The 68,499-nt window shown below is 38.7% G+C and overlaps 12 protein-coding genes across 16 annotated transcripts in view; 7 read left to right on the forward strand and 5 right to left on the reverse strand.

Moving 5' to 3' along the window:
- Nucleotides 1-4,238, forward strand: part of LOC103984349 (protein RICE SALT SENSITIVE 3) — a 7,468-nt gene extending 3,230 nt beyond the window's left edge. Inside the window, exons 9-10 of the transcript XR_010486800.1 lie at nucleotides 517-1,055; nucleotides 3,650-4,238. The gene's annotated coding sequence lies outside the window, so the exon portion shown is untranslated. The remainder of the gene's footprint in view (nucleotides 1-516; nucleotides 1,056-3,649) is intronic.
- Nucleotides 599-3,699, forward strand: LOC135613224 (uncharacterized). Its single transcript, XM_065110322.1, has 2 exons — nucleotides 599-1,055; nucleotides 3,650-3,699. The coding sequence occupies exons 1-2, from the start codon at nucleotides 599-601 to the stop codon at nucleotides 3,697-3,699; spliced, it is 507 nt and encodes a 168-aa protein (XP_064966394.1).
- Nucleotides 4,239-12,827: 8,589 nt separating the features above from the next.
- Nucleotides 12,828-18,285, forward strand: LOC135612184 (aldehyde dehydrogenase family 2 member B7, mitochondrial-like). The gene is made up of 11 exons (XM_065108087.1): nucleotides 12,828-13,100; nucleotides 13,910-14,047; nucleotides 14,179-14,321; nucleotides 14,436-14,589; nucleotides 14,689-14,918; nucleotides 15,270-15,359; nucleotides 16,166-16,339; nucleotides 16,412-16,549; nucleotides 17,084-17,221; nucleotides 17,306-17,367; nucleotides 17,689-18,285. Exons 1-11 carry the CDS (start codon nucleotides 13,013-13,015, stop codon nucleotides 17,960-17,962), a joined length of 1,629 nt encoding a protein of 542 aa, XP_064964159.1. The 5' UTR covers nucleotides 12,828-13,012; the 3' UTR covers nucleotides 17,963-18,285.
- Nucleotides 18,286-23,136: 4,851 nt separating this feature from the next.
- On the reverse strand, nucleotides 23,137-25,493 carry LOC103983998 (homeobox-leucine zipper protein HOX16). The gene is made up of 4 exons (XM_009401386.3): nucleotides 24,921-25,493; nucleotides 24,671-24,813; nucleotides 23,953-24,192; nucleotides 23,137-23,793 (listed from the first exon to the last, which is right to left on the reverse strand). Exons 1-4 carry the CDS (start codon nucleotides 25,015-25,017, stop codon nucleotides 23,416-23,418), a joined length of 858 nt encoding a protein of 285 aa, XP_009399661.2. The 5' UTR covers nucleotides 25,018-25,493; the 3' UTR covers nucleotides 23,137-23,415.
- Nucleotides 25,278-32,999, reverse strand: LOC103984350 (tetraspanin-8-like). Its single transcript, XM_009401837.2, has 3 exons — nucleotides 32,474-32,999; nucleotides 31,982-32,291; nucleotides 25,278-25,531 (listed from the first exon to the last, which is right to left on the reverse strand). The coding sequence occupies exons 1-3, from the start codon at nucleotides 32,975-32,977 to the stop codon at nucleotides 25,278-25,280; spliced, it is 1,068 nt and encodes a 355-aa protein (XP_009400112.2). The 5' UTR covers nucleotides 32,978-32,999.
- A 1,510-nt stretch (nucleotides 33,000-34,509) lies between these two features.
- LOC103983999 (heat shock factor-binding protein-like) lies at nucleotides 34,510-37,746 on the forward strand. Of its 2 annotated transcripts, none has more exons than XM_009401388.2 (5): nucleotides 34,510-34,612; nucleotides 35,563-35,616; nucleotides 35,921-35,944; nucleotides 36,040-36,082; nucleotides 37,442-37,746. In XM_009401388.2, the coding sequence occupies exons 1-5, from the start codon at nucleotides 34,583-34,585 to the stop codon at nucleotides 37,567-37,569; spliced, it is 279 nt and encodes a 92-aa protein (XP_009399663.1). In that variant the 5' UTR covers nucleotides 34,510-34,582; the 3' UTR covers nucleotides 37,570-37,746. The 2 variants fall into 2 exon arrangements, with proteins under 2 accessions (XP_009399663.1, XP_064964161.1); XM_065108089.1 differs by having other exon boundaries at nucleotides 34,537-34,612; nucleotides 35,551-35,616.
- A 148-nt stretch (nucleotides 37,747-37,894) lies between these two features.
- LOC103984001 (enolase 1, chloroplastic) lies at nucleotides 37,895-43,839 on the forward strand. Of its 2 annotated transcripts, XM_009401389.3 has the most exons (7): nucleotides 37,895-39,016; nucleotides 39,260-39,567; nucleotides 39,775-39,929; nucleotides 40,029-40,343; nucleotides 41,864-42,010; nucleotides 42,102-42,152; nucleotides 43,566-43,839. In XM_009401389.3, the coding sequence occupies exons 1-7, from the start codon at nucleotides 38,604-38,606 to the stop codon at nucleotides 43,629-43,631; spliced, it is 1,455 nt and encodes a 484-aa protein (XP_009399664.2). In that variant the 5' UTR covers nucleotides 37,895-38,603; the 3' UTR covers nucleotides 43,632-43,839. The 2 variants fall into 2 exon arrangements, with proteins under 2 accessions (XP_009399664.2, XP_064964160.1); XM_065108088.1 differs by lacking the exons at nucleotides 41,864-42,010; nucleotides 42,102-42,152; nucleotides 43,566-43,839 and adding an exon at nucleotides 41,155-41,452 and having other exon boundaries at nucleotides 38,473-39,016.
- Nucleotides 43,840-44,022: 183 nt separating this feature from the next.
- LOC103984351 (protein STRICTOSIDINE SYNTHASE-LIKE 10-like) lies at nucleotides 44,023-45,523 on the reverse strand. The gene is made up of 3 exons (XM_009401838.3): nucleotides 45,240-45,523; nucleotides 44,895-45,158; nucleotides 44,023-44,676 (listed from the first exon to the last, which is right to left on the reverse strand). Exons 1-3 carry the CDS (start codon nucleotides 45,515-45,517, stop codon nucleotides 44,151-44,153), a joined length of 1,068 nt encoding a protein of 355 aa, XP_009400113.2. The 5' UTR covers nucleotides 45,518-45,523; the 3' UTR covers nucleotides 44,023-44,150.
- A 1,255-nt stretch (nucleotides 45,524-46,778) lies between these two features.
- Nucleotides 46,779-47,982, reverse strand: LOC103984352 (basic leucine zipper 43-like). The gene has a single exon (XM_009401839.3). The coding sequence runs from the start codon at nucleotides 47,956-47,958 to the stop codon at nucleotides 47,446-47,448; it is 513 nt and encodes a 170-aa protein (XP_009400114.2). The 5' UTR covers nucleotides 47,959-47,982; the 3' UTR covers nucleotides 46,779-47,445.
- A 5,588-nt stretch (nucleotides 47,983-53,570) lies between these two features.
- Nucleotides 53,571-57,961, forward strand: LOC103984002 (dof zinc finger protein 4-like). 3 transcript variants are annotated; one of them, XR_001977892.2, is made up of 3 exons: nucleotides 53,571-55,584; nucleotides 57,143-57,300; nucleotides 57,455-57,961. XR_001977892.2 is itself a non-coding variant. In XM_009401390.3 (2 exons), exon 1 carries the CDS (start codon nucleotides 54,686-54,688, stop codon nucleotides 55,568-55,570), a length of 885 nt encoding a protein of 294 aa, XP_009399665.2. In that variant the 5' UTR covers nucleotides 53,574-54,685; the 3' UTR covers nucleotides 55,571-55,584; nucleotides 57,455-57,961. The 3 variants fall into 3 exon arrangements, 1 of the variants encoding a protein (XP_009399665.2); XR_010486801.1 differs by having other exon boundaries at nucleotides 57,143-57,232; XM_009401390.3 differs by lacking the exon at nucleotides 57,143-57,300 and having other exon boundaries at nucleotides 53,574-55,584.
- Nucleotides 57,962-65,751: 7,790 nt separating this feature from the next.
- Nucleotides 65,752-67,663, forward strand: LOC103984003 (uncharacterized). Its single transcript, XM_065108090.1, has 5 exons — nucleotides 65,752-65,908; nucleotides 66,012-66,088; nucleotides 66,626-66,728; nucleotides 66,801-67,100; nucleotides 67,224-67,663. Exons 1-5 carry the CDS (start codon nucleotides 65,792-65,794, stop codon nucleotides 67,482-67,484), a joined length of 858 nt encoding a protein of 285 aa, XP_064964162.1. The 5' UTR covers nucleotides 65,752-65,791; the 3' UTR covers nucleotides 67,485-67,663.
- Nucleotides 67,664-68,242: 579 nt separating this feature from the next.
- The window catches only part of LOC103984004 (cyclin-dependent kinase C-2), a 5,904-nt gene continuing 5,647 nt past the window's right edge, over nucleotides 68,243-68,499 (reverse strand). Inside the window, exon 12 of the mRNA XM_009401393.3 lies at nucleotides 68,243-68,499. This exon is cut by the window's right edge and continues 527 nt beyond it. Coding sequence (XP_009399668.1) covers nucleotides 68,480-68,499 — 20 coding nt within the window. The 3' untranslated portion in view covers nucleotides 68,243-68,479.

The raw sequence follows: 68,499 nt of genomic DNA on the forward strand, positions 1-68,499 counted from the left end.
AGGATCCGAGGTACCGTGGGACGCGTACCCGATCGCGTCAAAGATGGGCGTCGATCGAGATGAATCTAGGTAGCGGCCCGAATCCAACGGGTAGGATTCACCGAAGATCAGAGTCCACGGAATCAGGTCCGTGAATTATGGTATCTCCGAATCCAGAGCACGTGCTCGGGATCTATAAATAGGCGGAAAGACGCCGAAGCGGATGCGATTTGGGAAAAGGACCGCGACAGCGACAAAGAATTCGGTGTTCCAGGCGAGAGTCAGATCTTGATTACGATTAGAATCCTAGAAGATGGGTTTCCTGTTTCTTGTTTTCTTTCGCTGCGTTTCTCCATGGGAATAGAATCCTTGTTCTACTTCTGCTTGTGTTTGTGCGGCTTGATGTGTGGTTAAAGATTTTTGTTTCTTGAGATGGTTTTCGGTAGGCGAGGTGTGATCTTGCCGTCTATCGAAGGATTTGATCGGGTGTATTTGCTTCAGAATAGATGCTGAGCTTTGTTTCTTTCAATCTTTCAGGGGGAAATCGAAAGATCTATGTCATCTTCATTGATTCTTTCCGTCAAGTTTTATTGAGCGTTGATTCGGATTCGCGGAGTTTATGGCTGTGGTTTTTAACCTTCTCTCTCGTTGGATTTGGGATGGAAAAGGTCATGAAACTCCCAATTCATCTCCGAGTTTTACGTACGATTCCTACACGGGGTTTAGGGAGCCGGATTCTTTGAAGAGTGCAGCGAATAAGGGGCCTCGAATCCGATCAAGTTCGAGACGAACCGTGAAGAAGCGTCATAACCGGGAGGAACGGCAGATCGATAAGGAGTACGACGCAGTCCTCGTGCCCTCGGATGGGGGATGCATGTCCGGGACCGACTCCGATGATTCCGATTGGTCGATCGGGTGGTCGGAACCCCTTGACCCTGAGTTCCACTCTGAGAAAGAGGCTAATGACAGCTTTGCCGTCTTGGTCCCATGCTATGGGCGTCGTCGTTTAGAGCAGGTGGTGAGCTCCAAGAAGCATGTTTTGGGTTCTGTCGATCTCAGGGACGCTGACCATTACGGTAAAACTGTCATACAATCCTTCTTTGTTTTTCTGGCATTAGCCCCCCCAACTTGGTTGATTGACTTGCATCCCAGTACAAAATATGTTTTCTCTTGCACATGTTTACACAACATTTCATAATTCAGTATATAGCTAATGATAATTTTGTGATGTTTAGATCGATGGAATGTTAATCATTTGTTTCCTGATCACAGAAATTTGTTTGGAGAATCACCACCATTGCTTTTCTTGGAAATAAGATAGGTAACTAAAAACCTTGAGAATCTTTTTTGGAATAACATAAACAAAATTTCTGACAGATGAACTGTCATAATTTCTCTTTGGAAACTGTACTAATACTGTTAGTGAGTGGCCTTAATAAGCCTTGATTGGCTATATGCAGTTTGTGCATGTAACATTGCTTTGAAGACCGCTAGTTTCTACATATTGATTTTAGTTAATGTGCTCTGCTTTGGCTGACCTCTTTCTGAAGTTTTCACTTTCAAGGACTTGTTAAGGGGACCTTGTTTGTTTTTGTGTGTGTATGCACATGATCTCCTGCATGATTCCTCTCCTAAGCTAGGTGACCCCTATGATTTTTCGCTTAGAGAAAATGTCATTCTCAGAAATCTATCATGATGTCGTGATCTTATATCTCCGTTCTGTTTTTTGTTGATGAATGACTTGATAATACTAGTCGCATTACCCATTATTAAGCTTTTAAGAATTGGGTAATTGAAGCAATCCATTCATGATCTCTTTTCTCGAATAAAAGAGGATAAGGTTGACCGGGAAGTTGGCAGTGCTTTAGAGCTATAAGGTACATTGCTCTACAATGTTGTTTTGAGTTAGAATTGTTTTTGCCAGTAAATGCTTTAGTGTTCTTGTATATGTAAAGTAGGCTATCTCAAGCCCATGAATAACCAAATGTTTTCTTGATCAAGGTAAATGATATAGTATGGTCTTCATGAATCTGCCTAATAGGCATTCCTTTCCAAAATATTACAGTTCTGCGTCTAACTTGCACTTTTCTTATTTCCATGCCTACTAATATGCCAAAGTTCTTGCAAGCTATGCTGAGAATTTTTGTTGACACCACTTTATTCAATGAATTTTGCAATTTTAGTCTAGATGTAACTTGGTAAGCTTATTAGTTAGTAAACATCAGCAATGCAGTTAAGATACTGGTTGCTTTTGTATGAAATGCTCAAATTGGTTCGACACACTGGTTTATATGTAAAAACAGTTGTTTCTGAGGAATGCAACCTAGGTATTGCAATGCTGGATGCATTTGAGTATGTAGGTAATAAAACCACCAATATGTACTATTTCACTATAAATCCATCACCTTCTTTGAGTGGACACCACTTGCTCGTGGGGTGGGTGCCATGTATATTTGATATGGCACGTCTTAACAAATGGCACAGACTTGGTTTCAGAAACTTGTTGGCTAGATACAATTACACACACAAGTATGTATTTCATATCCTCATGCACTCTATGCATCAATGTGACTGATTCTGTTTATACAGGTTATATAAGGTAATGGTGGTATACGTCCGTGTAGATGATACCATCTTCATGCAAATTGCTGGATCACAAAACCCCCATTCTTGCTCAGCCTGGCTGATACAATTTTGCTTTGCGTTGCATTGCGTATGCTGTCCCTTTAGTATATGCTTTTGTGCATTAACTATCTCGGATAGATAGCTATTCCCTATTCATTTAGTGTACTCTAAGCTTCTTGGTATACATATCTTCTGTTTTGCAAATTGGTGAAGTACAGAGTGTCATGAGAGATCAACCATCCTGCTTGTTTTACTGACCCTGTCCTTGGCAGATTACAGTGGTGGTCCAATTTTTAAGCACTTTAATGCAATATCCAAGACACCAAATTCCACTTTGTTTATCTAGCTTTCTGGATTTTCCATGGCCGTGGCACCCAATTTCAGTACAGGATAAGTGCAATTTTGATAGCTTCTGAAAGTTCTTCAACATAAAGCTTTGGATTCACAACATGCTGGCGGACCTAAAATGCATTTTAATTCTTCAGCATTTCCCTTTACATTGTTGATAGTTTGAGGTTCAGGTTGCATTATACAGATCTATTTCTGTTTATGAATGCTTTGTTTCTAATGAAGATGATGCTCTATAGTTAGGTATTGGGATTTGAAAGTTTCAACTTCATTTTTATGTTTATAGGATGTTAGTGATAATGTGATTTGTTTTTTTTGCGTGTCTTCTATTGTTTGGCAGCCACCGATTCTGATCCTGATACTCCCCCAAAAATTTCTGTTGAATGCAACTTTATGTATGGCTGATTAATTTAATTTTTATTTTCTTTATAACAAGTGTGTTTGCTTCAAATTCAATGGAATGAGAAAGAGCTGAGAGTAGCAGTGCAGAATAAAATTTGGGTACTACACTTTATTTATATCTGATGTCTCAATTGTTTTCTAAATGTGATTCCTTCCCCTGGCTTGTTTTATTCTGTGATCCACATATATGAATGTTTTTGTAAGAGCAACATACACATTGTTCCTTGGGCTGATGTTAACTTTAAATCAGTATTTGATTTGAATTGGTGTTGACATTTGTTATTTTGTTTTGCAGATGGCAAAAGGGACATTGAACAGTGGCTTGCAGAACAATTGTCAACATGATACTGTTCTTTAGATTACTGAACATATGGAAGATTTTGGAGCTTCAGACCAAAACAAAAGCCAAAAAAAGAGAAGAAAAAGGAGAAAATTGATTCAAGAATTACGAAACGACTTGAAGGATATAAAGTCCTTGCCGGACTGCTGATGGTGTAAATAAATCAGAAGCAAATCATCCATTCCAAATTGCAGAGTGAAGGTATCAGCAAAGACAGTCATCCTCAATAAATATTCAAATTTGATTTGGAATTACTAAAGTTGGCAATATGCTTTTATTCATTATCTCCTTGCTTTCTGCCAAAAAACCAAACCTTCTCCTGTGCAGACCGACAATAATCGTGTCTTAATCTTTTTTTTTTCCTGTATAAATGTCTACATATGGAACCATCCTTTACATTTTTCTGTAAATATTATGGTCCAGGAAGGTTGGAAACTCCTTGTGGCCTGTTTGGTAGGCAGTACTCTAGCAGCAACCATGGGACTTGTAGCTAGTTCAGTTGCATGGATTGACACTGAATGAATAACATGAATTCTTCAGTTCATTTTTTTCTGGTACTTATTTTCTCTTTTTTAATAGTATATATATCAAGCCCCAAAATCCCATAAGAGGGTGTAAGTGTGTACTATATAAATCATTTATTGCAGAGAACATCACACCTAAGGGGGGATCAGAATCACTGATTCAAGATGAAGATGTCTGCTGGTGATGTTTTCAGTGCAGGCTTTGCTGTAAATTTACAAGGAGTCTCTACTATGAAAACAAACCCATTGGGCTTCTCATGAACCACTTGTGGCCCATTTGTTCTTTTTTCTGTAGAATAAAGGTTCAGCTGTGAAACACAAAACAAGAACTAAGAAAATAAGTTAATAGACAATATAACATTCATAGTCAACTTAATCACTGAGGCAATAATCTTAAGTTATCCATGTTGGAAGCCACAAAACTAAGTGGGCACCTTCTTTTGGTCAGTAGACAAGAGCTACTAAGGCTTCTTTGGAGCAATTTTGTTTGTTCACCTTACAAAAGTAACTGGTTATGATAATTTAGCTTAAGCATACAATACAAATACCAAGCTTTGTTATATGCTATTGGTAATTTCATTTGCTTGTATAATTGCCAAAAGTTTGTGTTTAAAGCCAGAAATGAGCACAATCACAAGTATGTTGTCATTTGGGGACAATTCATTGTGCAGCAAAAGTTTGAAGGATGATTTCCCTAGAAATACCCATATTTTGGGTATTTCCCAAAAATCACCCCCTCTTTTGTTTTTTTGAATAATAGTTTTAATTTTTTTAAAAAAAATTCTAAAATATCCTTCAAAACTTTTTTCATCCTTTTTTTTTATAAGTTTTTAACTGATACAGAATTTTAATTTGGCTCGTACATAATGTTCTTCAATGGGATATATTGAAAACATTATAAATACTATTGAAAGATATTATGCCTCTTTGATTGTCATTACTCATAGACCATTTCAATATTATATTTTTAAGCTTATAGTTAGTTTGATTGATGTAAGAAATCTATTTAGATCGTTTATAATATTTTTGTTATAGTGACTAGAAAATTATAACATAACAAAAATATTTTTGAGAGATAATTTTGATATTTTTAAAATTAATAATACTGTTTGAAAAAAAATAAAATGAGGATATCAATTGACAAATATGTAAAGTATGAGTATTTTCTAGGAAAAGCATCTCAGTTTGAATTGCAGAAACTCCTCTTATACAAAATTTGAACAGTAATGTGGACAAATAGTTGTGAAAATTTTTAAATAATTATATAATTATTCATGGATATAATGATTTTGGTGCAATTTCTACATTACTTCAAACAGAAAAGAGAGACATCTTTTATAAGTATTTAAGATAATTCATCAAAATGATGCCCAATGCTTTACAGTGTATTTTGTAATCATGAATGCCTGTAGACAATTGCTGACTTGGTATTGTCCCTCAAAAGCATTCAGAGAATGATTTACTCAGTTCAAATCTCATGAATTATTGAGTCCATAGAAGAATAGTGTTACTTTCAATTTAGAAACACTTCCAATTCTATGGATCACAAAGAAATTCACTAAGCCACAACATCAATTATGCTATTGAGATGAAGGGAACAGACAAATACATACAAAAAAAAAACAGCAAATAAGAACATTATATATGTGCTTAATGGGAGAGGAAAATATTGTGCTGTTCTAAACAAACAAAATGTAATTAATTAAATTAATGTCACTCCATCATCTATAGGTCTAAATTCTAAATACAACTCACTAGTGAGGCCACTTAAAAGAGAAAATTTTGGATTTATCAATATAGGTCTTGCATCCATTAACCTCCAATCTGAGGTCTCATCATGGCTGAGAAAATAGAAATCATGCCTCGGAGCACAATGCTCTATTGTGAGATTTTATGTACGAATAAAGGATTGGTTCCATATGGTGAATACATTCTTAATCATTCCTAATGAGTTAAGAATGAAAATAATGAGTAATGTCTTTGTTCATTTTGGGTCTTACTAACTACAACTCAAAATCATCAAAAGGAAATCAATAAATACAATTGAGAAAATTGATTTAGAATTGGGAAGAGTTCAATGCATGATTGGCAAAATAAAGAAAGAAAGTTAAAGAAGGAAAAGTAGGCCTTTCTTTAAACAACTCAAGTTCTATCTTCTTCACGAGCAGAAGGTCACAAACATCGAAGAAAACTGCACAAAAAAGAAAGACCATATTTGTTCCTTCGAGTTCTAAATCAACATTGCATTAGAAGAATTAGGTCATAATGTGTGAACAAACTAAGCTTGACGTATGTCGATCTCTTACCGATATAAAAACTCGTAAAAATATCCATAAAATCATCAATAAAATATTAGAACCAGATATCGTAAGAATAGAGTAAATAGCAGTAGCAAACACAGACAAATGTAGCTAAATAACTATGAAGTAATACAAACCAATAATACTATAGCAGAAGAAGATTCTTATACATGTACATCCATGGATATCATGGCATGTACAGCTCGGAAAGAGCCCTCAGGACCTGCACTTTCAGCCTCAACTGGAAGATATAGTCGGCGGTGTGCAGGAAGAGCTGCGCTGCCGGCAACTGCCTCCCACCCGGCACGAGCCGCTGCAGCTCCCTCACCTTCTTCTGCACCGGACTGCGAACGGCGTGCCTCCCTTTGCCCCTCATCGGCCTAGCAAACGAGTCGCGCTTCCCTCTTGCCGCCTCCAGCCGTCGCCGATGCATTAGGAGGGAGGAGGTGATGATGGGGGGAAATGTGTGATGGTAGGGAAGAGGAGAGAGGCGTGGCTGAATGAAGGAGAGAAGAGGAGCTTATAAATGAGTAAGAGATGGATGAGTGCGAGAGAGAGAGAGAGAGAGAGAGAGAGAGAGAGAGAGAGAGAGAGAGATAGAGAGAGAGAGAGTACAAGAACGCCATGTGCGCCACTCGGACGAAGATGCTAAAGCATGGGGGAGGATTTTTGTCGTCTTGCTGGATCGGGGCCCCCGCTGTGGATGCCACGTCACGTCAGCCGCACGCGTCTGACAGCCGTCGTGCCTGTAGGGGACAGCGTCTGGTTTACTACGATACCTACAGAGGGAGAGAGAGAGAGAGAGAGAGAGAGAGAGAGAGTTGACATGGCTGCATCTACGTTTGGCTTGCATGCATGTCTTCTCTGAAGCCTCGGCTGCAAGCAGCTGTCGAACCTAACGTTTGCAGCACCGGTTTACACCCAAAGGAATTCATCTCTAGCATGCAATGCATGCGCGATCACGAGCTCATCGGCGTTGGTGGTGCTGTGCTCGAGATTCGCAGTTGGTCCAAGAAAACTCCCATCGTTCCTTCTCTTTTCTTTGCACCGCAAACACCGAGTCATGTTGTGACTGTCTTCACTGATCCAAAGCCACTATATTTATCCGTGATAGCTATGCAACCTTATCTTGCGACTAAAGCAGAAGCCAAGAAATGAGATGCCACAGGCATGTGGTGGTGCTCAAGAAGGTGAGCCTCCGTTCCCGTTTCAGATACCGAGTTGTTGCCACATGGTGGTTGATGCACATTTATTCTAAATAATGGCACGGTTTAGGTAAACTAATGATTGCAGCTTGTCCAGGGAGACCTAACTGAGCAAGATTGGACAGCTGAATCACAAGTCTGACCTAATTTTTCAGCTCGATCATGAGGACAGCGGAGGGATGTATAAGTAGTGCTCTACCATGACCTATGGACATCAAGGTGGTGATCTACACATGTAATGATTTGCCTTTCATGCCATGTATTTGTGTTTGCATGAGCATATTTCATGTCAACCTGTGATTGGCACATGAAATATAGACACTTATCAGAATCTCTAGTGGGGTTTATGGTTCTCCAACCTGTATCCAACCCATTGTCTTCCGATATTTGTTTCCTAACCACAATCACATACTGTTGTGATAAAATATTTGGATGAATTTTCTAGAAACTAAATGCCGTTCCCTGCAAAGATTGTCTTTGACTTGCTGCTGCATAGTAATCCTAATGGTTCTTGGAGTTACTCTTCAAACAAACAGGAAAAGAGAGGCACTGAATTAAATAAAAGCAATCCTCCATTGCAAAAGCTCAATATTATGATCAGCTAAATGTTGGCATGATGTTTCCTGAGCTTTCTAATCTCCCAGAACGGAACACAAGATGATATCCGAAGAGCAGGCGACAAAATGGGAGTGACAACCGAGAGAATGCTGTGTGTGTGTGAGCTGTATTCGGTTCGAGCTGAGCTATATGCTCGAATGATGCAAGTGACGATCGACATGGGTATGCAGCATTAAATCATTCTGTTGAAGGCCACCATCGACCGTACTCTACACCGTCTCTTGTTTCCTAGGTTTCCTCCGGTAATACTGTTGTCGAGCGTTTAGCAGTGGTAGCCATCTCGGCTTGAGAGAGACAGGGAGAGGGGGGTGGGCACAATGAGCTGTGTTCATGTGAGGTGGGACGCCATCCCCCCTCCTCATCACTACAAGGAACGGGATGGATGCTGTGGATAGAGAGGTGTCATGTGCTTCCATGTGCACCCGCCCGTTCTAACAGCTAAGCAGGAAAGGGCCAACACCATCACGCCTCCTCTCCTCCTTCATGGCCGTGCTTTGTCATCGACAACAACCCCTCTCTCTATCTCTATCTCTTTCTCCTCCTCCTCCTCCTCCTCCTCCTCGACAAAAGTTGGCCATGTCCCCTACCTCGTCCGCTTATGGTCCCTATCATGCCACCACTACCATTGCTACTACAACTTAATTATCATGTATCGACGTATATCTGTAATGTTAACAATCGGGCGCAAACAACACTGCTTTCGAAGATTGTGTACTAATTATTTGCGTAGGTTGAGTTCATACAGGGTTGGAAGATATGTGATCAGTCGGCACATGCAGTGTTAGGGAATTCTTAGGCATTGCTTAATTAGATATGTTGCAAGTGAGTGGGTGGACCTGCTGCCTCATTAAGGATCACATTATTACGACTACACAATGACTTATAGTGGATGTTACCTTGATGCGAGGCCATTATCTAGTCACCACCCTCTGTGCTTCAACCAGGTTTACTACGTTTGGGATGCTAGAATATATATATATATATCTATATATCTATGTTATGGTGTTACACTTGCTAGTCTTGTAAGAAAATATACTACTTCACTTTCTCTTGTGTAGCGTATATATATTATGTTCGACCTCTGATTTCGTGGAGCAAACGGGCTCGTGATCACGTCTTGGGAGGACAAAGTGTGAAATAAGTAACCATAATAAACTCATGCAAATGATGAATATATTCTGCAAGGAAGTCATTACGGCATTGGACGTGGATTCATAATTGATCGAAAGACATCTTTGGATGTGGATTCATAATTGCAAGGAGTCAAAGGCATTTAACGACTTTCTGATTCTTGTTCCACACATTCTCTCTCTGTGTATATATATCTAAGGCCTTATATGGCCTGGTAGTGTGGGCCGAGATGGTGGCCCATATAATAATAATAATAAATAATAAATAATAAATAATAATAATAATAATAATAATAATAATAATAATAATAATAGATAATCGATGGCTATTGACCTTAGTTGACTTGGATTTATTTGAGTTGAATTGATTTGTTTGACATGGATATCAAACCAATTTAATAAAAATTAAATTATTTAATTTTATATTAATCCATTTTTTTCTCTAAATTATTTGGTTTGACATGGATATCAAACCAATCTAAAATTATTTTAGATTTTAGATTATCCTTTTTTTTTTTCTAAATTATCCCACTGCTCTCGTTTTCAAATTATCCCCACCTCCTTCCTCCTCATCCTTCATCTTAATTTCATCTTCAATCTCTTTCCTCGCATTCCACCTCCCAACCTCTCTAGCACCTCCTCCTCTATTGCCCCCTCCCTCCCCTCCTCCTCACAACTTACCTAGATTAATTGTTGCACTTAAGTTACACTAATTCATAGACTATATTAAAATATATATTCAAAATTATATAATATTATCTAATAAATATAATAAAACTAAAAAAATTAAATTATCCTTAAAAATTATTAATTTTTATATAAATTTTATCTTAAATTATCTAAAAAAATTTGTTACTTGAGTTATACTAATTCATATAATATATTTTTTTATAAAATTAATTTTAATATATTATAAATACGAAAAGTTATACCAAATATCTTATAATAATATGCTAGTAGTTTTGAAAAAGTTTGGATTGGTTTATTGAAAATTAACTCAAGTTATATGTTATTATATATTCAACTAAAAAAGCATATTTAGAAACTTAATCACTCTAAACTCATAAGAAATTTAAATAAATAATATTATATATTTTAGAATCAAGTACTAGTTGATAAGTCATATGTTATCGTTATTGGTGCGATGGGCTCACGAGAAATTATCCAAGCGATGGGCATACCTGTACGGTTTTACCCTCTTAAAGCTCATGAATTTTAAAAAAACATCTTTAAGGGTAAATGTGACCCGACAAACTTATAAGTTCTTGATTCCCCTACTCCTCAATCAATATGAGACTAAATGTCCATATCATTAATATTTTTGGAGAGACATGGATTTGTTTGATGAAAATCAACTCAAATTATGCTTTAGTTATGCTTAATCACTCAATCACAAATTCAACACTCTAGTAATTCTGAAGAAGTATGGATAGGTTTGATAAAAACTCAAAGAGTTATATTTAATCATAGATTCAACATAAAACTATCTCATTTCAAAAATTAATTATCATAAATTCATACAAAAATATTTTTTTAATAAATATAGTAGCATCTCATCCTAGAAATTATGGAGAAGCTAGAATAGTTTTGATAAAAATTTAAGGAATTATATTTGATTCACACTCCATCATGGATTCAACATGAAGTTACCCTATTTAAAAAATTAAACATCCTAAATTCACATAGAAATAATAATAATAATAATAAAAATAATAATAATATATTAACATATCAGCTTTGTAGTTCATGAGAAATTTAGATAGGTTTATTAAAAATTCAAAGAGTTATACTCCCTTTATCACATATTTAACCAAAAATAGCTTATTTTAAAAATTAAGCACTCTAAATTTATAAAAATAAAAAATAATATTAAACATATTATTATCTCACTCTAATAGTTTTAAAAATATTTGGATAGATTTTATTAAAATTCAACGGGTTACATTTGATCACCTATTCAACCCAAAAATACCACTTTAAAAATTTATTCACCCTAAAATCATAAAAAATTAAATTAAATATCTTATAATACTCCAGTAGTTTTAGAAAAATTTGAATTGATTTGATAAAAATATTTTGGTTACACTCAAGCTATACTTAGATTATACTCGCTCGTGCATTTGACAAAGTGTAACCTAATCGATTACGAGACTCGATCCAATCCGAAATGATTCATTTCGAATCACTCATACTATATTGAATTGGCTCATGAATCCGTGACTTAAAATAGTCCAATTCAAAGATATTATTAATTAAAAAAAAATCCTTTGATAAGAATGAAATATAAAAGTTATAAGAGTGTTGTTAAATGATGAAACCTAATGCTACAAGTCTTTTTCTAATAAACTATATAGAGAGATGTCAAGAAGACACGTCCAACATATTTCATAGTAACAATGTAAAGCAACGACTCATCTCACGAGGCTGACATGTACAGGTGGTGATGCGCCAAAAGTCTTGAACTTTGTTCCAATCATTTTCCCCACTCAGATCAATAAATACAATATTATTTTCGATTCAGCTCTTTTGATGTGAATGATATGTGGCAGTTTGTGTGTCGACCTACTCGACCTATAGACTACCTAATCCATAAAGTAGCTTAAAAATTCACACACTCGAAATCTGTCGAAAGACATTTACAGAGAAGAAAAACGAATGATATATTTATATAATTATATTTTGAAAGAAAAAACTTCATCTCATGAAGACGATGGTGACGAGAAGTCGTTGATGTCTGTCACGTCTATCTTTGTTAAAATAAGGAAGGAAAAGATCATAGGTAATGAGATATTAGAATCATTTGGTGGACGACAGACGACGATGAAAATTTTTTGATGATGATAATAATAAAAAAAAAAAAAGATAAATCTACGAGATCGAGATCGAGATAAAGATAATAAATGTGGGGTGATCATTAAAGAGATAATTTTAAAATTAAAATACTATTTAAAAAAATAATATAAAAAATACTCATATATATATATATATATATATATATATATATATTATGGAGAGAAACTAATGCCCTAATCGAGTTAAAAATCCACGTTGGCGGGAGAAAGGACACATAAAAACAGTTTTATTTCGAAAACCTCCTTTCTTAATTTTTTTTTCTCTTAAATATTAGAAAATATATAAATAGGTGGGCCCGCATAGGAGTTTGGTGGTCGCAGAGCACTCTGCCACACCTTGTCGTCTCTTCGCTAGCCCACGTGGCCAACTGAGGTGCAACTCGAGAGTTATTGAAATCGGATGTGGACAGGCCAATATTAACGTCACCCACGGTGCTACCAAATACGGAATCGTGGGACCATCGAGTGTCTGGTAGATAGGAGATGAGAGAGGCCGTTGGGGAGATACGGCTAGGGGCACTTAGCGCTCTATGTAGAAGTCACACACCATCATCGCCTTGAGAAGCAGGGGATCTGCAGAGAGAGGTGGTCATTTATTCTTCCTCCGCTTCTGCTCCCCACTCCCACTCCCACTCCGACTTCCGAGCTTTAACTTTGGTACGATACCAAGTGTCCCGGCAATAAAGGCTATGGCGGCTCGGAGGCTCGCATGTTCCCTACTGTCGCGCTCCGGCGCCGCTTGCGCTCCCTCACTGTCCCGCTCCGTGTTTGGGGGAGGTCGATCCTGCCTCTGTTGAAATTAGATTTTTGTTTTTTTTCTTCCTTTTTTAGGTTTATCTAATTTTTCATCATAATATTAGCGAATCCGTTGTCAAAATCTCGTCTTGTAATCGCAGGGCTTCCCAACCCACCCCCCCTCTCTTTTTTTGGTGTCAAATTAGATGTTACTGTCGAATCTGCAATTTTTATTATTTTTTGGTCGGCTGGCTAATCTCTTTTACTTTTTGTTGGCATAAAGATTGAGCTTTTATTTTATTTTCTTCGAGTCTTTCGATTTTTTTTTATAGAAGACGATTTTTTTTTGTCCGAAAATTATTTGGAATTGTGATACTAGCGATTTATTCTCCTTTCGCTTAGGATCAGTGCGAAAATTTAAGGATTTTCTATATTTTTGTGATTCCCTGGTGTTTTTAGAGGACGAAAATTTTGATCTTTTTTGCTTCTGATTAGGTTCTGTTTGGTTTGTTTGGAACATGAGACATGGCGACGTCGTCTGGGATCTTTCTTCATACTCGTAACTAAAAGGAACAACTTTTGGGAACGGAGAGGAAAAGTCTAGCTTTTTGGTTGATGAACTATGCATCGTCAAATAAAACCTTTGTATAATAGACAACGAGGGGAAGATACCCTTATTTTGCATTTGATTCTGGTGGTCTTCTCAAGGCAAGGAATATTATGATTCTTGGATTCTAACGCTTCCATTTCTCGAGGATGGTCCATGTTGATACGAGCTATCGTGCAATTTGTAATTCTTGGATGTTCTAAAGAACCGAATCTGATTGCGCGATATAAATTGCTGACTGCAGATAGGATACATGGTTCAGCATCTGGTGTTCTTCGAGGGTTTAGCACTGCTACTGCAATCGAAGAGCCAATTCAGCCACCAGTTCAAGTAAACCACACGCAGCTTCTAATAAACGGACAGTTTGTGGACTCAGCATCAGGTAAATTCGTCAGCTTGATTTGAATCAGAATCTCATTGTATCATATTGAAACTTGGGTGCTTAATTCATCGTTTTCATCTCTATAGTTGCATTGCATAAAAACTGAGTCTTGGTTTATTCCCTGGTACCAGGAAGGACTTTCCCAACGTTAGATCCTAGGACTGGGGAACTGATTGCACATGTTGCTGAAGGAGACGTGGAAGATGTCAACCGAGCTGTCGTCGCTGCTCGTAAGGCTTTTGATGAAGGACCATGGCCTAAGATGACCGGTTATGTAATACTCTGAAGTTTTCACAAGGGATCATCTTTGTTATGCCTTATATGTTTGGATTATGTTCTCTTGCTAGATTCTGTAATAGACTAAGATTGGGAGAAATTATTGATGCAGCAAAGATCATGCATACTCTATCGGTTTGCGGATCTGATTGAGAAACACAATGATGAGATTGCTGCACTTGAGACTTGGGACAATGGGAAGCCTTATGAACAGGCTGCTAAGGCTGAAATTCCAACTTTGGCACGGTTGATGAGATACTATGCTGGTAAATAATGTAGATATCTGTTGAATGTTTCACCCTTTTATCTAGTCTTAGTGATGCTTTTTTCTAGATGATAGATATCCAACTCCTTGAATCTACCAGGTTGGGCAGACAAGATACATGGACTCATTGTGCCAGCTGATAGTCCACATCATGTGCAGGTGTTGCATGAGCCCATTGGTGTTGCAGGGCAGATTATCCCCTGGAATTTTCCACTTCTTATGTTTGCTTGGAAGGTGGGGCCTGCATTAGCATGTGGTAACACTATTGTATTGAAGACTGCAGAGCAAACACCCCTATCTGCCCTATTGGTCTCAAAGCTATTCCATGAGGTTGGTGGGGCAATTGCATGTTTTATTTTGTGTTTTATGGCCCAAGTTTCTGTCTATTGATCCCAATATTGTCCCTTTACTAGTTCCCAAACTAGCTTGAACTAAAGCCAATAAAGTGTCACCATGACCATGGTTATCTTAAAGGTAACCTTCACCACAGATTGTCTATCTATTGGCAGGACATTAAACTATTCTTAAATAGTTTTCTTTAATTTAAAGGATTAATATAATTACTGTGTCTTTGGATGAGTTAACCTTATAATGTCATTTGGAATATCTTGATCTTATCTTATTTCTTTCTGTTTTCCTCTTGTCCTACTGATCTATTTTCTATCTTCTGTGATGAATCAGGCTGGCCTTCCTGATGGTGTTCTTAATGTTATATCTGGATTTGGTCCAACTGCTGGTGCAGCTCTTGCTAGTCACATGGATGTTGACAAGGTACCAGAAAATTTCATTTTTGTATCAAGAATTTGAACTTTTTAGGAACATAAGATTTGATGCTACTTTCCACAGTGATGACTATTGCCCACATGCTGCACTCATTAGCTCACCCTTTGGCAATTTAAACTTGTATCTCTTACTTTATTAATTACGTCACATCTGATATTCTTGTCAGTTTAGGCATCAGATGTAATGTGATAAATAATATAAAAGAATATCATATCTACCCATGCTGATGTAGAGCATTTGAAAAATAGTAATGTGGTAATGGTTTTACTGGACTTAGTAAATTTTATTTGTAGATGCATAGAAACATCAAAAACAACCTATCTTCTTTATATGTTTGTAGCATGATTGAACCAAGAAAACTGCATAGTTAAAGTGGATTGTACGAACCGTTTGGAACTTATTTTCTGAAGGATGATATCACTATATTGGCAAATTTGTTGTTAAATAGATTTAGGGTTGTACATGTATAAGATGAAATCATGGTGGCTACGGTTAATTTCTAGTTTCTTCTGTCCTGTGATTTTTGAAGGAACAAAAAATTTAAAGAAGAAACAAGATGAGTAATTCCTAGTTTGTAATATGTGCACAGGCCTCTGTTATGATTGTATACAGAAGGAATGCTTATCATCCCATATTGGCTTCCTATTGAAGCAAATAATATTTAATTGGCTTAAGGTGAAGTTTAGGTACATCCTAAGCATCGTCTTCTAAAGACACATCACGGATGCCAGTGACAGATAATATTTTTTATTACCTATCTTATATATCTAATCCCTTGCTATCATTATGGTCAGCTTGCTTTTACTGGATCTACTGATACCGGCAAAATTGTTCTTGAACTGGCTGCAAGAAGCAATCTTAAGCCAGTGACATTAGAGCTCGGGGGAAAATCTCCAATAATCATAATGGATGATGCTGATATTGACCAGGCTGTAGAGGTTGCACATTTTGCTTTATTCTTCAACCAGGTAGGTGTTTTCCTTTCCAATTAAATATGTCTGTTTGGAGACATTTTTCCTGACGTAAATTGCCTTCTACAGGGACAGTGCTGCTGTGCTGGGTCTCGTACATTTGTACATGAGCGTGTGTATGATGAGTTTGTAGAGAAGGCTAAAGCGCGCGCGTTAAAACGTGTTGTTGGAGACCCCTTCAGAAAGGGTGTTGAACAAGGCCCTCAGGTAGATTTGTGGTTCTCTTCTTGCTTTGTTGTTTTCTATGTTCTGGTACATGAATTCTTGGTGACTTGTCATCCCCTTGAACCTTGTACGCTTTCAAAGAGCTTCAGTGATCTATTTGTGAGGCACAGAGTAGCAGATATCTAATTGATGGAATTGAATTGGTTGAAACAGGATATCGTATCGCTTAATTGTCATTATGTTTTGCATGATTTGTGAAAACTCATGTTTTCAAAGCTCAGTCTACTTTTTGAGATGTGGGCTAAAGCGTCAAAGTTCTTATACCTGCACAAAACCATATGGAGTAATATAATTTGGCTTTTGCAAGATGGCTTCCTACTACATTTGGTGTAAGAGTGCTATGTCGGAGTAATTTCCAAAGAAAATGTTTTCTGCTCAACCAAAATATAATTTTTTCTGCACTTTCTTCTTCTCCACCCACGTCCAATCAAGCTATGACCTCCTGGTTGTTGCTTGTTACCTTTCAGTATTTGAAGAACAATTACCGATGTACTTATTAATCTCTGGATATCTCAGATCGACGAGGAGCAGTTCAGCAAGATCTTGCACTACATTAAGTCTGGGGTTGATAGCGGTGCCACCCTCGTGACAGGAGGTGATCGAATAGGAAGCAAAGGTTACTATATTCAGCCTACCGTTTTCAGTGATGTAGAGGTATGGTTTGATCTATACCCTTTAGAAAATCTCCATGAAAGTACATCTATGCTCTAATCTGTCTGTGATGTATGGCTTTTCCAGGACAAAATGAAGATAGCAAAAGAAGAGATCTTTGGGCCAGTTCAAACGATCCTTAAGTTCAAGTGAGCACTATTTCTGCTAAAAGATGTTCTTTATCGGATACTTAACTTTGGCTGGTGATTTGGTCCAATCTTCAACATTTTACAGTATTAAGCTGAAATCTTCAGTATAATGTCAGTAAAGTCCTACCAAGCTATGCTTGTACTCAGTTAACAGATACTTTTGCTGATGTTTTGGTCCCATCTTCTACATTTTACTCAAGTATTAAGCTGAAATCTTCGGTATCATGTCAATGAAGTCCTACCAATTATGCCTGTACTAAGTTAACAGAGACAGCCTTTTGTTGGCTTGAAGCTCACTTGCACTTGGTTGGTCGATGACAGGGATGTCAATGAGGTCATACAAAGGGCAAACACCACTCGCTATGGTTTGGCTGCTGGAGTATTTACTCACAATCTCAACACCGCAAACACCTTTATGCGAGCGCTACGAGCTGGAACTGTATGGATCAACTGCTATGATGTCTTCGATGCTGCAATCCCTTTTGGTGGTTACAAGATGAGTGGGAATGGAAGGGAGAAGGGGATCGATAGCCTGAAGAACTACTTGCAGGTCAAGGCAGTTGTCACTCCCTTGAAGAACCCTGCATGGCTGTAAATGACATGATGAAACATTGTGTAGCTCCTGCCTGTTTGTTATGAGAACCTCCATGTATGACAGCTCTAATAAGCTTCTGTGCTACTCGAATAGTTGTGATATCAGTGGTGTATCTTAAGCCTTGTCGAGTTCTTAACCTGCTAATGAGTTGGAAGTAAGTGCTTGTAATCCTCAAACTTTATGCTGTTGTGCTGTCGCTGACATGCAGAACTGATCAACTCATTGTGCCATTGCCCTGTGGCTTCTTTCGGACAGTCATGTAGAAGATTCAATGTCTGATTGAATCATCCTTGTGTGAGAATAATAAACTTCTTTCTGATGCATTCCCTTTCCATCTTCTGCCATCTGATAGGATCAACCTTCCAACTCTCAAAGATCTTCAGATTAAAGATTAACAGGTCTCTTCCCCGCATTAGCAGCAGAATCTGGTCCATTCCATAATTGTACATGGGAGGAAAGATTTTAAATCTCAGTCTGACTACCTCGGATCAGTTTGATTTTTTCATCATGTATGCATCATTTTTCTGATTGAGCTTTCTGCTGCACACAAGAATGCATGAATGCAGATCTGTAGAAATCATAATAAATATATGTTCATTGTATTATTCCTTCTCTTCTCTTTCAAATGCAAGAAAGCCAACATTCACAAGGATATGTATACTGTGTAAAGAACTGAATTGAACCCAATTCCTCACAAAGACTTACAGATCGCCTTCTCACCTCACCAATGATCGTGTATGCTGGTTTGTATCATCCATTACCCCATGATTCATCTTGATCTCAGATCCATCTGGCATATGAGGCAGACTCTGCTCCTCACCATCCACGAATCCATACACTGCATGGAAACAACGAGTACATGCACCTGTCACCCACCTCAAAACTCCTCAAGCACACGACACAGGCTAATGCAAAGTAGTGACATGGGAGGTTCTCCAGTTCCTCCGGCGACAAGCCATTTCCGGCGTCGGCGAGTCGCCTATGGTGGTGTCGAGAGTCCTGAAAACTCTCGAGAGACGACAGACATGGGTGTTCAGTATGGTGATGATGACAGCTCCCACAAGAACAAGGAGGATTGCCATAATTTGTGTCACAATTCAACACTTGCTCAGTCTTTAAACACCGAGGAAGTCTGCCGCAACTCTCTGTCAGGCACGGAGGACCGACCATATCAGAGGACATCAAGAGTCACAATATCGAAAGATGAAAGGGATGTGACAGCAAGCTCTTTGATGATCGTGCTTACTGTTATCAGCCTTTGCCTTCGTTTCTTGGCCTAATTAGGTAGCCAATTAATAGATCATTATCACAAATGCAAATTTACAAAAAATAATCAAAGATTAAATAATAAAAAATAATAAAAAAATTCATTTAACATGATCAGATATTTCAATACTAGGTCAGCTCTGATACCAAATATCATGACCCGAGCCTGATGGGCTAATTAGTCTATCAACTTTGTTTGGTCTAAACCACTGATCAAAATGCTTAAGCTGAAGTTGATAGTAATATAATTATCAGACCCTTATAAGTTAATCTTAATCCTGCCCACTTTCGATGTGTGACTAATAAAAGTTTTTCTTTGTTGGGAGACCTTTTCAAACTATGAATTATTACAGTAGCCTGTAAAAATCAATTCAAAAGATCAAGATGTGAGATCAAAAATGAAAAAGAGAGAAATTATAGAACAGCAAGCTGTTTGTGACAACCAAATACTTGTTGCCACAGATCACCAGATGATGTTTGTAACAAGTTCTCCAATTGAGATAATTGATTGATTGTACACCCAATTGCTATTTGATTCCATGAGGATTATGAATTTTCTTATGAGCAGAATCCAAGCATTTAGAAGATGATGATGATGAAACTACAACACTAAGTTCTTTTGGATACAATGCTGCTTTCTAAAGTTGAAAGAAGGTGCACTTCAAAGGTAACAACATAATCTATCATCATGACTTCAACATTCTGTAAGCATGCTGTTCATTCCACATCCCAGAAGCTGCCATCTAGTATCTTTCTACACCAGTTTGGTTTCATCAAAGACAGGAGGTAGGTTATTCATATGGCAAATTGATTATAACAATTGGTTTATAGAAATCAATAGGAGTGGTACATAAAGTTGGTAGGAAATTGAGATATTAAAATCAGTGCAGAAAGAACAATTTGATGATAACCTAACTAGCATCCATGGTTGGATCATGCAACCATTCTACCTACCAACTTGACCAACAAAAATATTAGATCAAATGTTTGAGTGTCATCTTTACAAGGCTCTTAAATCAGCATATCTTCAGGATGAAGAGAGAAATCAACCACCAGATGAAGGTAGTTTAGATGATAAAAACTCAAAAGATTCTTTCTTATGGAAGTTTCCTTGATTTGCATGCATGAATATTTATTTCAATATGAAGACTCTCTTGTTTAGATATATCATTTTAATATATTTATGCATAAATAATTTCACCTTAAAAAAAGTAATTTGTTGGTACAGAAGCCTATTTCCTCCAAAACAATGGTAATGATAGGGTCCTTACTATTGATTGCTTGTTTTGAGTTGTTGTTGGAAGTAGGTATGAGATTCAATGGCTTGGTGAAGGAAGATATTATGTCCTTATAACTAAAGATCATCATCTTATTTATGGTCATATATCATCATCACCATTGAGAACACACAGTTTGGTTTCATAGCTGTGCTTGTATCCATCAGTCACCATATTAGATGGCCCCTACACATCATTGGTAGAGCTTACTATTGAATGCATATAAGAAAGTCAAAATAAAATAGTCATCCTTAGAGAAACTAATAATAAATTATTATTATTAATAAAAAGGAGAGATGAACCCCATATCCTTAGAGAAATTAATAATAAATTATTATTATTAATAAAATAGTCATCCTTAGAAGAAAAAGGGGTCAAAAGTTCAATCCTAATATGCTTAATAATTTACTCATGTGAAAGTGGTATTTGAATGTTCTCTTTATGAACCCCATATAAGTTGTGACAATCTTCATTAAACTTATATTAGCATTAAAGATAAACTATTGAATCTTATACCATTATTTAATTTTGACAAGTCCTATCATTTTGTCTATCTTTTGCTACCACTAAAAAATGTGAAGCAAGAAAGATTATAAAATAAATTTCATCCTTGCTACAATTTTAATTTAATGTATTGGATCTAGTGAAAGATTCTACAAGGTGGAAACATCTCTCTCTCTCTCTCTCTCTCTCTCTCTCTCTCTCTCTCTCTCTTCTTTGATTTACTACCAGATAGGGTGGTCCAAAACTAGTGATGTTAAAGGCTCATGATCCAAATCCTTTAGCTTCTGTTGCACTTCACTTCCCATAACCTAAAAATACAACCATAAGGGTCTGGAAATTACTTCATTACTGTTGTGTTATATAAATAATAATAATAATAATAGAATTATCCAATTTCTTCTAAAAAAAAATTGGAGGTAACTTAGTGGTCTCATTAAAAATATATTTATTTGATATAATTTCATCAAATACCGAGTTTACGATGAGTTCGAGCCCAAACATATGAGATTTTAATTATGTACCAGATTCAGATTGGATTTACCATCACATTCGATATCAATTCATCGCTTAGATTTGAGAAAGAAAGAAAAAGAAAAAAGTATGACAAAAAAATGAAAAAAAAAACCTGAAAGAAAAAAATAGAAACACTTGTAATTTCAGAACAAATAAAAACAAAAAACAACTTGCCTAACATGCATTTTTCAATCTGTTTTAGTGTTACTGCTTCCAAGAACAGAAAACAACAAGCCTATCTGAAACAATTTGGATCTGTTTTGAATGAACACAATAACACAACAAAAGGAAGCCCAAATTGTGAGCCATCCAACCCTATTTGGAACAACTTGGGGTTGCTATCCCCATGTTTTCTTGATTTAGTTCTTGGAAGCCTCTTTCCACTGTGCAAGGATCCAATAAATTAGCCCACAAATTTTCAAGGAAGATTTGACTAATAGCAGCAGCTATTTCTAATTGACTATGAAGAATATTTACTTATCAATCAACACCTCACAGCTGAAGTAGATTATATGCAGAATATGAGTCTTATTTCTAATCAATTGCTCAAGAGTTGTATGGGGATTGGTGATACTTCCAGTTGGCAGAATCCTTTCTAATTAATCTGCTGAAGTAGATTAATGTTTTCAGCGAGTCCTTTTCACAAACAGCTGCTGATCGTTCCGCTGAATTGACCGCTGTATAATCTGAGGATTCATGCAGCTGCTATTCACAAACAGCTGCTTCGAACAGCTCAAGACCTTCCCGGCCATTGCAGGAGTCTCGGCACTAGGGGCAGGTGGGCGTCTGCACCAGCCAAGCATCCACGCACTTCGCATGGAACGCATGCTCGCATGTAGGAAGCAGCCTGCCGACATCGCCCACCTCGAAGCTCTCCAAGCACACAGCTCGCTCGCTTGTTGCATGCTGCTACGGCGCCGAACCCCCCGGAAGCCTCCTCTGATAGCTCTCCCAACTATGCAGACTTAGATCAGGGCAAACCCACCAACGCTAAGTAACAGTACTGAGATGGAGGAGGAGGACAGGATAAGCACCTCGATGGTCTCTGCGGCCATGGCTGGACGAGCTACCACTATGGACGACCTTCTTGCCTCCCTTTTCCTCTCTACTAATAATGCCAACGCAAAGTTGGGGAAGCTGCGTACGTGCCATCCGACTGTTCTTTGTACGGCATGAATGGGTAAAAAACGAATCACACTTTATTCTCAAAAATAAGGAAAAAATAGAGATAAAAGAACATCTAAAACCCGATTCCATGAACTGAAACCATCGCGAGTGGGTTGCAACTTAGATGGAAGAAGATGGTGTGCACCATCTAATTGTTCTTCCCTTGTGAAAATGTCCCATACCTTTCACAAGGAACAAGCAACATCAATAGATTCCCACAAGATATATTAACATTAATATAAACACAATACAAACCAAAAGTTGAAACTTCACTTTCGTTTCTCTTTCCAGGAAACTTACAGTAATTAAGCACTAAAACAGAGGAAGACAGTATTGATGTCAATCTTAAAAAGATCATGCTTTGAACTTTTTTTTATTTTTTCTAATTATTCAAAAAAGATAATTAAAGACACTCCAAGACACACACGCGTGCACAAAATCCAGTGCTAGTTGAATTGCACATCATCAACTTGATCATGATTATGATTGGCTCAATGTATCCCCAAAACAACATAACCGCAACGGCAGCAACACCGTCAAGAACATAATAATACCATGCACAGGGAGAGTCTTCGCCTCCAGCCACTTATTCCAGACATTTGTACACATCCCAAAGCATACCGCAGATTACAACTCATACTTCACGTACTAGTAGTAGCCATAGATACTTACTGAAGGAGGGGGAGAGGAAGAAGAAGCTGCAGTGACACCGTGTGCTCGTTCTGTTCAGTTCCAAACCCACAACCCCAGCTGGGCATCCTCCTGGTGGTGGTGGTGGTAGTGGTGGTGATGATGGTGCTCCCCCACGAACATCGAATCGTAATAGCAGTCACAATTAGCCGCGTCGTTTACGTCGCCGTGGTAGCCTTCGGGGAAGAAGGACACCTCGCCGCTGTCCAACAGGTGGGTCGGGCACTCCGCGTCGACCACCGCGCTCCCGCCGCTTCCCGTGCTCAGCCTGTCCTCCGCCTTCTTCTGCACTGCCAGGGACGCGAGGTCGGTAGCTGATGCGGCATGGTCGCCCGCTTTTGTCCCGGTGATCCCTGCGGCTGCCGTCGGGGCTGTAGCCTTATTGATCTGGAGCTTCTCGGTCAGTGAGATCACCTGAAGGATTTGCCACCAATGGCGGTTAACCATAGCAACAGGAAGGCGGCCATTCTCCAATGGCGCCAACGCCAACCATTTCGTCGAACACGATTGACGACGAAGGTGGTGTTATCTTGGAATCGAGGAGAGAGAGAGAGAGAGTGTGTGTGTGTATGCCTGGGAGCGGAGGCGGTCGTTCTCCCTGAGGAGGGAATCGTGGTCGGCGAGGAGGGTGTTGTAGGAGGACTTGAGGCGGTCGAAGTCGTGCTCCAGCTGCTTGTTCTTCCACCGGGCGCGGCGATTCTGAAACCAAACAGCCACCTGCCTTGGCTGCATCCCCAGCTTCCGTGCGAGCTCACCCTTCCTCTCCGGCTCCAGCTTGTTCTCCGCCTCGAAGCTCCGCTCCAGCAGGTGTACCTTTCATCGCCGCAACCTCAACATCATTCACTTCAGCACATCACAACCATCCGGAAGTCGACCAACACCCCAACACGGGAGATTACTTATTCTAGTTGCTGCGTCAAATACGACAACCTATTGCATCGGTCAACCACACGGAGGGGGCGGAGGAGGCCTCCATGGCACCATTGGAAGAGTAAAAGCATATTCCTCCGTTAAATCTAACACGTATCCAGTTCCAATGACCTACATGTGATCTGGGAATCAACTAGCACGCCCGCCCATGGCCGTGGTACCGTGTCCCAATAAGCGACAACAAAGAACAGGTCATATGCTAAGGGAAAAGACCAAAACCTTTTATTACAGCCCTGTGGAAGTGTTCTCTCACAAGCAAAACTATAGTTACCGTCCATGGCATTATGTCCTCTTCCTTGTGTCCTCGCATCAACTTCTGAATTCTACGCAACATGAACATAGCGATGGGCAGAAGAATTACCTGCTCCGGCGTGAGGCGGCGCTTCTTCTCCGGCAGCTGCTCGTCGTAGTAGTAGTACTCCTCCTCCAGTAGCTCGTCTGGCGACGTGAAGAAGGGCCGGCGCTTGCTCGCGCCCTCGACCGCAGACACAGCTGGTCCCGCCCCTTTTATTCCGAAAATACCCCTACTAAGTAACTTGACGCCGGGCAACCGACCCATACACGACAACAAGCACCAACGAGGACAAGATCGGAAAAACGAAGGAACCCACCTCCGAACACCGGGCCGCCGCCGCCCAGGAGGATCATCTGCTGCCCGTGGTGGCCGTGCGACAAGGAGGAATGAAAGATCAGACGGCCAGAGTCCATCGCCCTAGCTCGAACACAGATCAGTGCGGCCGCTGACGAGATCTCTCTCCCCTCTCCTTCTTCCACCAAGATCGAAGCTTGCTATAGCAGCGTCTATCGAGATCAATATCAATACGTGCTATATCTATATGTATAAGGAGGTCTCCTTGATCGGTTCAGAAGAAGACGATGCTCTTGTGGCGGAAGAACGACGTACTCCACAGGAGCCTCGTCGACGTCTTCATCAGAAAGAGAGAAAACCCCATCATGCGGCAATCCTGTCAGGGTTCGGCCTCCTCGAGATCCCCCAACTCCGCCACCGAGACCTCGTCGGAGGCCGCGTCAGAGCCCGGCGACAGCGACGAAGGCAGAGAGAAAGGAGGAGGCGGGAGGGAGTTACGGCCGGAGCCGGGGACTCCGGCGGCAGCAAGAAGGCCTCTCTTCCGTTGTTCTTGTCTTCTTTCGGTGTGGAGAGGCTTCGCGGCCAAAGTTGAGGGAAGGGACGACGGCGTGGATTTATAGCTGGGGAGTTTGCCTGGTGTGACGGAAATGCCACAATGAGTGTTGGGATATCACGGGATAGGGGAAGGATAACATGTGTGAACATGGAACATCGCAGGGATAGCGTAGTCCATACGGTGAAGTTGGGGAATGGCTGCGATCGAGACGTGGGGATAAGGTATTCGGTTTATCTTATACCGATCTGGATCCGTATTTATGGGGACTTGTGGGATACGGGGAACGGGGAACGGGGAAGGGTTGGCCAAAGTAGATCTGAGTTTGTTTGTTTCTTCTACTGTACAACATGGTATTTATTGTACGATAGATATAAGTATTATTATACGAATATAGTATGAAAGTCTGGATGGTGACAAAAATCATTTATATTTTTTATATTAACTGATGAATTCAGAAGGGAAAGAAGAAATTCCATCCGGTACAATAGGAATTTGATTGCTATCTTGACTAGATTGCCTTGATTGATTGTCGCATGCGATTACAGACCAAAGAAAACATCAAATCTTATTAACTTTTGAATTTTCCCAAATTTTAATTCAGGTTAAAACGTTGGAAGCAATAAATTAGATTTTGATTAAGAAATAATAGTTACGAGTTTTGAGTGGGTATGCTTATGTATATATAAGTATTGAGGGAAGAGATAATATAAAGATTGCAAATATATTAAATTATCTATAATAATAATAATAATAATAATAATAGATTGAAAATTTAAAGAAGTGAAACAAGTCAAGGCGCGGGAGGGGGCGTGGGCGTGGGGGTCACCACACCGGGGAGGGCGGGCCCACCGCGGACGAAGTTGACGTGGGACCATGACAGGTGTTCGGGTGGGGCCACCAGACGCAGAGGCACCACACGCGGTAGGAGCACATGGGGAGGCAGGGTTGGGTGGCCCGTGTGGGCCCCACCGCCGACCACAATCGGGGCCACGGGGGGTGCGTTGGGTTGAATCAAGAAAGAGGGCATTTGGAAGGTGGGGGTGGGGGACGAGAACGGGTCGGACTGTTTTAGGTAATTATGTGTATTCGATCCACTTAAATTAAATTAAATCGAACTATCATCTAATTAAAATTTCCAATTAGATTGTCAAAGGGCACGACGATATCGAAGTTAAATTAATTATTAATGTCAGATATCCGATGAATATGACTGTCACACTTGATTGGTAATCGAATTGTGTCATGTCATGAGGACAGATGTCGAACATGTGTAACGCAGTGCAGTTCGGGTTCGGGCACGCAACCGTCATGACATGTATTAAATTTGTCTCACCTTTGGTTTCACCAATCAAGATTTGAAATTGAGGGTCACAAGTCACACCATTTGAGATGATTGAACTCCTAATGCCACCGTTAGTGGAGCTCTGATCCGAAATTATTTCAGTTAATTATTTTTAATTCATTATATATGTATATATGTATATATATATATATTGCATGGGCAAATTAAGAGACTGCTTTCTCAGCTTAGTTCATCTTCCTTAGGTGTTGTCCGAGTGGATTGAGGAGCCCCACTGAAGTAGTGGAGAATCCTTCCTCCCTTTTTCTACTGATTACAACTTCTTCTTGGGTCTCCTCTCCTACCAACAATGCAAACCCAGTGGTACAGAACTGTATATGATCACTTCTCCCTTGGTTTCAGTAGTTAGATGCTGTATTCCTCAACATGATGTAGTAGTGGTCCATGGAGAGGGGATGGGAGGAGAGAGAGTCTCCAATAAAAGAAGAGCAGAAAACACATTTGACTTCTCTGTACCAATGCCACCACCATTGCTTCTCACCTGCAGCAGGTTTGTGTGATGATTACACAACATTTGATTTCTGGTGTTCAGATGGGAGGAGGGCAGCCACCCAATGAGGGAAGTCAAATGGGTCTCTGTGTCAGCCTCACCACAAGGGGCTTGATGTTGCCTCCATTTCCCACAGTATCAGCCACTGAGGGAAATTGGATTCCAGTGGATCTCCATGGCTGCTCTTTCTTTAACATTGCATCTCTACCTACTTGGTGATTTAGCTGATGAGGCTTTGGAGGCCATGAAAACTTCCTTCGCTTGGCAGGAAAGAAGAATTAACTAACATTCACTTCGTTTCCAGCTTATCAACTCTCTTTCTTGATGACATCTCATTGATCTGAAGAATAGATTGCATAATGTTTCAGCTTTAGTTTTTAATCTTGTGCTGATTCATAGTGATCCCTTCATCAGGTTAACTTATTCAAGGCACTGCAATTGAGCTCTCAACAGCATGATTTCAGAAAACATAGTGTATTTATTTGATATAAACCATCAAAATTATCTTTTGGCAAAGGGATTTAAGCAATTGTTCACTTGACATTTTTTTTTCTGATGAAGCTCATAACAAGATTTCTTTCCTATAGGCAAAAATTGTGTGTAGCAGGAATAGATCATCAAAAGAAAAGTGTGCATGATTGTGAATGACAACAGAAGCTTTTGTCATTTCTACCATTTTGTGCAGTCTCTGTCACTGAAGGACACACTTAGTCATTCATCAAAGCTAACCATGCAGTGACAGTAAAATTCTGCTACATACTGCAGACATCTAACATTTTATCAACTGCATAAAGCTAGATAATGAACAATTAAGCCAACCAAGAACTGTAAACACAATGTCTTTTGGCTGGAGTGGGTGTCTAACCCTATCCAGTATGAACAGCATAATTTTACTCTTTTTTATTTTCTTTTTCTATTTGTTGCTTTGTGTGTGTGTGAGAGAGAGAGAGAGAGAGAGAGAGAGAGAGAGAGAGAGAGAGATGGACAAAAGGCATCCAGTGGCCACCTATTCTCTAATCAGTACTATTCTGGAGGATAGGGATAATCTCTCTCTCTCTCTCTCTCTCTCTCTCTCTCTACATTTCCTCACAAAATTGTTTGGTTGTATGAACATATTTTTGGACCACTCTGAGCTCCTATCTTTGCTGTCCCAGATGATGAAGAGAAAGGAGAATGGATGGTCTCTATAATTTAACTCTATCTCAAACTAGGGGTGATGAAGAAATGTGGCTATGCTTTCTCTCTCCCTCTCCCTTCTTTTTCTTAGCTGGGATGCATTTTCTGAGTCCAAGAGGATTGGAGCTTCCTTGACATTATATGCAACAACAAGGAATATGATCTCTGCAGCTTCTTTATAAGATGTATATCTTTGCTGTGACACCATATCCAAGGAATAGGAGAAGAAGAAAGCACATCAAGTAGGATGTTTTTAATATACAGTGGGGGTTGGGTAGGATGACTAAAGTGGGAGCATGAAGTAGTGCTCCTCTTACCTTCCCCTAATGTCAAGATCTGTCAAAAGGCACAACAAATAGGAGAAACAAATATCCTTTTATGTTGACATATGCACACAAATGTAAAAAAAAAAGAAAAAAAAAGAGTATTTTATGTGGAATTTCAGGTGTTTCTTCACAGAAATGTACGCGCACAAATGTATAAAAACAAAAAAATTATAATTTTCTCCCTTTCTCCTCTCCCCTCTTTTTGTAATTTTTTTTGGACTTTCTAAATTTCAGTCTCTAGAAATAAAAGAAGACTCAATTTAATTGCAAGATAGTATTTATTTTAATAAAGAAGAAAAAAATTAAAATGACAATAAATATGCTCAGCTAAAGGATGGAGAGTGGTCCTCCACTCTATTTTCTGAACAAGGTGTATTTCAATGATTGATAACAAACACTCTACATGAATGCTTTCTCACAATCCTTATAAGAAAAGTTTTTAATTTTGAGGATTGGATTTTACCAATCGTAACTCGAATCAATATGTTGATATGTCAATACTATCGTATGTATGAGTTAAAAAAATAATTTATCATCCAATACAAATTTTATCTTGAATGTATAGATCTTATATCGAGTAGTATACATACCGCATCGAACCATCTAAATCTTTTGTGAGATCTAATGACTAATATAAGTTTTGTACAAAATCTTGTATATATGTCATTCGATAATTGGTCCTATGAATATCTAAGTTTTCTTCTCCACAAAGAAAATAAAAAAAAGGGAAAAGGAAAAAACTTTAGATCCAATGTAAGACTTTGAGAAAGGTGACTTTGAGAAAGGTAAGGAGTCCACTCATTGAGTGGACAGGTGAGTGGTCATGGGTATGTCCAAGGTGTTATCCTAAGGACTGCACTCATTGTATTCATGTTTTTTTTAACCTAAGCAGATGTCACTTCATGCTTGGCAACATGGAACTTATGTGCAGCACACAGAAACCAAGGGTTGTGAACATGATCCCATTGCTGTGGACTTGGGTTCATAAGCTGGAAATAAATTAGTAGATTTAGTTATCTATTTTTTTCTACCTGAATTCATAAGGTGGAAAAAAGAAAATTAGGATTGCTCCAGCAGTGTTACTGATAGGTCAGGATTGTGACAGCAGAACCTTTAATGCAGTATAAGCCTCATTGCAGGAACTAACCAAATGCACAGTAGTAAGTGTGAAGAAACTGCACTAATTTGAATTCACTTCCAAGGCAAGAAAAAGGACTGACTACACAAGTCAGCTAATGTTGTTCTACTTGCTGTACAGTTTATCATGAGCAGACAATTGTTGCAGCTCTTATGATATCTATACTCTCATTAATTCAATCAAGAAGCTAAAAGCAAATACAAGAGAGAAAATATATATATGCAGTCTCTTAAACGAAGTCTTGGATTGACTTGTAAAGATCTCATGTATATACTACTATAATTAATTTAGATTTAAACATCTTATATCAAAGATTCAAGGTCAAAAAAATAAATGATATTAGAGTACTATAGAGCATGGTATTGATTGTTGTTCTAATAAAAGAGGCACATCAATTATATTATTATTAATACTTTAAAAGAATAAATGATGAAGACGAGATTCAAAGTCTGAGACCTTGATGTTTTACTAGCTAAGGTCACTGATGCTTTCAATAATTTATATATACTATTATCATTTTATGCATTTAAGTAAATGATGGATTTAAAGTAATTTGAACTAATTAAGGGATCGGAGTAACATTAATTAGATATAATTCTCAACCATTAACTGAAGCACTACTGTGGCTCTTGGCTCAGATCAACTTTTAGAGAATAATCCAACCATGAAAGATGAAAATTACATCAGATAACGCATGATGGATTTACTTACATGACCATCCACATCACTTTCACTAGACAAGTTAACATACTTACACATGAATTGAGTCTTGAACACCTATGTTGAAGTCAGACTAAATTGCACTGAATTGGAAGACACCTCCTTTGGGTCCTCAAAGATTGGCTGTCAACAGTTTATGATCTCTCACGAGCCATTAAAATTAGCAATTTGGAATCGGCCAGAGTAGGTTATGAGCACTTCAATCGATATTTTTAATTTCAAGATTTTATAGAAACCATCAAAAATACAACCGAATAATTTTTTCCACAAGAGCGAAAAATATTTCGATGTCAACTACACGAAGGAATTGAAAAATAAAAAAAATCAAAGGAGATGAGAGATAATCGAAAATTAGAATAATTAGAAAAAAAAAAGTATAATAATTTTATCACTTGTAGTGAGTGATAAGAATTAGTCTAAAATAACAAACCGTCGTATTCAAATATAACAAAACATGATTCGGAGATTATAGACTTATAAACTAGAATAATTGTAACATGTTTATTTTGATCTTTATCATTAATCATACTTTCTCTTTGACAATATTCTCTAATTTCTAGTCATATTGTTTTATATTTTCCACAGATATTCTTTTAATCACACTCCGGCCAATCTATTTTTCTCCAAAAGAAATATTCTCTTTTCTATTCTTTCTTTTTGTTTGCCTTTTTCTTATATTGTATCCCTTTCTTAATTGGATCCAATCACAAAAATCTTATCCTTCATAGATTAGGTAATCTTTGATAAATGTATAAAAATTAATGGGATGAGTTTTCAAATTCCAAATCTTTCATGTCATGAATGAGGAAGAATGCAATCAAATCAAAAGGTTATCACGGGTTTGAAAACTGAATTTTTTTGTTGACCATAAAGCTAATTGGCTGTACTTACTATTGATAAGACCCTAAAGTCTTATCATAAAAGAAATGAAAAAAAATAATAAGGCACTGATACCAATTGATAAAACCCTAAGGTCTTATCGTAAAAGAAGAAAGAGCTCTAATAACAATTGATAAGACCCTAAAGTCTTATCATTTGATATCAGAGCATTTTACGATAAGACTTTAGGGTCTTATCAATTAGTATCAAAGCTCTTTCTTCTTTTACGATAAGACCGTAGGGTCTTATCAACTATCGAATTAAGAAAATTAATGCAATGGTTTAGAATTTAGAAAGGATAAATCTATAAATCTTGAAACCAAAAGTACAAGAAATACATATGTAGCCTTACGATTAACCAAAGAATCAAAAGTAGAATCCATTGCCATCACCACCACCACCACCACTAACCGAGCAAACTGAATCAGTGATGCGCACCCCCATAGTAGTAAGGAGGGTAATGGTTGCGAGACTTGTTGTTCCTGTACGCACAGCAGCCCACCGTGTGGGTGATGATGAGAAACACAAGAAGAGCCGCGTTGACGATGGCCACCTTCTTCCTCCCGTCCTTGAGAGTTGCCAGAACACCTCCCTTGCATGAGTTACAGGAGTAGCACAGCTTCTCCTGGCCGTTACTCCATGCCTTGCAATCGAGCCCTGATGCAACTGCTCCAGATTTTGGCGTCGTCCAGTACGTAGCATTTACGTAGGTGAATCTGCAGTAGCTCGGTGGCTTGCAGCAACCAGACTGAAGTACACAAAATTAGGGTTTAGGCCGGATGATGCTATTCTTTTCTTCTCTATCCTCACTCATCAAGAAATCTTTGTCCTAATTTACTCTCTCCTCTCTTCTCTTCTTGTTTCTTTTAATCAGCAGATCACACACTAATTGTTCTGCGATGGTTGAAAGAGAGAGAACGTAAGACATACCTGAATGGGCGACAGGTTTTTCCGGTAGAACTCGGTGGCCTTCATGCCGACGGCACCCTCGAGCTGGCCGCAGACCTTCGCCTCCTTCAAGCAGCCTTCGATGACATTCCAGGTCGGCCAATCCCGCACCCTCTTCTGCAGCCAGTGCGAGTAGTCGTCGAGTTTGTACTCTTTGTACGCCCTCCCAACTATCGCTTGTCCGACACCCTTATTGGTCACGATTAAGCCGAACATCGTGAAGGCAACCATGGCAAGGATCAACAGGAACAACACGAAGAGGTAGATCCATAGGAAGACGGACACACGAAAACATGAGCCCACGAAGCCCAGCACTGATACGACGAAGAGGAAGATGCCGAGGATGAGGAGGGGCAGTTGCAGGAACCGCTCGCATTCCGTGGCGGCTTGCACGCGGAACCACACCGCAATGCCGATGACCGGGAAGGAGACGAGCAGTGTCACGAAGTTTAAGATGCCTATCAGGCTGTTGCTGATCTTTACCATGCTTCGCTTCCCGGTTTCTTGGAACAAGCACGACTACAAAGTGTAATGAGATTGCGACCAGAGGTGTCGAGAGGGGAGGAAACAATGCCTCTCTCTCTCTCTCTCTCTCTCTGTCAAATCAAAAATCACAATTGAAGGAGATGACACAATGATGAATCTTCCTCTTATTTCTTCTCCTCTCTCTTTCTGTCAAACCAAGATGACAACTATGACAAGATTGCACCGAGAGATAGGAAAAGACAAGAGGTAGGAAATGTGAGAGGGGGAAATAATTGTCTCTTGCTGCCTCTCCTTTCTCCGCCGTCAATATCAAGGAGGGAAGGAGAAGAAGTTTGGGTCTCCTTTGTCCCATAATAGGGGAGACTCAGTTGGTAGGTCTATTTTTACAGACACAACTATCAAATTACTATTTTTTTTTCTTTTGATATACAATGGGGAAAAAGTTGGCTGGTGGAGACAGGAGATTGTGAACTCATGTAAATAAAAGAAGATTTGAGATTTGGAGTTGTGATGTTGCTGGAATTTCCAGGTGGGTTTTGTTTTTTATTAGAAGTTCTTAGTCACAAGGCTTATAACAAAATCATAATGGTCTATATTTAGTTATAAGACTCATTCAATCTGTATAAAATTTACATGTCCCTAATGAATTAAACTTTGTTGTTGCCAGAGAATTTGTTTCCATATAACTAAAGTGTATTAGGGGCTTTATTTTTCACAAATTAGATCATAACATTGAAGATTTAGCTACACAATTTAGGGACTATGATCCTGAAATAGCAATGAACAACATCCAACTCTTTTTTTTTGGGGTAGATGTAGACAAGAATGAGACATATAATTTATTTTTTTTATAAGATATATCCCAAGATAATGCAATCAATGATCAAGATATTTATTAGTCATGATAGTTGTTGATATCTTTAAAATTATCGAATGAAATTCTAAACCCTCGACTTATGCAAAATGGTTAAAACTAGTTGAATGAGTTTCTAAAACTATCAACTTTTGATATGAACTAAAAATATTTATCGGACGATATCTCAAAGTATCGGCCCATGATAAAAATTTAATCGGATATGATTTCGATTGTGTTTTAGAAATCATATTACTAAATGGAACCAACTTGTTTCTAAAATAGAAAAACTAAAACTAAAGAATAAACATGTGAGTGATCCTACCATTATCATTTACTATTTAGATTATAATAATTAATAAATAAAATGATGTATATTTTTTTATACCTTAGAGAATACATGAGGTTTATCATTATCTACATGCAAATTCTTTTAGAGGATAAAAATGATAATATTTTTTTGTTGTTGATATAACAAAATTTAAGTTTATATTTATTTTTTTAATATTTTACCTTCTTATATTTTTTTAGACTTTTATTTTTTTTCTATTTTTTTTCCTGTAGTCTCACTGACAGATACATTGCAGAATATATCTGTAACGGTTTTTTGCGGGTATTGGTTTCGGGAATTCGTCATTATAACGGCCGTTATATTGATAACTATATTGTCCACCGTCGGCCCGGCTGACTCTTTCCCTTGTCCAAAAGCATCGGAGGAGGCGTAGCAGCGAGGAAACGGAAGGCTTCGGGCGATGGCTGCCACTAACCCCGGAGGCGTCAAGGTCAGCTCCATAAAGGCCTCCTTTACACCCAAATCTTTACCCGAATTCCCTATCGAACCATGGATGCATCGATTGCCCTCTTCTCTCTGTTCTTTTTCTCTTCCGTTCCGACCGTCCACTGGGTGATGATATCTGCTCCGGATCTCATCTTCCTCTGGAGTTCGTTCGAGTTTTGATTGGACTTTGAGAATCGTAGGAAACTGTTGTTCTGATCTCTTCTCCTACGTCACATCATCTCTTTACGAGGCTTATAATCCGAAAGAAATCTTGTGAATTGTGGTGGAAAACAGAAAACAAGACTGAACATATTAGAATTCAGATTTAAACCTAAACTAGTCTTAATTTTATGCTTTGTTGTTTCAGTTGATATGATATGTTATTTGGTAAAGTGCCGACATTTAGGAGTTCTTTTTTCTGTGACATGTTGTTATGTTTGACTCTGACAAGCTAATGTAGTTCTTATTTTGCATTATAAGAATGAAGTGTTGTGATATGATATGTTAACTCATTTAGGGATTCTGAAGAGGTTTATTTTGCTTTATTCCGTGATATGATATGTTATATGTTGTTATGTTCGATTCATAGATTGAAGTGCTTAGTAGAATTTGATTATGAACTGATGTCCATAACGTAGGATGCCAACACCATAGGATTCTTCTGTGAGCTACTTTCTGTGGTGTGGAAAAAAGTTGAATTTTAAAAGGCTCTAATTGCTTTTGTGGCCTGATTACCATCATCGTCCTCATTAGCTGTTGGTTTTTTTTAACTGATGTTTGGTATCACTCAAATGAGATGTTCCATGTCATGTTACCGTGATTTCATTATTAAAGTATATTACACTCGACTTGTGAGTTATATCCAATGTATATTTTGTGTTACGAGGTAACATAATGACTATTTTCTATGACATCATTTATATGACTGATGAGTTCAGCCAGTTGATATTGCAGGCTGATCAAGACTCGGAATATCCAGCACAGAGCACCGCTGACATGACTGTATTTGTGAGTTCTGTGTTGTATATTTCTTGAAATTTCATGGAGATTGTCATCTTGCTTGCTTGTTTTGTTCACGTGTTTTGAGTTTATTGAGACAAAAACTTGCGAATTAGTATACTTCCAGGGTTGTTTCTCTTTAAAGATGTATATACAATATATTGTTAACTTGCAATTGTTTTTTAATCTGGATGAGACACATTCTTTGGGCTTTAGTAGTAATAGTTACTCCACTCTTTTGGCATATACATATAGTAAGATTGTTATGGAGATGAATTCCTTTTGTTAATTCCTTGTTCTTGGGTCTTTGCAGGTCCAAAACCTTCTTGTGCAGATGGTAACTTTTTCTTGACTTTTCTAGGCAAGGATTATGCTTACTTTACAAATCATATATGTTCTCCTTTTTCTTAATGGATAAATGGTTATTTGCAGCAAAATAGGTTCCAAGCAATGTCTGACAGCATTCTTTCAAAGAATATCCTATTTACCAATCTGTGGTAGCAATGATAACCTAGTTTAAAGCAGGATGTTTCCACTTTCTGGATTTTTTTGAGGGGCAAATACTACAGTGTGGCTTCTGGATTTTACAGGGAGAATTACATCTTCTCATGTACTGACTAGTCTTCTTGGCTAATATTTGATAGCATTTGTCCGTAATTGGTTGCCTTTTGGATCTGAGAACTGATAGGTTAATGTTTATGTATAATCTATACTGTACATGTTGACTTTGCCGCTTCTGTTCAATCATAACATGTTAGTTTTGCTGAATTTTATCCGAATTGTTTCATGTGCCTAGTAGACTATTACAACTGAAAGAAATGACCAGTTTATAAAATTTGAATTACGATTGCATTCCATTTTGTGCATTTATGCTTTTCATTGGTTAAATTGCTTCCCAAGACAAAACTTGTATGCTCCCTTTCTTTTGAGCTATGCTGATATCTAGGTAAAATGATCCATGTGTATGGAAGGAAGCTGCAAGTAATAATATAGGGCTTTTGACAGTTCCACCTGACAAAAAGCTTCTGGGTTTTTCTTACTCTCTGTTATTTGCTAGATTAGAAATTTTCTTGCAAAATTAGAAGATTGAGGCCAGGTTGACTGCCTGCCAAATTCCTTGTCAGATTTGATACAAAGCCTTTGGATCCCGAGTCTGTTGGTAGAAAAAGAATTTGAGGACTAAAATTAGACTGCAAGTTGTGGCTGTAATGAATTTCTTGATTGAGATCTTTTAGTTTCTATAAAGTAACTGATGTTCTTTTTTCTTGATTGATAAAGTTAACTTCTAGTCTCAGATGACTAGTTTCAGTGTCATAGATGACTTACTTCTAATTATTCTTTTCTTCTCTTTCTTTCATTCTTTGTTGGAGCAACCTACATTTTAGGTGAATCTAGTTCAAGTCTTCAAGCAAATGCAACTCACAAACAAAAGATCCTCAATTATAATGAGTATTGTTTTGGCCTTTTTCATAAGAGTTATGTCTGATGACGTTTAGAAGCAAGGACAAGTTAATCAAATTGAGGATTTAAAAAATGGATTTAAGTTTTATACTTTCTTCGTTACTTCATATTGAATTGATGGTTCTATATGTAACCTCTTACTTCCTTTGATGGTTTGTTTTCTAAAATATGTTGTTGAGGCAGAGGAAAAATGCCCACTTTTGCATTTTAAAATTTGAGTTTTTTTTTTTTTTTTTTTTAATTTTCCATTCTCAATCTTTCTATGACAATCTGTTAGTTTTGTCATCGTGGCTTAATGTTTCCTGTGTTTTGCATATTTTCGTTTTCCACGTTGAGCAACCAAAGATGTTGTAGTTCTTTAACTTCAGTTCACTTGATGATATGGGAAGCAAGATTGATGAACTGGAGCAGAGCATCAATGACCTCAAGGCTGAGATGGGTGTGGAAGGTGTAGCCAATTCAAAGCCAGAAGAAGACGAGCCCTCCGAAGATGCTGCATGAAGTTAGTACAACCCTATCAGTAAAGAGTGTGATTGTGTTTTATCCTCCATCGAACTAATAGCCATTCCTTATATCTCCCTGATTTTTTAGGCTTTAATAATATTAAAATGAGTGGTCCTTGTTGGTATTTGTAAGATTATATCATATTTCATTCAAGACAAACAATATTCGATTTCAGTGTGATCATCTTATTTTAGATTCAGACCAGGAAAATAGATCTCATGTAATCTACCATTTTGCAGTCTGCTTAGGGCATACTGCATAGGATGCTTAAAGTATCTGATGGTACTAAAACAGCAGCATTTGGAGCATTATGCCATACTCTCTTTAGGTAAAACTGCAAGACCTATAGCTTATAATACATTACTTTGCATTTCTATTTATTTTCTGCCCTGCATGTTGTAATAGTTATGTCTCAGAGTAGTGACTATGAAGCCTCTTATTGATGCTTAAGGTGAAAAGAACAGTATATGCTTATCTTGTCATTTGAAGTTGCATTTTGCACATGATTTGTTGCCAAGTGCACAGGATGCCAGATTTGTATGATTTAGTGTGTTATTTTGTGCACGACATTACAATGGAATAAGTACATCGGTAGGAATAATGTGTCAAGGGGATGGATCCTACTCCCATTATCTATCTCAAATGGACCATCACCACCGTCGATCTCGTTGGTGAGTCCCCACTCGTCCATTTCTGATTTCCCACGTAAACTACCAAACAAACGCGATGGCATTGGCACGCATGCAGTTCGCCAACTATTCTCTCTCGGATCTAGATTTGTTGCGCGGATCCGGTCCATCTACATGGTCGGACCCACTTTAGATCGGTCGGTCCTGTATCGGTGTACGGCCGATGCCCGAGAATTACGAATGGTGAGTGAAACTGGACTTGGGGCGGATCCTCTCCCATTACCCACCCCACCTGGTTCGATCTGCCATTGACGGACGCTTCGAGACACGAACGTCCCTCTATTACTCCAACCTCTCTTGATCCCCTCAGCCTCATCACTGACGAGAACTCGACCCCTCGACATGGCTCTCGCCCAATCCAACCTCCTCCGAAACTCCGCAACCCTCTATTTTCCCAGTCCCTCCCTGCATTCCGCCTCTCGCCGCCCCAGGTCTGTTCGTCGCCTCGCGATCCGGGGCTCCGCCGTCACCCAACCTCCGACGGCAGCCGCCACGGCCTCCCGGGAGTCCGCCGTCAGGTCGATCAGGGCCCGCCAGATCGTCGACAGCAGGGGAAACCCCACCGTCGAGGTCGACCTCGTCACCGACGGCGGCCTCTTCCGCTCCGCCGTCCCCAGCGGCGCCTCCACCGGGATCTACGAGGCCCTAGAGCTGAGGGACGGCGACAAGAAGGTATTCGGCGGCAAGGGAGTGCTCCAAGCCGTCAGGAACATCAATGAGATACTCGGGCCAAAACTCGTCGGTGTCGATGTCAGGTTAGTCTGCTCGCTAGAAGACAAATGGAAACAATTTAGTCTGACATATTATCAATTTTTGGATTAATATTCCTCAAAAAGAAGAAAAAAAGGGTTCATTGAGGAAATGACTTAAAAAGACGGAACTAATGGACTGATCTTTTACAAATTTCTTCATCCATGCATTGTTTGCCGTCTCTGTGGAAGGAAAAAAGATTGTTTGAGTTTATTTGATGTAGCATCTCTCATTCTTGACCTTGACAGAAATCAAGCTGATGTGGATGCAATTATGCTCGATGTTGATGGAACACCTAATAAGTCGAAATTAGGTGCCAATGCCATCCTTGGAGTCTCTCTTAGTGTTTGCCGGGCTGGTGCCGGAGCAAAAGGGATTCCTTTGTACAAGCATATCCAGGAACTATCAGGAACGAAGGAGCTCATTATGCCAGTTCCTGCTTTCAATGTGATTAATGGGGGCAGCCATGCCGGCAATAATCTGGCGATGCAAGAGTTCATGATATTGCCTGTGGGTGCTTCTTCATTTGCAGAGGCTCTCCGTATGGGCAGTGAAGGTGATCAATTTTCTCCTTTTTGTTGCAAGAGGAAAAATCTCCTATTGCCTTCTTTATGCGTATCATTATTTAGCAGGGGCAGTGTTCAAAATGAAGCAACTAACTGTTTCTTTTACTCAGTTTTTATATCTTTTATATGTTTGTGACATTTCTTCGTGTTACATTGTAAGGCAACTGAACGTTACTATTATTTTTTCGTTATGTCAGTGTATCACACTCTTAAGGGTATAATCAAGGCAAAATATGGGCAAGATGCATGTAATGTGGGAGATGAAGGTGGCTTTGCTCCAAATGTTCAAGACAATAAGGAAGGGCTGGTCTTGCTTATGGATGCTATTGAAAAGGCTGGTTATACAGGAAAGGTGGATACATTCAGGTTTTGTTGTCATTTATATTCTGGTTCTTGGGCTTTTCCTTTTTTTATATACTTAGTCTTGTTTCTTTAATACTTTGAAGTGCAGATCGAGATTGGGATGGATGTCGCTGCGTCTGAGTTTTTCTTGGATGGCAGATATGATCTAAATTTTAAGAAGCAACCAAATGATGGAGCTTACGTTTACACTGCTCAAAGCCTTTGTGAATTATATAGAGAATTTGTTAGAGACTTCCCTATTGTGTCCATTGAAGATCCCTTTGACCAAGATGATTGGTCCTCGTGGGCATCACTACTGTCTTCAGTTGATATACAACTTGTTGGGGATGATTTGTTGGTCACAAATCCAAAGAGAATTGCCAAGGCTATTCAGAAGAAGGCATGCAATGGTTTGCTATTAAAAGTAAGTTACATATTTTTATATCAATCTATGGCAGTGAAGCTTAGACTAATGCTATTTTCAGATAGGACTATAATAACTTAACTATGCTAATGCTTGTTCCAAAGTGATTTTACAGAAGTAGCATCTTTTAGCTTACACTCACTTAATACTCCAAAAATAGTGTTACTCATTATAAATATTCCTTTTTCTAAAAAAAAGACGTACTCAATGCACTAGGCCCATGCCAATGCGGGGTTTGGAGAGGGGCAATATACGCAACTTTACTCCTAAATATAGATGTCTATTTTCATGACTCGGACCTTGGTCTCCCAAGATAGCAAAGGAGCAACCTTACCCTTGTGTTCCTTTCTCTACTGTTCTCATTTTCTGGGATGCAACAAAGGTGATGTCTGGAAGTGTAATATCCTTTTATACCAGTGAATAAGCATACCAATACATAAGTTTTTTTGGTAAATATCACTAGAGTGGACAATTTATCCTGTGAACAAGCAGCTTATGCTCATTCATTTCCATTTGAATGGTTCATCTCAGCATCTGTTAGTTGGATAAGACTTATTGCCATATTTAATTGAAGCCCTATGTTATTAGATACTTGTTTATATACTCTTGTCTCATCGTTCAATGTTCAAATCATTAGGGATGGACAGTCTCGTATGGCACAAAAGACATTCAGAAAAGAAAGGTTCTCATGGAAACAGTCTCATATGTCATGAAGTGTATTGGGCTGTAAAAGACAGCCATTGTGCTTGCTGCTTAATATAATAGACTGTTCTATTGATGTTGTAAAATAATGCCTTTGTGAATATTGTAGGTTAAGCTCAAGGTTAAAGTCATTGGCAACGGGTACTTCTATGATGCAGCAGACATTAAAAAAGAAATGGTCTCATGGAAACAAAGGAACCTAGTGATATTTCATAATATTGTTTCAAATTCTTGCACAATAAATGATTGTGTTCCTCAAGGTATGCAGTTTCGAATAATACCGCCCGTACCGGGCGGTACGTACTGGTCTGTCAGTTGACCGGTACATGGATCGCTCGTTACCGGACGGGACGGAATATATATATATATATATATATATATATATATATATGAGGCGACGTCGTCCTACGTGGGAGAAGAAAAACATGACGCCGCCGAGGTGATGCGACGTCGTCGAATTATATATATATATATATATATATATATATATAAACGAGGCAACGTCGCCCTGCGTGGGAGGAGGAAAACATGATGTCGCCGAGGCGATGCGACGTCGTCGAATTATATATATATATATATATATATATATATATATATATATATATATATATATCGAACGATATATCGCTCGGTATATAGTATCGTATCGTACCGTACCGAGCGAACGTCGAAACTCCAGTACGGTACGATATTTCAATCATTGGTGTTCCTCATGATTTATATTGCCCTTTAAAAGACAGAAATTATGCTTAAATGATAGATTATATTTCATAATATTTTCTTAATGTTGAAAAATAATGCCTTTGTGACTGTTGTAGGTTAACCAGATTGGCACTGTTACTGAATCCATTAAAGCTGCTCTGGATTCAAAAGCTGCTGGCTGGGGGCTAATGGTTAGCCATCGCAGTGGTGAGACAGAAGACAATTTTATTGCAGATTTGTCTGTTGGGCTGGCCAGTGGACAGGCATGAAATCTTGTCGCTGTGCATTTTTTCTCATTAGTGTTGTTGGCATGTTTGGGTGGATAGATGAGTAACTGTTGTATGATTTATACAGATCAAAACAGGGGCACCTTGTCGAAGTGAGCGCCTAGCCAAATATAATCAGGTATCAAGAGGCTTGTCATTCTTTCGTTCAATTATATCCTGGTTTTCTACTTCCCTCAGTTTTCTTTTGTTGCTACTTAATCGAAAGCTCATTTCCTTACGATGATCTCAAGGCTATGGTTTCTACAGCTCATTTGAATCATAATATGCCAAACACAAGAAAGACGTTATTTCTTTCTCAGATTGAAAACTATGAAGTATTTCTCAGATATCAAAGATTGGGCTATTTCTTTCACATCTGGTTACTGTGCCATTGAAATGAAATTTGCCTCCTAAAGAAGGCTCTTAATTTTTTCCTCCACTTTTTCTTTTTACCATTTACAGGCGAATTCCAGAGTAGTGCTCTTCAACTCTTAAACTTTATTGAACTTGAAACTGAGCAAAGAATTAATATTTTTCTGCCTACCAACTAATCTTTTGGTTCCTTTGCCTTAATTTATTTGAACAAAAATTTGCACAAGACTTGGGGGTTGATCTCATTTGAACACTGGTCACAAAATATTATTAAATCCTTCTGGACTTCTTTATTCAACTTTTTTGTTGATGATACAACAGTCATGGAATGATGATTATGGTCATGACCATAACTATCATAATCCTATTATTGTAATAAGTTTTACTTAACCTTTCAGTTCCTTGCTCGAGCATAAATCATTATGGACACTTTGCCTGAACATAAATCATCGTGGCCCTTCTACCCATGACATCTAGGCATGGTATCAAATATGATCTTGTTGTTTCTGCATGAACCAAGTGATCTGTTTCTGGACTAGATCCCATTCTACTACTATTGATACTAGTTCAGTAACGTGGTTGGGGCAATTCCACCCACAACTAAGAGTTAAAATGCAGGATTTGCACCAGGGCTAGTAAGGAGTGTGAACCTAACTGATGCAACCATAAGCTACAATTTTGGCTTATTTGTTCATATTTTATTATTCTGCATCTTACATCCCATTTTGAGATACATCAATATGATATTTATTAGGATCTATATGGATGCATACAAATTTTATTTGTAGAGGTCACCGCATGGATTGACTTCTCTTTTTAAATTAGTGAAAGCATCTCGAATAATTTTGATTGACCATCTGCAGTAGTCAAACATCCTTGCTCTTTCTAATTGCTGTTTAAATGTGCATTAGCTTCATGAAATGAAGTAGTCAATGCAATTTAGTATTTAATTTTGGTGTGATTTCATGGATTAAACAGATAAACTGGAACAAACTTGCTTACGAAATGTATCTTTGCCTTCGAGCTAACTCATTTAGAGAAACCTGTATGTTGATGCAGTTGTTTAAGGAGGAAGTTTATCGGCTAGTGTTAGCCTATTACGATAACTAGTAACAAAAGCCAAGATCATGGTCCATATTATGTTTTACATCCCTAACTTGGACAAACTTTTGCTACCCAGCTTTTCCGCATCGAAGAGGAGCTTGGAGACGTCCGGTATGCCGGTCAGGCTTTCAGATCTCCCTAGAGAAAAATTTGTTAAGAGCTTGTATTTGATCCGAAATAATGTGCTAGATATAAGTCAAATGAAGTTGGGGAGTTTTGTTGTACTAAGAGGTCTCACAGAATCTGTAGATGTGAAGCAGCCTAGACGCACTTTGATAGGAGCATCTGTTGCATTTGTGTTTCAACAGTGTAATTTCTTCTCCAAGCAAATTAGATGATATTGGACTTCATATTGGTACTCTTTAATTACTCAAAAACAATACATTTTTGGAGCTCCTTCAACACTGCTTTCCCTTTGTTTCTTGCAGCTATTCTTACTATGTTGTTTCATCTTTAGCAACCTCTCTCTCTCTCTCTCTCTCTCTCTCTCTCTCTCTCTCTTTCTCTCTCTCCTATGTTGGACATTCTCCACATAAGAAACATAGATTTTAATGAAAATAAACCATCATCGTACATGAACAGTGATTCGGCTGCCACATTCCAACCTGACCGACAAAAGTCGCAACAACAACTCCATCTGCCTGCATGGGTTGAGTGAAAGCTAGAGCTTGTAAACCTCGACATATGGCAAGTCCACTGAACCGATCCAAATGGCTCCATTTTCTTCGGCCACTTCACTCACGGAGGCCAATTCCCCTCCATCCAACAGCACCTCCAACACATTCCCCTCTCCGCTCAATCTCACGGCCACCGGGTGCTCCGTCGCCGCTGCTTTCCCCTCGGTGGCCTTCTCGTCTTCAGTAACGCCGCCGCCGTCGTTCAAGTTGATCTTTTCGCGGTTGAGGGCTATCCAATACTCCCCCCTTGCAGTCCTCCTGATGTTGTCGGGGTAGCCCGGGAGCTCCGCGAAGACTTCCATGGCTCCCGTCCTCGGACCGCGTAGCCAGTGCTTGAGGACCCTGCAACTTCCGGTCTCCGCGAACAGGAGGAAGCTTCCATCGCCACTTAAAGCGACTCCGTTAGGGAAGGGGAGGCCACGCCTCAACACTGTCACCTTCCTTGTTCTTGGATCATACTTCATCAGTCTTCCGGTGGAGTCTCCTGTAATGACAGACAGTATGTAGTCCCTGCACGAAAGCCACCATTCCTTAACGGTTCGAGACATGGAGTGATGAAGAGAAGAAAGGAAATTAATGGCGATCAGAGACTCGGAGTAATGGTTTCCATATAAGCTACACATCCATTCGACTTCTTTGGACCGTGCAACCAAGTTGCTGAACTGGAATAGAGCAATACAACACATCTGCGAATGGAGGTCGAGCGAGCGCTGCTAGGCTGTACTTACGGCCGCTGGTACCGCGTGCTGCTGTCAGTGAAGTACACCTCCCCCGTCCCCTGGTCCACGTCCACCCCATTGGTGAAGTTGAACCGCCCTCCGTCGGCGCTCGCGGCCAGCCGCCGCGCTGCTCCTCCCTTTGGTCCGACGGCCAGCAGGCCGAAGTAGGCGTCGGCGACGTAGAGAACTCCGGTCGCCTTGTGGAACTGCAGCCCTAAGGGCCTCCCGCACATGCTCTCCAGCGAAACATCAGAAGTGTCGCAGCACTCCTTCCTGCCAACGAGAAGATGATGAACGCAACATGTCACAGTAGGTCACGAGCAGGCATGTGCCCAAAGGCATGGAGGCGATCACCTGTTTCCAGCATTGACGGCGAACCCAGTCCAGCCGCGGCCTTTGCCTTGCCATTTCAGGATCCTGCCGCCGGAGACGCCGGTGTAGGGACCTTCGCCACGCCGGTCGAAGGCGAGGCTCTCCGGCCCCGCCACCGTCGTTAAGACGAGCCTCTCGACGCTTTCAAGCTTGTCTATGGCCTTCTCTTCGTGACAGGAAGAGAACGGAAGGAGCACCGCAAGCATAATGGAGAGGAGAGCGGGTCTTAGTGAAGTGGTTCCGCAGAGCTTTGTTCCCATGGTGGAGGCCGATAGGTCGGAAGCTGAGTAAAGGAAGACGTACAAGGACTTATTTATAGACTGCAACAGCTTAGTTGGCGAGATCTATCAGGAATTTAAGATCTATCCCCTTTAGATACCATGTATACATACATCTCTACAAGGAGAGCGTATGTCAAGGCATTACTCCACGTTCCTCACGTAGCTGCTGGATGATGATGATGATGATGATGATGATGATGACGATAATATCTCCAGTCTATCTTATTACTTATGACTTCGCTGTTTCTTGTCAGGAAAGGAAGGAAGCAGCTGTCACCGTCGTTTAAACGCTACGGGTGAATTCTCCAGCAGCCGCCATTAAAGCGTTGACTTTTCCACGACAAAAACAGAACATCGTCTAAATGGCATGGTCGGGCGTATAGGTGTTGTGCAAAATCTCGTCACTAATTCATCATGATCAAACCTGAAGTAGGATGATAATGACGCCGGAAGAATTCATCGTGATCATGATAACATGTATCTATCTGAGTTGATGCTGGTGGTAGCTGTTCTTATTCTCGAATAGGTTTGTACGTTTTGGTCTGCTATAATAACTTCTTTGCTCATTCCAAGAGATAGAGAAGGAAGCAAAAGGATGGTGATTGGTGGTAGACGCTGAGGATGTTTAATTGCATGGAAAAGACGATGCTGGTGCAGGCCATGAAACATATAGTAGTAATGGCGGTGAAGACTTAGTTGGCAGGTGAGAATGAGGAGGAAGATGGTTGATACAAGGGGAAAAAGACCAGATTTATACTCGAAAAATAGAAGATAAAGATGAAAATGATTGGGTTATTTCAGTTAAGAATAAGACAGGATCATTTTGAGCTATAATTTGTCTTGGATTCTGCTGGTGATCACTCTTTTGACTACAGCATTTGATGGAAATAATTTCTCTGTACTTGCTTTATCTTTTCCAAAGCTGTTTGACTATTTTAAGATTTATTTGCCTAATTTGCATGTAGAAAACCAAACATAATTTTCCAACATGCAGTTGCATATTATATATGACTTCCTTCCAGTCTTGAAGGGGTGTTCATTAAATGGGCTTAAATATCACTGCCAGCCATGCTTGCAGACAGTCAGTCTGACAAGAACTGTAAGCTTATTGATGATGTATTGTGGTCTTCTTCTGCCAGCAGAGGTCAGTTATGTGGTGGTGGTTGTCTTCTATCTGCTGAAGAAGATATGTCATATTTGAAGAAGATTATATGTCATATTTGAAGAAGATAAAAGATCATTGAGGATGAATATATTTACCTAACAAATCTTATTCCATCACGATTACCTAATTTATGTGGATGAACAGTTCTTATTAAGACACAAGTCAGACTCACGTTTCCTCCCTCCTTATCAAACCACCAGACTGGGATATGGAAGAATGTTTTGCATTCATAGAGACAATCCATGGACACAAACTGCAGGATGTCGCCTGGAACAGCACAGACAAGCCAATTGAACTCAACCTTTACAGGCCAAGCATTCGTGCCTCGGAAAAGTTGGCGTCGGAGAACAGTGTTGCCCATTTGAGTGGACCTTTTCACAGGACATATAGAGAGATGATCTCTCTAATAAGAGCAATCCACTTAGACCCACCACATGTCCTCTGTTCTCAGAAACAAAGTCAGCTCCTTGTTCATGAAGCCGCTTCATTCTGTTTCTTTGTTGATCGAGCTGCCTCCTTCTGATTTACGCTAATTGAATGGATTAGTCTACGGAAGTTTGTCAAGCAGAATTTGACATCTTTATTTAGATCTCAGCATGCAGCTAAAATTAGGTGGAATTGTATGGCAAGAAACTAATGTTCTGCATGTCACAGAAAGCTGAAACGAGAAGAATGAGGAAAGCAGAGGAAAAAGAAGCATCTCCCTCTGCGGACGCAGGCAGCTGTCTGTCGGTTCACTGGTTCAGCTCCCATGAAATTGAGACTGGTTTGCGCGCCGTGGAGCACAAGCGAACTCCGGGATTAGATTCCCAAGTCTCTTGTGGAGCTCAGTTTCTTCGACTCTCAGCCGGTCGTTCTCATGGATGATCTGAACACGCTCTCTCCTCACACGGTTTAGCTCATCTAGCAGATGGCAGTTGGCCGACCGCAGATGGATGACCTGCGACCACAACTCGCTCAGGCGCTTCTGCTTTCTCATCCGCGACCGCCGCGCCGACTCCCTATTCGATATCATCCTTCTCTTCCTCCTCTCTTCTGCTGCGCTCAGTTGGTGGCCGACCGCACCGAAGCCTTGCATGGTTGGCTCGGTCTGGAATTGTTGTGCGATGTATGGCCCGAAGAGACTGCTGAACTGGGAGGAGGTAATGTTGTTCTGTGACATGCTGTAATGGGCTCGGAGAGAAGCTGAACTCGAAGGTGAAAGGTAGCAGATGCCGGCAATCTCCCCGGGATGCATGGTTACAGTGTTCTGCATCAGAAGAAGAGGGAAGGAGGATGAAAGCTTGAAGGTTGAGTGAGTCGATTTATAGTGCATGCATCCCATGAGCTCACCATCCTGCTCGATGCATACATGCATGTGTTTCGCGCAGAGGAGCATCTCCATTATGGTCGTCTGATCACCATCAAACAGTGATATGCAAATGCTGGACCCTCTGATAATATCACAGCCACCTGCTGCTGTTACCATTAAACTATGTGCTGGTTGGCTAACAATGACAGGCATTTCACCACAGAATGATAGTAGGAGCATGTTGATGTCATGGTGTAGCCATGGCCATAGCATCATGGGATCGGAGCATGCAATTTGTGGATATGGCTCAAAGCTGAGGATAGAAGTGCTCACATACCGGCTGGGACACACCATTGCTCTCATGGGGTGCCTTTATCCAAGGAAGGGGATGTTTTAGGAGAGGTTAAACGTCGAAAGAACCACTGGCTCTCTCTCTCTCTCTCTCTCTCTCTCTCTCTCTCTCTCTCTCTCTCTCTCTCTCTCTCTCTGTGCAGAAATCATTTGTGTTGAGCTGCCTTTGCTATAGATGAGGTCGCCATAGTTGGTCTTTGTGGTACTCATCATAAGAACAATCATTCTGGGTAATTTCTAGTGATCAACTCTATCTGCAATCTCAGACATCTGCTTCTCTCCTCATGTCCGGTAAGCGTCATGAGGTCATAAGCTTCAACTATACATATGCAAGTGATGAGTCACGATCATGTCGGATTAGATGAAGAATCCTTAGTACCAAAGCTCCATGAACCCGCACACAAGGTGGGAGATGAAGATGACACTCAGTTGTGGAAAGATTCGTGGTGTCTTGTGACACGCAATTTATATTGTATATGAGGATATCTTTCCTCGTTGTATGAATCATACGTATCTTAGCATCCATCTGACATTTTCACAAACACAACGTTGGACGACTTCACATCTTCTACGATGAACTCATCCTGAGCAAACTTCTGCGGCAAACTTGGAACTATATCGGTAATGGATGGACTACACTAATTTGAGGATCTCATGTTTTGGATTTGATTAGATAATGGAGAGAAAAGAAGAGCTTTTACATCCCCATTCAGGGAGCTTTTATGTCACTTTCCCCATGTCCTCCAGCAGAAGTTTTGGTAGCGACACCCAATGCCGAAAGATTATTCGCAAGTCAGCAAAACTACACAGCGATTCTCTCAGTCTCAGTGTTCGGTTGGAAGACCAGCAAAATCTTAGGAATTTAGCAGCTGGTGATTGATGTGTGGCATTTTGTTTTCTTCTTCTTCTTCTTCTTCTTCTTCTTCCGCTCGTCTTCTCTCCCTAAAACCAAAATCTTCAGCCGCAGAGGTCGACAGCCCCCGCATCTCTCTCTCTCTCTCTCTCTCTCGTCGTTGACTCACAAGTCACGTCTTCCAAAGAGGTAATTAATCCCGAGTGATGTTATGATGGTTGTGTGTGCGTTATGTTGTTCTGATGACCTCTCAGAAACTAACTAAATTAATTTGATGAAAAGGTTGGGAGATAATTGTGGTGTTTGTATACAGTGTGAGGTAAAGGTCTCAATGGTTTTACAGTGCAGGAGCAAATGTGTTGTGTTGTTGTGCACTTCATCAAAGATGTTCCCCTTCGATTAATGGGTTTAATTTGATGTGCACTTAAATGGAGGATTGTTAGGTAATTGACAGAGAACATTAATCTCTCAAGAGTAGAACCTCATTAAGTTGTTGGAGTTCATCACAGGAGTCCATCAAACAGAAGATTTTAATCTATTGTGTCTGCCATGGAGAGTCAGTCATCACAGTAAGATGACATGTCCAATCAACTCCTCCATTCCTTAACATAAATCATATGATATTTAGCAGATATTAGAAGCACCTCCTGGGATCACTATACTCACTTTTCTTGTCAGCAAACAATTTAAACTAATATCAAAATTAGATGCTTAACCAAAAAAAGTTCTATAATATTTCAGCAAAACCTAAGTTTAAATTATAAATATCGAATTTGGATTTAGTCTCATGTTAGAACTAAGAATTAAGATTTAGTAACTCAAGGTCTTTGGTAGGTAGGGAAGATTTAGTTGCTGATGTTACTGCACATTTGCATTCCATGATGAGTGTGTTTGGGTGTCCAGTTTCCTGTGTGTCCTCTGCTGTTTGTCATTTATGGTCTAATTAATTGGAACATTATTGTATTAATGGTTGCTCCCAACTCTTCGATTAATTTCTTGCATTATATGTGGAATAATGCTCATTGATCCCAACTGGACTGAAGAAACCTATACAATATCTGTGATCCATTTATGCTTTTCTTTGTATGTATATATTACCGCTGATAAGCTTCCTGGTCGATGCAGGGAAAGAGAAAGGAGCATCACAAACTCCTGTAGGTCATGCCAGCAGAGCGCAGGTCGAGATGCATTCACGAACTCCTGTAAATAATGATGATGTCAAACAAAATATTTCCTGTTTCTGAGCAGCAGTTGACACAAGTCTCATCACCATCAGGCATTAAAAGGCTCTGGCGATGGTGGTGAAGGTGGAAGAGACAGACTTGTCCCTTTCATCCCTCGCCAGTGAAACACTTTGAACATCGTGTGAAGAATCACGTCAAAGGATTCCAAAAATCTTGCTTAATGCCATGTCACCGTTCGGATCTAATTTATTTCTCAATTTTATTAAATTTAAATCATTTTTATCAAAATATTTAAATTAAAATTAATAATAATAATATACGAGTTAATTATAATCTTATTTATTTATTTTTTATACGAGACTAATAAAGAGTACCGAAATCTGATGGTGTGTATGAGATGCATTTGATCAGAACTACAGCAAAACATAGCAGCACTGTAAATGAATTGGCATATAAACAACTTGACATGGCCTCTTAATGAGAATCTAAAACTCCCCAGTAAAGGGTTTCTCTGCCGACACAATTAGATTCTGTTAATGAGAATCTAAAACCCACCGCTTGCACCTCAGACGACAATGGTGATACAAATAAGAAGACACAGATAGAGTCATTGAAATAATTTTCTTATTTCCAATATATATATATATATATAAATACAAAATCCATCTTCAAACCTCAGATTGATGTGACCGGGAGAAAGGCAAGGCAAGCAGTTTTGTGAAGCAGCCAGTTGAGTTGACACCAAAATAAAGATGGTCCAAGTAGAATAGCTTCTTCTAATAAGCTAAGTCTGCAATCTCAATGGAATTGTTTTCATGGTCCCTGCAGGAACGCCACTGCAGATCCACTTGATTTCAAAGTGGGCCCACCCAGACGGTGAGGAAGACAGCACACAAGTTATCATGATGGGTTGACAGGAAAACATGGAAACGCATGATGGTGACCCATCCAACAATGTGACTCGGATGTAACCCTTCCTTTGGATCATGCAGTTGCTTGCCACGCTCACAACTCCCTCGACCTATATTTTGCCTGTGAACCTCGCACGACCATCCTGCATTATTATGGCTGATGAGGATCACACCTCGCTGTGCTTTCTGCACAATGAGGGCACACAAGAGTGGTTCGAGTTAAAAGGCTCTGTTTGGATATATATATATATATATATATATATATATATATATATATATATATATATATATATATATATATATAATATAATATAATTAAAGGAAAAAAAATTTAAAATAACTATATAAGTATAAAATTTCTTAATTTTATATTTGATAAGTAATAGATGAAAACTACAATTTAAATATGTAATTAAAGTAAGCATCATTTGAGAAAATTATATTTCAAAAGTCCATTGAATATTTTATGATAAATTTATCATTTTAATTTTTTTAATATTTATTTAAAAAATATTTTTTTATTTAAATTAATAAGTAATATATATATATATATATATATATTATGTATGTAATCTTATAAAAATTAAAAACATATTTATTTAAATAAAAAAGTAATAGTTTTTAAAAGTAAATAAATAAAAAAAAATTCATCTTATATAAAATATAGATCATGTTGATTTATCACTAAGTCATTTTGATAAATTTAAAATTTTAGAATTAAAAAGAAAAATAGATTCACATCTCGCAAATGCTAAAATACTAATGCTATCACGAGTTATCACCAGCATTTAAGTATTTTCATTATGGTATTTAGATGAGATATGATTTAAAATAAATTTATATTTAAAATATGAATTAAATTGTTAGTGCATTTGAATTTGTAGGTCCACCCAAAAGTCTCTCTCACATAGAGCTAGTGGTTGGCTACGTGTGATTAATGTAGGCCTGTTTGCTGTAAGCAGAATGAGTTGGGGAAGGAGAAGGAGGAGGAGGAGGAGGAGTTAAGGTGTGGGGAAACAGTTGGATATCAAAGTGACCACACTGCCTTGGAAAATGATGTGCGTTGATGATGGGGAGAGGGTGGTGGGCAGGGCATCATGTGATTCGCCCAAGAGATGGAGCCCATGGGGAAAGCTTGGTTACATGGCAAACCCTACTCCTTCTCACTCCCCACCCCCCCCCAGCTGCACACTTCCTGCCTCCATCCATGATGGTACAAGTTATGTTCCCTTTATCCAAGGGATGTGTCTGCATCAGGGTGTGCAGGATGGTGCATGGCCTCCAGTCCCCCCTAAAATAATCTATGATTGTGAGTTACTATGTTAGATCATCAGCTAAGACTCCTCGTCAAAAGTACCTCGACGACGAAGAAGAAGAAGAAGAAGAAGAAGAAGAAGAAGAAGAAGAAGAAGAAGAAGAAGAAGAAGAAGAAGAAGAAGAAGACCCGTCAATGTCATCCCAGTCTAACGCTGAACGCTGCCTCGCTACTGTGCGTGCTGCTAACCCATATAATTTTTGTCAGGAGAATTGAGTCCATGGATCATGACTTGTATCACAAACCTACAAATGTGTCATTAGAGCTACATGGGGTTTTCTCAGCACACATCCATACAGTATCGAGGCTGATCACATCTAGCATAGTGACTGACACAACGTTGGGAGCCACATCCATTGAATGCCAAAAGCTCATCCCTGACCTCCGACCACACACACCTCCAGGAAATTAAGCAATCACATCTCATTCCCTGCCCTCTCTCTGACATCGATATCAGTTCAGCTCACTTTGAATAAAATTCACTGACCACCTTCTATCTTCATAGGTTGGTGAACTAACATTTCGGTTTCACAATATATTTTATTCGTTTTAACTTTTTATTCTTCAATTTATATATATTATCTTTTTATGAATCTCGATAAAACGATAATATTATTCATTTACGATGAATAAACCAGGATATGTGCATGATCATCAACCCAATGCATGTAGCACAGTGCCACCACTCGTCGTCTTCGTAGACATGGATCACGATATGTATTTTGTTGTGGTACACTTGTTTATTATCCATAGGTTTTAGCATGTTAAAAAATCCAAGGCTGTCTTTGTGCACCATATATATAATCAAAGAGGGGGCAAAGAGGATTCACCCAGAGAGAGAGAGAGAGAGAGAGAGAGAGAGAGAGAGAGAGAGAGAGAGCTCTGCCTTCAAAGAGGGGGTAAAGAGGATTCACCCAACGATGGCCGCAGTGAAGCGAGAGTGGAGGAGGGGTCACATGGAGGGTGGGGGGAGGAGGCAGTATGGTGTAGCCCCTTCGTCCAACGTACGCCGTGTCAGAGGGGAGCGTACGAGAAGGTAGCGGACCTCAACACTCGCTGGGCGCGGCGCAATCATTGGCTCGGCGCCCAATGGGAGGCCGTTAGGTAAGCCCGGCCGGTGGAGGACCAACAGAGTGGGGCGGCGACACGAAACCATTGGCCTCTGCCAGTAGCTGGGTGGCCGACAGTAGGATTTGGCGGTGGGGCAGCCACCCGAGCTTGGCCGTACCTCCCCCGCCCCAGCGTCGCCATCCGACCGGGCGAGCCTGCACCACGGACGTACCTACGCCTCTCCGTCGTCGGCGTGAAGGCTGGTGGGCCGTCCCTCCCCCTCTCTCTCTCTCTAGGGAGGACACGATTCAAGAAAGATAGGTTGGAGTGTACTCGCCTCCACTTCCCGGAATGTAGATTGACTAGTTTATCCCTGGCTCTCCTACACCAATATCTAGTGACAACAAATTAGTGTCACATGAACAACATATTAACCTATAGCGATACGATAGATAAGTAGTCATGGTCATAAATTAGACATCTATGTAATGTAGATTGACTGGTTTATCCCAATATCTAGTGACAACAAATTAGTGTCACATGAACAACACATTAACCTGTAGCGATTATGATAAGTCATGGTTATAAATTGTACATCTATGTGTTACACGGCCATCCTTCAAGTCCAGTCCCGTACATATCAACGTTTATTTTATTGACTGACTGACTCATCCTTTGACCTTCAGCATGATGTAAACCTGTGATTGATAGGTGTCGGCATAAGGACGATCGTTGTGCATCATATTGGGTTTGGTGGATCATCAAATAGGACTCTAGAGGAGGTCTATTCCACTGTTCTACATGATGGGGGGTAAAATGGGCATTGTGCAACGGAGACCAGCAGAAGATATTTCCAATTGGCTACTTATGTGGCTCATGCATCAAACACCAATAGAGTTCTGAACGAGAGTGCAAGCAGAATTTGAAGAGAAGAGTCACCCAAGTTCTCTTACCTCTCTCTCTCTCTCGCATCTACCGACGGGCATCCGTACCTCTGAAGCTTCCGGAACCTTCAGAAGCCACCGGAATGCAAGACTTTGGGGCGATCCCCGGCGGAGGAGGAGGAGGAGGAGGAGCAGGGCGCGTCAGGGACTACCCTCCTCTGCCGCCGGCGCAGCCGCAGCTTCCCGTCAAGTGCCCCCGCTGTGACTCCACCAACACCAAATTCTGCTACTACAACAACTACAACCTCGCCCAGCCCCGCCACTTCTGCAAGTCCTGCCGCCGCTACTGGACCAAAGGCGGCGTCCTCCGCAACGTTCCGGTCGGCGGCGGATGCCGCAAGTCCAAGCGATCCTCCATGTCTAAGCCCTCCGGTGGCTCCGAGCGTAAGGACCCACCCCGCCGTCTCTCTGCCGCCCCTCGATCCAGCAGCGGCAGTGGCAGTGGCAGTGGCAGCGGCTGCTCCACTCTCGCAACCGCCGATGTGCCCACGTCCACCACCCCCTTCCCCAATTCGGCCCTCCTGACCCCTCCTCCTGACCCTAACCCCGATCCGGCCCCTTCCTTCGATTCAGCGACGACGATGGAGGTTCCACTGGTCCAGGCAGCGGATATCTTCCCGGATACATCCACCGCCGCAGCGGGGAGCTTCCCGAGCCAGATGTCGCTCGCTTCAACGCCGGCGATCCTGGGATTCAACAGATTTCCCGATTCACCACCCGTTCCGCTCCCGCCACAGTCGAAAGCTGCGGAGGAGATCAGCGCACAGACGGGGTTCACGAATCAGGCGGTCGCGATCGACCCACGCGGGGCGGGCTCCGGCGCCGGGTGTGCGATCGCCGGGATGGACTGGCCCGGTGCGTCGGTAGACCCGGCGTTCTTCGATCTCGCCACCGCTGTCGACCCCGCGTCGGCGTACTGGAGCCACGGCCACTGGGAAGACGCCGACCCCGCTCTCTACCTGCCTTGATTCAACCCCGTAACGTAACGCCTCTCTCCATCTCTCAATCACTTAACACTTTCATATTTCTCTGCAAAAAATGTTTTCTTTGGCTACTCTGTTTGTTTTTTCTGTTTTCAGAGTAAGAATAGCATTATTTACCACTATCTCTTACATGTTTCCAAGTATTAAAGAAATTCCAGAATATTTCCGTTAAAAAAAACAGAATTGCCCGTTCTTTTTGCAACAAACTTAAAACAAGCCAATACTTATATGCAAACTCCACCTTCTGAAATTGAGAGCCTCTCAAAATCGTTTTTTCTTTTCTTAAATTATTTTCTTCTTTTTGATCTTAACAATAAAAAAAATGGTGATTTGGACATTGACTGTTAATTTAGATTATTATTTTTAGTTAGACTAGGAAGATTGCCATCAGCAAATGTTGGTTTAGTAGTGTTTTTGAGATATATAACTGTGGATATATAATTGTCGGCTTCGGAAGTAGCGTGTCAGGTCACGTCAGCTGACAAGGGGCACCACCGGCCCATGCGCGACTACCCACATCTAACCGCGTGGCCTGTCACGATTAAAGAATCGAGATGTGGGTGAGATCAATTGATGGGCTTATCAGTTGAATTTGAAATGGGATTAAGATTTAGATTAGAAATCTAAATAAAAAATTAAATTTTATGAGTATAAATATACTATAAGTTTGGCATGTAGAAAAAGATACTCGAGGTGCTCTTATTCTTTAGTGGATTCAAAGAGGATCGAGAGAAGCTTCCACGGGTCATCTCTAGTGGATTCAAAGAGAATTGAGTCTAATTAACTCAAGAGAAATTAATTGTTTTTTTACATAATAAAAAAATATTTTTTCATAGATATAAGAAGTGTCAAATCAATTTAATCTTGTATCGAATTTCTGCTATATTCTTTCATTGTTGATGATTGAGATTTCCTTCGATTTTTAACTTCTTTCTCTTCCTATCCAATAAATATAGAAATATCATAAGCACTTGGAGAGACTGATCGGTATGCAATGGATTACTCGTTCAGTATATTTAAATTATTAGAGGAGATGCTTAGACTACACAATTTTGGAAGATTTTGAAAGCTTGGAGTGGGGATCTCTTTGTGATCCTCCTTGGCAGTATTTTGCCCGCATGTAATTAGTTGTTGGCACGAGCTTGATTCAGCTTTTCCTCAAGGTTCTTGATAAGCTCATGCTTTTAGAAGCTGCTTGTTTGTTTTCAAGATGCATTAGAAATTGCAATGCTTGGTCACGGTAATTACTGACTTGTAAAGCGTAAATGAAATTTCCTTGTTTACATTGAGATATATAACAAGGGTAGAGTTTGCATGTGGATGCAGTGTCATTTCTAATATCCAAGTACATCAGACATTGTTGCGTAATCTAGTATCATGATTAGCTTGTTTACCATTGGCATTGCTAGGTTTTGCTGTTCTTCTCTGTATGCAAAATCTCCGGTCCTACTCTTTTTGTTTTTGTCCCCGACTTGATGACAAGATGAAGAAACATGAGAATTTCTTGGATGGGCAGATTCAGAGAACTCATAATCTGAATACTGTGTTTTATTCCAGTGATTTCAGGTGATTTAAACTTTAGATGAGATTGAGCCGCAGAAAACCAGCAAAGATAATAGGTGTATTCCAGGAGCAATTTTTTATTAGGTCGTGCACCGTTCTCTCTCATCTCCCTCATCCTATTCTGCATTGACATGGGTGAAGATTAGGTGCATGTAAGTGTCCTCCATAGAACTCGAATTTAGGTGGTTGGTCATTTGCTTTGTGATATGAACAATAACTGCTGTTGGCACTTTCGGACTCGATTGATACAGAAACATGTGTTATATTCATTATGTTGTGACACTTACCAGCCCAAATTTATTGCAGAGCCCACATCGAGCAATAAACAAGCTAAAGAAGTAGCTCACATGGATCTGCAAAAGACTGGTGATGATTGGTGAAGCACCTGTTATCGGATTGTCTGCAACACATTGGAGCTGTATATACCAGCAGAGAATCTTGAATTTAGAGGTGATGAACAGGTCATGCACCCCTCGGACACTGAAACTTTGGGTGCACCTGATCACCTCAAATGCTGTATGTGCTGTTGTCGATCGTACTACTGCAGTGTTAGATTTCCTAACCACGGAGATGGGGAAAAGAGAAGACCATTGTTCATTGCTTCTCTTGCAACTTGAGTCTTGAAGCACAGCAAAGTAGGCATACACTGTCACAAGTTTATAAAGATGTCAGTGATCCTGTAGGATACTGTTGGATTCCACAATCCTTTATGTCATGTGATCAATCACTGAATAGTACAACTATGTAGTATTTGCCCCTGGCAGCATATATATGTTCTTGCAAGCTTGGAAATAGTGGATTTTGTCTAGCATATATTTCCCTCCCATTTATCAATTGATAGTTGAAATTTTAAATATATCAAAAATATAAAATACTCTAAGGGTCATGGTATTGATACCATTTTAACTGTCAAATTACAATTAAAACATGGTAGCATTCAATATTCACATCTTTAAATTCCAATATTATTTCCTTCTAAAGAAATATAGGACCTTAGCACATGCTACAAATCCTAGAAATCATCTATCTATTAATGTCATCCTGAGGGAAAATAGTTTGGGTTGAAAATAGTATCAAGAATCTAAAAGTTAAGAATGCTTGAGGGAAAATAATATTGGGATTCAAATTTTTTTTTATCTCATTGTAAAAGAGATTTTATTAAAAAAATAATATGGTCCTAATTTAGATATGATAAAAATGAACAATGATACTGATGATAATTGTACTAATGTGTCTTGTGCAATTATCTGATTTCAGAAATATTATGATGATAATTGTACTAATGTGTCTTGCGCAATTATCTGATTTCAGAAATAAAGTTGAAAATGATGTCTACTTCATTTAATGAATTGTGAAATAGAATGAGATTGGGATTGATTCGAAAACGAGGAACCATATTTAAATGGCTGTTTAAGTTGCTCAAGTAGGATATACTACCAACTAATCAAGGCACTAACTCAATCATCAATAATAAATTTTATGGATAAAAAATACTCAAATTAATAATAAAATAATAAAAAATAAGAGTTATCGTGCCTAGGAATGGAGTCTTCCTTGTGGTTACTAGCTAATTTTTTAAAAACTAGACTTAATGCTAATGCTCGAGTCAATAGGATAATTTTTCAAATTAGACTTAATTTTTCCAAAGCTAATTAAATCAAACTAGCTAATTAAGTCAAACTAAACTTAATTTTTTTTTAAATCTCAATTTATACCTATGCGATATTAGCATAAAAATTATCTTTATGTTATTATTATGTGAAAAATTGTAATCTTAAAAATATGAAATCAGATAGCAATATATCTAAATTTACAATGTGCAATGTTATTTAGAAAAAAATTATTTGATCTTTAGAGGCATCGTTACCAGAGTCAAAAGCTATAGCGATATCGATCTGCAACGAGAACTAGACTTATATTCTTCTCTCTTCATAACCTTCATAGGATCACTATGAGTGATAGATTAGAGACAAAAAGAAGATGAGAAATGATTTATAATATTTTATTTACCGGTTCACGTAACTAACGAGAGATAAGAGAAGATATATAATATTTCAATAATATCACATATCCACTCTCCTCTTACCCGCATATATGCATATCTACATATTTGTATGATCAAACCCATATCGAAAATACATTTAACTTAAAATGTGCATAAAAGGAGTGTGTAAGTAAATCAGTTTGTAATAAGAATAAAAATCATAAAGAAAAATACAAACCAAATTTATAGTGGTTTAATTATCACGATCTATATCCACTCCTGATTCCTCTTCCGTCGAGGCTACTTGCTTTCACTAACGATCTTCTTTTAATGGCTAAACATCAACTATCCTTGTCACAACTCTTTTTCATTTTCATAAGCTTAGGAGAGAACTCAATAACTTAAAGAGAGATTTCAACTCTTTTTTTCTTAAGAATTATTTTGCCTTTCTATCTTTTTTCTTACTATCCAAGTAAGAAATAGTGAGGTATTTATAGACCTCAAATGACTTCAAAATTTTAAATCCCTAGGTTTTCAGGGTAATAGCGGTACCACCGCCTGTATTCGACGGTACCACCGCTTGCCACCTTGTGCACTGACTGTACCACTGCCCTGTTTGGGCGATACCATCATCATGTCATGTATGGGAGACTACATCTGGGTGATACCACCATTGGATCTTCTAGAAATCTTCCGGAAAACATACACTTTATATGTTCCAACTCATAGATGATTCCACTGCTTGGGCTGATAGTGTCATTGCCTGACCCAACTGTAGGTCACTGAATGAGTCTTCCAATATGCCCAAATCAACCCTGGTTTAGGACCAATGAGCCTCTAATTGAGTTAGTATAGTTACACCAAAAACTAACTTAATCACAACCTAAACTACTTTGATCAAAATACATGATTATAAACATGAATCCTATGTTGTCTGATATGTTATTGGTTCATCCAACGCTTTGTCCGATCCTTTGGTGCATCATCTTCTTTTTCGACGTATTGCCCAATCCATTGGCATGTTGACCCCTCGCAACATCCGATCTTATTGGCGTAATGTCTGATCCTTCTAGCCCGATGCACGAACTCACGGCATGAAGTCTATCTTTTAGCACATCGACCAATCCTCCAGTCCGACATCCAATCTTCTGACATGATGCTCTCCGGTCCAACGTTTAATTATCCTATTTCAATCAATTTATCTTTCCATGATCAAAGTTAGTCCTGCATCACTCAAATGCTCATTAGATTATAACTTCATCAATTGATTTCAATATCAAAATCCGAGATTCAAGATCCCTTCCATCAAGGTCATATCATAAGGAATTTTATCATAGTTGGACTTCCTTTCTATGGGTCGATAATCGTAATCAGAATTCAATTATATTTATAATATATCTTACCTAATTAGATAGGGTTATATAATCTAACATTCTCCTACTTGGCTTATTAATTGATAAGATATAATAAAATTAAAATTAAAATAAATAAAATAAAAATATTTTAAAAATAATTTTATTTAATTGGATTATAAAACTTTCAAAAAATATTTTACATGTACACATAAAATTTATAAAATAGACTCAATAAATATAATACTATATTAAGTCTTACTATCAATGCAAGTCATAACGGTTGTATATCAACATTGTTATACTTTCTTCTATATATCACAATACTATTAGCCCTTCCTAATATAGTCTAAAATGATCCTTGTAATTTGTCTAATTAAGATAATCTTATTAGCACATTCAATAATAATAATATGTATATACATAAATATGAATGAGATAGTAGAAATAAATTAATTTAATTATATAAATAAGAATATCAATTATAATGTCCCTTAGAGATATATCACCATATCTTTTATCAGTTACTTACAAACCCAATCATAAGAATATGTTTTTTTAAACACTTTAGGGTGTAAGTCTGAATGGATCAATAATCAATATAATGAAACTCAAATTATTAATAAATATTAATTATTTCTAGACTCTTTTTATCTAACCCTAAAGTATTTTATATCGTATTGCATAGAGCTCCAATAATACTTATCATTTTTAAAGAAAAAAAATTATTGTGATATATCATAAAGTATCTTTAACAACTTAACAATTAAGTCTAACTACATCAAGTCCTGAAATAAAATTTCACAGTCATAAAACTTGGTTAGTAGCCTCAAAACATACCATAAAATTAGCTTCTATTATAAATAAAATATTTTTTTTTATTTTTCTATAAATTATCCCTCTAACTAATATAGATATAAAATCGTAATATGGATTTCCTATTATTGAGGTAATTTAAAAAATCAACACATGAAAAATATCGTCATTTTAAGCTGAACTAATTTCAAATATATGAGTATATAATTCTTTGTTCATTCCGGATATCTTATTACTTTCTCTATAGTCTTTTAGTATTTTCATTCTTGGATAACTCTAATATTCATCCAGTATTTTAACTGTAAAACTAATTTATAATTTAGCATAGGCTTAAGTATATAATAAACTTCCAATTGTGCATACATAAAGAATTTTTTTATTTAATTCTTTTTTAAGTCATTTTAAAAACACTTATTTTGACTCACATTTTTATTTTTATTATTTGTTGAATAAAACTATATACTAAATCTATATGAGACTGATTCAACATTTCATTTATGAGTTACTAATGTCATATCCATATATAACTTCAAATCAAAATGAGTTATTAATGTTATGACAATTTTTAACAAGATTATTTTAAAAAAATCTCATTACGATTTATATATTTTTTATGAGTAAAATTTTGGCCACAAGTCTAACTATTATATCATTCATTATCGCCATTTCAGTCATGTTTATGTAACAGATTCTTTTATCATTGTTAAGCAATTCGATGAGTTTTCATACACCATTCTAGTCTATTGATTTTAACTCTTTTTTTTATTATATCTTACTAATTTTTGGAATCCTTACTTTTCATAGCTTGGAAGCAATGAGAAGTCTTTTGAGCCCTATATTATAATCTAATTCTTGTAAATATAATATATAATAATAATAAATTATAAGTTTTTTTTCCTTTATAAATATAATATATAATAATCAGAAATGATAATTTACCACTCCTATCAAATTTGATAATTGTTAACTTTTTTATCTAATTATCTCTTAATTTTATTTATGTACACCTAAATATGTTAATAGCCTAAGACCTTAGATAGTCATATTTTCAACATGTAATATATAAAAGTGATAAAATATCTATGTCTATTAAAACATGAAATATGGAGTGACTCATAGATATAATCATATATAATCTCAAGGATTTCATAAAACTATGTTTCATTCCAATATTTGATTATAGGATCATTGTAAACTCAATATTCACATTAATTTTGTATAGACCATTATATAAAATTTAAAAGTTAACTTTTATTGAATCATAAATATATTAAGTTTACAATCCTAAAAGAAAATAATATCCTAACAAATTTAGATTAAAAATTTAAATTTTTAGAATTATATTCATCCTCAAGATTCATCAAATCAATTGACTCTTAGGTGATAATTACCAATTACTATTACTTTTACTTTAAGATAGTTCCTTATAATGATAAATATTTTATTCTCTTTTAGTTTATATGATAAATTGGATCTCAATTATTGGTAACATATATTGAGACATTTGAATTAATCCACTAATTATCATAAAAAAATTTCTATAACATTTGATTTAAAATATACAAAGGTTAGACTTATACCTTTCATTTCCAACCCAAGCTTTATAGAGAAGTAGCACTTTGCTATGAAAATTTTTCTCATATGAGTTTATATAATATTTATAAATTTAGATAATTTACACTTCAATTTTCTTTTATTATTATCCACTCCTTAATATTATTCAAAGTATTATGAATATTTTCTACTTTAATCTAATTTATTTTTAAACACATATATTAATCAGCTCATTTAAGTTTCATTTATCCTTAATTTTATTATAGTAAATTTTAATGAATCAAACTAAGAAGAAATAAAATTAAGAATAAATTATACGAGAAAAGACTCAACTGTATTCAGATAGTTTTTGAGTTTATAGTTTTATCAATCGTATTAAGGACATAATATTAAATTCCTCAAATACAATCATTCTAAATTTCAGATAGTTTTTTTTATTAATATATCAACCAATGTCTTATCAATAAATTTAAATTAATTTTTAAATATTATAGTGCGCTAATTATATACTATAATAAAGTTTAAATATTATTAATAATTATCATAAAACTAAGTCTTTTAAATATTTTTTGATCATTTATCTTAATTATTTGTTTCATAATTTTTTGAATAGTTAAGTGTATGATCCTTTCAACCAAAGTGTAACATATCCGGTACAAATTGCTTAAGTTATGTATAATAATTTAATCTAAAAATATAGAGATATTTACCAAAATACAATGAAGTACCACTTTAATAATATAATATAGTATTAATATTTTGAGTTTTTCAATAAATATTAAACTATTGATGTGATCTCTATTTCACATTTGAGAGAAATATTAGCATATCAAGTATTTATACAAAAATATTTATAGAGGACTGATATTATCATCATAAAATAGTGTTACTATCTTTGGGTATACAATCCTAAACTATAAGGATATTCAAAACAATATCATTCTACCTCGTCAAATAATTATTTGAAATATTTACTATTTCAAGATTATCTAAATTTTATAATTATAAGTATTATTATGAATATTATTTTAATATCATTTAAGATTAATTTCTTAATATAATTTTATAAGTTATTAGTCTAAGTTACTTTGACGGCTACAAGACCAATACAAGAGTAAAATTATAATTTTCATAAGAAACCCTAATGCCAGCCACCCTAGCAACCATCACCATGTGTCTCATCGTACTTACGTGCATGGGTCAACAACGACCATTTATCGCCTACACGTCATCAATCATCTGTTGCTTACAATGGGGTGGCTATCCTCACACGGTTGATCGATAACCTCGTCGATTGTTATGTCGTATCGTTATGCCCATGCACAGCTGTGCATGTGTGCCACTCGACGATCCCCTATGATTGCCTTGATGCGATTGTGTATACACACTTCGCCCAATAACCCCATTGGCCTTCAACGTTTAGTGATACTGATTGCAGCCAACAGATACCACCACAACGGTATTGTTACAACCATCGCAATCATTGTAGTCATCGCATGTATCAATAATCGTCATAGCCAATGTTGCTCTAGCTGTCACATGTAACGGTTCTAATTTAAAAATAATTAAAAAATAAACAATGACAATGATGATAATTCTACTAATGTGTCGTGCATAATTATCTTATTTCAAAAATAAAATTAAAAATGACGTCTACTTCTAAAATGAATTGTGAAAACTAATGAGATAAGGATTGATTCTAAAACGAGGAACTATATTCATATTTATCTTCGATTGAAGGCCAAGCTATTACTTACTCACATTAGATGATCTTTAAATGATGGTTTAAAATTGCTCAAGTAGAATACGTCACCAACTGATCAAGGCACTAACTCAACCATCAATAATATATTTGATGGACCAAAAAATACTCGAATTAATAATAAAAATAATAGTAGCGTATCCTCGATCAAAGGTGGTCTATCAGCTAATTTATTTTTCATAAACTAAACTTAATTTTAATGCTCGAGTCAATACGACATTTAATGCGATACATGAAAAAAGAAAATTCAGAATCCCAAACCATGCCTATAGGACTCTTATTTATAGCGAGTGCTCAAGTTCAATATATATATATATATATATATATATATATATATATATATATATATATATATATATATATATATATATATATATATATATATATATATATATGAAGGACATCATTCTTTAAATAACAATAAATGCTGATTACCAAACAAAATTTCTAAACATTTTTTCTTATGTGTCCTTTATTTTTCGAAAGTACAAAAAAAAATCCCAGTGGATATTCTTCCGACCTCACTCGAAATGCCCACTCGAATCCCCAATCTCGGAATGACGAGGGAGTCAATCATGTTGACATTACGCGCCAACCGGCGATAACTAAACGGCCACGACATGTCCATCCATGTCTTCCTCAAACCTTGACGAAAATGACCACCAACATGAATGCGACTCGGGAACGGCTTCCCCCATGCCCATGTAATTGACTGCATCGCATTTCGTTGGGACGACGACGACGACGACGACGTCGATGGATGTTCCACCGGCGTGTTGTTGGACGGTCGTGAGCAAGTGATGGCGCTGCGCCGCCTGCCCAAGCTATAGACGTACCGTCGGATGGAGAATGGACGGCCCGATTCCACGGAGAAGGAAGAATTATGATTGATTTCCGCCGGAATCAGTTCCATTTGATTCAGATGTGGAATGGGACACCTGACGTATGAGCCTCACCTGCCAATGTTTGGGCGGTTTCGATAATGTATACTCTGTGAGAGATTACTTTTGATACTTACTGACCGCTATTTGTAGCCCACATTACAATTTGAAATAGGAGGAAAAAGGAAGATTAAACGGAGGTCGAAGTCGAAGTCGAACGGCTTCTTATAACCGCCCTTCCCCCTCTTCGCATTTGCTTCGCTCAGCAGCGAGAGGAAGAGAGAAGGAGAAGAGATGTATCGGGATCCGCCGGTGAGGACGTCCCACAGCTCCACGGCGGACCTACTCACGTGGCCGGAGAAGCCGCCGGCGGAGCGCCCCGAAGCTCCTGCCTCCCGCAGGAGCCTCAAGGTATTGCCGCGACCGCGGAACCCACGTTTTCTCCTCTCTTTTTGCTTTGCCTCCCCCTGGGGCTCATTCATGGTTTTCGGTGCTTGGCAAAATGTTGCTGAAGCCGGCGGACAGGATTAGCCCCGCGATGTTCGGCGCGCCGGTGACCGAGGAGGAGGAGGCCGAGATCCTGAACCGGAGGTGAGGTCGTATCCCCCGCCGACGGTCTTTGTTTTATTTATGATCGGCGGTGGTGAGATGCCATATGTTTGCCTGAAACCTATCTATCTTTTTAGGTGTAATTCTAATTTTTTTGAATTTTATTGAAAAATCTTTCGAAAAAAGTGATTCACATCAACAGTAGCAAAAAAAAAAAAAAGAATAGAAGAGATATCTCAAAACTAAAAATTTACCTTCTTTTGGCCTAAAAGCTCCTATCTTGATCGATTAAGATTCCTAAACCTCGACCAATATCTAACTTATGTTTACTATCGATCGAGCACCTCTAAAAATAAAAAAAAAAGCAATTTTCTTGATCTTGAACGGATGACATTCTGATATGTTTCTAAATGACGTGCTCTCAAAATCAAACATTAGAGGAGCAGAACAGATCGAAATGTGTATGTTTCAGATGCTTTATCTGATCAAAGAGAATGAAATCTTTTGCTCGAGAACAGCTTGATTTGAAGGTTTGGATCCCCTTGTGAAAGTCGTAACTTTCTGCCTTCCACGTCATAGAAAGCCCTGCTCGGACCTAAAACTGCAAGAGATGAACGGAAGTGGCATCTTTACAGCTGACGAACAAAATGGTGCGTCAGAAACAGAAGGCGTCATTCCTCAGGTAGATTTCAGAATCTAAACGATGTTGTTCTCGATGAACTACTTAACTATGTTGAGCACATAATGTCATCAGCAAGCGGTTGGTGTAATCAGCCAAATCTCGTTTGGCACCCAAGGGATCGAGCCTCCGAGAAAGCCCACCTCGATCGCAGAGATAGCGAAGCAGCGGGAGCTGAGTGGGACAGCGGAGAGCGAGCTAGAGGCCAAAGTCAGGAAGCAGCTCTCGGAAGCAAAGTGCAGAGAGCTCGGTGGGAACGACATCTTCGGACCTCCTCCCGAGGCTCCGCCCAGGCATACAACTGCACGGAACTTGGAGCTGAGAAGTAACATCGGCTTCGGATCGCCGCAGCCACGCGGCCATGTGAGTTTGATGGTGGGTGGAACATTGGGTTCATGCTTCCTATTCAATCTGTCTATACGGGAAGAATTCTATGTCAAACTGCTTACCCGGCATTCTCACTCACCGTCGATCTTCTCTTGGTTTGGTGGGTTTCAGCCGGTCGCATTCGACGAAGAAAAAGTCAGCAGTACAGCCAAGAAAATTTACAGTCGGAAGATCCAAGAGCTGGCCGGGAACGACATTTTTAGAGGAGATTCGCTGCATTGGTCTGCTGAGAAGCAACTAAGCACGGCAAAGCTGAAGGAGATGAGCGGCAGCAATATCTTCGCAAATGGGAATGGGAAGACTGTAACCAGGGACTACTTGGGTGGCGTCCGTAAGCCCCCCGGCGGCGGAAGCAGCTTCGCGTTTGCTTAAGCGTTCCGACCTGCTCATATTAGCATATGAACCGTTGTGCTGTCTGTGAAAATGGGCTGTGCACAGGCCGAACACTTGCTGTGATGTCTTCACTTACCGAGAGTGATGGATAAGTGGATTGCCACATGACTTTGGTTGTGAGCGTTTTCATGTAAAGAACATGTTGTTTCTGCCTTGTACCCTTCTCGTCGGAGTTTTTTGGATGATTAAGAGGGGCAAAAAAGAAGATAAAAGAGGAGAGGGAACAACAAGAAAGAATTCAAGACCACAGAGCACCCTTCTTGTCTTGAAGCTCTTCTTATCCTTCCGAGCCATGGCCACGGATGAGGAGAACCAAAGGCCACACAACACCACCGAATCCATGGACACAGTAACACCCTGTGGCTTGCCTGCTAGGCAGCAACTTAGCCAAGAACTGAAGCATGGTATAATTTGTCGGGCTGACAAGGACTAATTAAGGAAAACCCTCGTGATGAAGTAGAAGATTGTCCGTACCTGCTGCAACATGAACACGAAGTAGCAAGTCTTGAGCTCACGGCTGCTTAAATCCCTGCGTTGCCAGATCGTCCATATACTGCAATGAACACAAGACCACGATGATAGTTTAGACTTATACCAATAACCATATCGAGTAACAACCCTTAAATAGAGTACCTCAAGGGGCTCGCTGTGGTCTTTTAATCATTGTACTCTTCCCATAAAATGGCAATAGGAACCTATTCTGGCCAACTTGATGCACCCTAGTGCTCAATTACAGCTTGAAACAAAGTTGAAGAGTCTAAATAAATGATCATAAACTGACCAATTCATGTCAAGCCTAATTCCGAGTCAACACTATAGCACTTTCCAATCCAAGTCACATGAAATTCAAGATTGGGTATTGGTCTTGCAACTGAGCGAGCAACCGACCGACAGACATGGTACATAAGTTGGACACTTGATCACCTCAAGCAAATTGTCCGAACATCAGTCGAACAGGAACCCAAAATATTCTTTTACTGCCATCCACCATACT

Source organism: Musa acuminata, chromosome BXJ2-5 (assembly GCF_036884655.1).
Source record: "Musa acuminata AAA Group cultivar baxijiao chromosome BXJ2-5, Cavendish_Baxijiao_AAA, whole genome shotgun sequence".
Lineage (NCBI taxonomy): Eukaryota > Viridiplantae > Streptophyta > Magnoliopsida > Zingiberales > Musaceae > Musa > Musa acuminata.

Excerpts from the sequence above, each read along its gene's own strand:
- LOC103984351 (XM_009401838.3), bottom strand. The coding sequence starts at position 45,517 with ATGGGAACAAAGCTCTGCGGAACCACTTCACTAAGACCCGCTCTCCTC. Across the intron at positions 45,159-45,239 it reads GCCGTCAATGCTGGAAACAG|GAAGGAGTGCTGCGACACTT; the intron begins GTGATCGCCTCC and ends TCTCGTTGGCAG. Across the intron at positions 44,677-44,894 it reads AGCACGCGGTACCAGCGGCC|GGACTACATACTGTCTGTCA; the intron begins GTAAGTACAGCC and ends GCTTTCGTGCAG.
- LOC103983999 (XM_065108089.1), top strand. The coding sequence starts at position 34,583 with ATGGCTGCCACTAACCCCGGAGGCGTCAAG. Across the intron at positions 35,617-35,920 it reads CCGCTGACATGACTGTATTT|GTCCAAAACCTTCTTGTGCA; the intron begins GTGAGTTCTGTG and ends GGGTCTTTGCAG. Across the intron at positions 35,945-36,039 it reads AAAACCTTCTTGTGCAGATG|CAAAATAGGTTCCAAGCAAT; the intron begins GTAACTTTTTCT and ends GGTTATTTGCAG.
- LOC103984352 (XM_009401839.3), bottom strand. The coding sequence starts at position 47,958 with ATGCAGAACACTGTAACCATGCATCCCGGGGAGATTGCCGGCATCTGC.
- LOC135612184 (XM_065108087.1), top strand. The coding sequence starts at position 13,013 with ATGGCGGCTCGGAGGCTCGCATGTTCCCTACTGTCGCGCTCCGGCGCC. Across the intron at positions 14,322-14,435 it reads GGCCTAAGATGACCGGTTAT|CAAAGATCATGCATACTCTA; the intron begins GTAATACTCTGA and ends TTATTGATGCAG. Across the intron at positions 16,340-16,411 it reads TTGCTTTATTCTTCAACCAG|GGACAGTGCTGCTGTGCTGG; the intron begins GTAGGTGTTTTC and ends TGCCTTCTACAG.
- LOC103983998 (XM_009401386.3), bottom strand. The coding sequence starts at position 25,017 with ATGGACTCTGGCCGTCTGATCTTTCATTCCTCCTTGTCGCACGGCCAC. Across the intron at positions 24,814-24,920 it reads CGGCGGCCCGGTGTTCGGAG|GGGCGGGACCAGCTGTGTCT; the intron begins GTGGGTTCCTTC and ends TCGGAATAAAAG. Across the intron at positions 23,794-23,952 it reads ACGACCGCCTCCGCTCCCAG|GTGATCTCACTGACCGAGAA; the intron begins GCATACACACAC and ends CAAATCCTTCAG.
- LOC103984001 (XM_009401389.3), top strand. The coding sequence starts at position 38,604 with ATGGCTCTCGCCCAATCCAACCTCCTCCGAAACTCCGCAACCCTCTAT. Across the intron at positions 39,568-39,774 it reads TCTCCGTATGGGCAGTGAAG|TGTATCACACTCTTAAGGGT; the intron begins GTGATCAATTTT and ends TCGTTATGTCAG. Across the intron at positions 42,011-42,101 it reads TTGGGCTGGCCAGTGGACAG|ATCAAAACAGGGGCACCTTG; the intron begins GCATGAAATCTT and ends TGATTTATACAG.
- LOC135613224 (XM_065110322.1), top strand. The coding sequence starts at position 599 with ATGGCTGTGGTTTTTAACCTTCTCTCTCGTTGGATTTGGGATGGAAAA. Across the intron at positions 1,056-3,649 it reads CAGGGACGCTGACCATTACG|ATGGCAAAAGGGACATTGAA; the intron begins GTAAAACTGTCA and ends TTTGTTTTGCAG.
- LOC103984003 (XM_065108090.1), top strand. The coding sequence starts at position 65,792 with ATGTATCGGGATCCGCCGGTGAGGACGTCCCACAGCTCCACGGCGGAC. Across the intron at positions 66,729-66,800 it reads CAGAAGGCGTCATTCCTCAG|CAAGCGGTTGGTGTAATCAG; the intron begins GTAGATTTCAGA and ends TAATGTCATCAG. Across the intron at positions 67,101-67,223 it reads GCGGCCATGTGAGTTTGATG|CCGGTCGCATTCGACGAAGA; the intron begins GTGGGTGGAACA and ends GGTGGGTTTCAG.
- LOC103984002 (XM_009401390.3), top strand. The coding sequence starts at position 54,686 with ATGCAAGACTTTGGGGCGATCCCCGGCGGAGGAGGAGGAGGAGGAGGA.
- LOC103984350 (XM_009401837.2), bottom strand. The coding sequence starts at position 32,977 with ATGGTAAAGATCAGCAACAGCCTGATAGGCATCTTAAACTTCGTGACA. Across the intron at positions 32,292-32,473 it reads AAAACCTGTCGCCCATTCAG|TCTGGTTGCTGCAAGCCACC; the intron begins GTATGTCTTACG and ends TGTGTACTTCAG. Across the intron at positions 25,532-31,981 it reads CCCTCCTTACTACTATGGGG|GCAAACTCCCCAGCTATAAA; the intron begins GTGCGCATCACT and ends CCGTCACACCAG.